Consider the following 72,089-nt stretch of genomic DNA (forward strand, 5'->3'; position numbering starts at 1 on the left):
AGAGTGTAAGGATTTTTCTGACACCATCGTTTTATATCTGGGGTTTTCCAAGCAGGTACAATGTCATTTTTCTCCCTTGCAGTTTCTCCTAGCTAAAAATTGGGCAGTTGATTTACTTTTTTGCTTTTTGAAGCATTAACCTCACAGTTCCGTAAGAAGTGCCCCAACTGCAAAACTAACTTGCAAGCGAATATCAGGGTTTCAGCTTCTCCATGGTGTCTGGTTACAGAAATTTTAATTGAAAGCAAGGGTCTAACCAATCCATTGGTTTCCACTAGTTAAAATGAGCACAGCTCTGGAATAAAATCCATTAGCAGGCTAACTCCCTCAGGGACTATGAAACTGAATAGCTTTCTTCTTCACAATAAAAAGACTTCTTTCTCATACCTTGAGGCTGCATCAAGTCAAGTGACATTAGCAGTGCAAGATCAGTGTAAACCAAAGCATCCTGCACATCTATCCATCCAGCAGAAGGTGAGAAGCAACCCCATTCCTTACCAACTGCAGATTTTCATCCCGAATAGGGCATTATTTTGTCATTTCCCTAGGTTTAGCTGAGGTGAGGATGAACAGAGAAACTTCAATATCATTAGACAACTGGTCTACCTATACCAGTTTTGTTGATGCTGGGTCTGTGGGGCTTCTTGTGGAAGAGTTTATATCTTGCTAATGTTAGGGTTTAAATCTGCAACCTTTTGCACCTAAGGTAAAGTGCTCACAATAAAGGAGTGGCAAATGAAAAATGAAAATGAAAACATGTCTTTGGTACACATCCAATTTTCTATTTTCAGCATCCAGATATCAAAAAGGAATATTATTCAGGGCTTCTGGTTCCAGATCGCAGTCCTGGCAGAAGTGCAGGACAATCACTGTCCTCTGCTGTCTGGTTTTCTCTTGCCGGTAGACCCTGAAAGGGGTCAAAACTCAAAAGTCACCTTGGATGGGTGATGAGCATGAAGGAGGACCTCCCGACTGATTGCGGAAGGGCGGCAGCCCTTCTGTTTGATCTGGGGCAGCTCTTTGGACTGATGGAGAAAAGATCGGCCAATCACGTGGCCCATCATTAAGCCGCTTCCTGTTGAGGCCAAATTTACAACCAAGCACATTGAAAGCACCATAGAGGAACTGGGTGAGACTTTACCTTCTTGTATCCCAAGTACTTTCCTGTCAAAAGCCTTCTGAAACTTCTTCCACCTGCGAGGAGAGGGAAGGGAACATTTTCCTCCCACCCTCTAAGATGGCGGCACCTGACTATATAGGGAAAATAAAGCCCTGAGAAATACAATTAAGCAACTGGATTTATATTACCTTGATATCTGGGAACACAAAGTTCCTACTCTCTTGAGGACCTGTCACCTTATCTATGAAAAATAATTTTATCTAGATAAAAACCTAGCCTTGGTTTTGAAAAAGACTTTAAATGCTGTCAGGGACATCTTGTGGAGAAGCTTGGTATAGCAAGTAAATACTTTTGTTAAAGAGACCTGCTTACAGCCTAGATTTGTCCTCGGTATTATCAAAAAGACATAAAAAGCTGGGAGAACCTCTACACAGTGAAATTGATCTCTAAGAATAGTGGAGGTGAACATTTACTGACTTTTATCTAAGAAATAGCCTTCATTAAAGGTTTATCTATAATTGTGTTAGAAATGGAGGAAGACCAGTACCAACTTAACTATAAACTCATACTTGAAAAAATTCTTGAAGCTACCGAGATAATTAAATCAAGACTGAAAGACAAAGGTGCCAGCTTAAACTTACAAAATGAAACTTTGATTTCAATGAAAGAACCTATAATCCAAAAGCCAACAGAAGTGGAAGAAATCAATACCAAGACAGAGGACTTTAAAGATCAACAAATACAACTTCCTGAAAACTTTGACAGATAAACCCTGACTGCAACCAAAGAACCTACAACCCAAGAAGCAACAGCAGTGGAACAAAGCAACACTAACATGGAGGCTGTCAAAGACCAACAAATACAGCATACTGAAAACCTGGATAACCAAATAACAACCATAAAACTGGATGTGACTCTCTACCTAAACCAGAAGAAACCTGAGGTAGAAGAAGACCAAACTGAATTGAAGGACCTACCAGGACAACAACCTAACGACTATGAATGGGCCAGCTTTTTTTGAAAACTGATAACTAGATGGTCTCCTTTGGTTCAAGTAATATGTACAAGAATGAAGGGAGACCTATCTGATGATTTAAAGGCATTGGTATGGAAGCCTGTTTGGCATAAAAAGAAAGCCAGAGTTAGATTTTTTTAAAAAATGGGATCTTTTGATTTATGATAGAGGATCCTAAGGTTTCAACTAATGGGCTAAGGGGAGATTTTTAGATGAAGGGAAATATGATTAGTGGATTTAAATATTGTTGTTAAATGATAAAAAATAAGGGACTATCTGGCTTAATATTTAGGATTTAGACTTATAAGGGAAATGAAAACTAACAATTAGGAATTAGCTTTGAACTATTTTTTAGCCCAGATAATATGGACTTGAGACAATAAAGGACACTCTATTAGTATTAGGGTGAGAAATAGAAAATGTTTATGAAATAAGATAAGAATATATTTAAGTAATATGTATATTCTAGATATGATAACTTTTATGTAGTGAAACAAAGGAAATTTGGATTACCCGAAACTCAAACACAATAGATATTAAAGGTTAAATTGGAATACTGTAATAAAAAACTAAAAATTAAGTAAAAGTTAAAACAGGATATGGATATGTATAAGTAAAAAATATATTGATAAATGCTTTAACTAACTTTGTTATAATTAAAACTCTACTAGCTTAAATGTGATACAGCAATTGTTAAGGGAAATAGAGAAGGAATTTCTGATGATGTAACCTGAGATACGTACTAAAGATTTTCTTGTTGAACCATTGATTACCCAGTCACCACTCTGTTTTCCGAATTCTTTTTTTTATTAAAGAGTTTTACAAAAACAAAATTTTACAATATATCCCCAAATCCCCCCACCCCAAACCCGCCCACTTCCCCCCCCACTTCCCAGAGCTAAATACAGGATTATAGTTATAATAATCATATTCTAAATAAAAATTATGCATAATATACAATTAAGCAAATTCATAATGTGCTTTAACTCCCCTTTAACATAACTACATACAAAGTACCAATAACAATATCCCACTAAAATCTACTCATAAGCTAAATGGAACTTTTTAGTCCCATATTTGTTCTGAATATAATCTATCCATCTCCTCCAAACTGCTTTCCGAATTCTTAATGTAAAACTGGAAAACCAATATTTTTTTAAAAAAAAGGAATATTATCCTACAATACCTTAAAATGCTTTCCCCCCCTTCCTTTATCTTAAGGTACTTTAGAATTACTGACAAAGTTCTTTTATTGGTGTTTTGAACTAGCTTCATGGTTATGAACAGGCTGAGAATACTCCTGCTTTCTTTCCGTTTTTGCATCACTCTCTATCTCTGACCTGATTCCAAATCCTTACTCCAGCGAAAACAAAAAGCAAAGCAACAACAATAACTGCACCACAAGAGGATGCCTTCCCTTGGGATTTCATTGAAAATTGGGAAACAAGGCAGGCTGCAGTTGATGAGACAGAACATTCAGACACCTTTCTCAGTAACTTTGTAAATGTAGGAGATGACCAGGCTGAGCCCGAAGCAGGGGTCAAACACATCATAAGTCATGAGTCACTGTACACGCACAAGAGATTTAAGTTCCAGCCCACCTTGAATGCCTTTTTTATCTCCTGCTCATTTCCCTTGACTGTTGGTTGGTCAGATTCTTTCAGAGAACTTAAGCTTGCAATAAATCTTTATACTCATTTGAACTGCCCAACTCTTCTGATTTCCCTGGCTCTCGACATTACTCAGAGGCAGCCTGCAGGATCCAATGTTCAAAATGACAAGAGCAACTGTGTGACCTTGTCATGCAAGTTAGATCCCTTGCATCAAAGATATGTGATTTCACCACACATGCACCGAAGGGGCAGAATTTACGTTAGGGCACCGGTTTGTGTATTTCCTCCCCCTTGACTCCTCTCCATGTAGATATGTCTGGGATCAAGTTAACTGCAATACCATCAAATGTGACCTCTGCAAATATCATAAAAATATTGCCGCTATTTGTGTCAGGGGGAGAGAACATTCCTTTTCTGTCAAATTGGGGGGAAAAAAAAGGTCAGAAAAAATTGTGAAAGATATTTTCAACATGGGATGACCTGAAGACAGCTGAAGAAGTGGAGAAAATGATTTGCAGTCTCCACTGTGATATAGAAGTTGCTTAGGGTTACTTAGGAGAAAGCCCAGCTGAATTCAGTGAATGGATTTTTTTAATTGAGTCCTACCCTTGTTTTTCTACTGGTTCCTTGAAGTTTTTCATTATGTATAGAACAGAGCTTCTGTTTAGCCTTTAGAGAATACATGATAATTATGAATGCCTGAGGCATTTTACAATAGATTTCTAGGAAAATCAAAACTACCTTAATAGCTCTTTTTAAACAAAGGAGAGAAAGGGGGGTTGAGTACTAACCATTGCAGCAGGAAACTATCTGTCCCCATTAGCAAGTCTTTAATATTGCTACTACAATATGTTATATTATTTCATTTACTGGTTTGTTTGGGTTTTTTTTTCCTAAAAAAATGGATATTACTAATGCTATTCATCCTACAAACCATAATCAGGGGAAAAGCCCAAAACATCAATAAATTAATTCCCCTATGTAGAATTATTTTAGCCAATGAGAGTGAAAAGTTAAATTTGTCTATACTGTGTTTCTATGAAACAATGTCACAAAAACAAGCATCAGTCTTGTGTTTTGACTCATAAGCTGAAGCATCAAAACTCATTTATTCAAAAGGATATTCAGCTCTATATGGATACTGAAGTTTTCAATAGGTGTGTGTGCATTGACCACAAAATTCAGTTCTGACCAAGATTTAACAGTGTGAGAAACAGCTTGATTCGGTTGAACTGCTTTTGTTTAAAAACAGTAGTAAGTGTACTTCATTGCATTATATTTAAAGCTAATTTCCCATTCATAGGATGGCTCCTTTGTGGATAAAAAGCAATTATCAGAAAAGGGCAGAGATGCTTCTTGTCCATTGCTTTTCCCCCAGAAATGCCTGAAGTTCTGGAATTAACTGGAATTTCTAGAAAATATTTTTAGGGAAGGTGCGAAGATTTCTAATTTTTATTTGCAGACGGTAGGGATGCCATTGAAACATGCAAATAAACAAAATATGAAATGAATTTTCATGTTCTCAGAAACATTTCAAATTGCTATTTTTGTATTTGCTTTGAAAAATGTCATATTCCTTGCAAGCAATATGGCAGTAGAATGATATAACTTTTTAGCAAGCCAGCAAACCTTGTGATGACTCTTGTGATAGGGAGGTTTCATCAGATCCACAAGCAATTTCCACTGACACATTGACCTACAACCAGCCTATGAACCCCTCAGAATCCAAATCAACTGCACAGTCAACCAGAGACAGCACCGACCCTCAACCAACCCAAGCAAGCCCCCTCCCACCACCAGCAGTTCACCTCCCAATGACCCTGATCTGATGTAACCTTCCTATTGTAAGAACCATCACAAGATTTTCACTGATGACTCACACTGGACCTGTCACAAAACTCTCACTTGACACACCCACACCTGAAATCCTTATAAATGGCAGAATGCTGACATTGACATCCTCTGAACTCTGCTGAAAATATTATCTAGCCTGGTAACAAAACATTTGGAAACCAACCCACAAGCTCAGGGAATGAACCTTCACTCTCATCCTGCACCCAAACTACAGATATTTGCTACTATTGTAGACAATGGAGGTAAATCAGATCAGAATGGGACAACTCATCATGGCCAACTCGCCACAGCCTACTCACCACAGCCAACCCACCATGGGACAACTCACCATGGCCAACTCAACAATGGACGACTTGACATGGGACAATTCAACAATTCAATTTAATTATTTAAAATAATTTTAAAAATATTAATTTTTGTCATTCACATTTCATTTTGTCACTCCTTTTAAAAATCTTCCTTTCCTTAATGATTTTATTCTACTATTTCTTTGCTATTAGTGTAACTTTTGTTCCACAGTGAGTTGTCCTGCAGTGAGTTGGCCATGGTGAGTTGTCCGGCAGCAAGTTGGCTGGAACAAGTTGGCCATTGCGAATTGGCCACAGTGAGTTGACCATGGCAAGTTGGCTGTGGTGAGTTGTCCTAGACCCAAGCAGATTTTCACCACACTGAAACTCGTAAATATTACAGCCAATCTTCAGGTTAAAATAAATTCCAAAATATAGGATTATCAAGCAGAATAGCCTTCTTTGGATAGAGTAACAACTCAAATAATAGGCTTTCTATCAAATTGTTTTGGACAAATTCATTTAGGAGTAGGTAGTACAGGTAGTCCTCAACTTAGAACAGTTTGTTTAGTGACCATTCAAAGTTACAACAGCATTGAAAAAAGTGATATGATCATTTTCACTTTTATGACCATTGCAACATCCAAAAGTTCATGCGAGCAAAATTCAGACCCTTGACTCATATTTATGATGGTTGCAGTGTTCTGGGGTCATGTGATCACTTTTTGTGTCCTTCTGACAACAAAGTCAATGGGGAAGCCACTAACGTAACAACTGCAGTGCCACTAAATTAACAACTGCAGTGATTTACTTAATAACTGTGGCAAGAAATGTTGTAAATGGGGCAAAACACAATAAAGGTTTCACTTAGCAAGAGAAATTTTGGGGTAAATTGTGGTCATAATTTGAGGAGACAATCTATGTTGTTTAAATCTAGATACATTCCTGAAAGAATGTCCCTCAGTGGATGATGAATGAATTGTGTATGACCAAAACAAAATAACAAAGTTAATCAGAGTGACTTTCACAAATGAAGGTGAATATCCATGTTCCAGTATAGTGAGATGGTCAACAGATCAGAAGTTTAGTTTTCCGAGCTTTCAGACTAGTGCTGGAGCCCATTCTCAAGGAATGTCTCTCTAGCATAGTGTGTGCTCCAGCCTATTCTCTGTGTGGTATTTATATTGTGCGTGTTGTATGTGGCTTTTTAGATGTTGATTGTGACTTTGTCAAGAGATCCAGGTTTTCAAAGCTTTCTCTAGTTTTCTTGGAAACAGAACTGTTTCTGAAAAATGAAGATAAATTTTAAAATCTCCAAAATTATTGATGTACGGTCAGTGTTAAAGACCAGAATAGTTTATAAAACTACAACCTTAGTACAAATATGAATATTTTATATTTTATTCTGTTGGCAGTTAGTAGAGATGTGTGTTCTCTGATAAAAGATGCAAGCAATCCCAAAAGAGTTTTTCCTCTTTTTACATGTGATGTTTTTTCTTCAGAATCCACTGAGAAATATTCTCTTGAGACGTTTGTCCTGGTACTTCCCCATTCTGATTCTATTATTTGGTCCCCAGCACATTTATGACTTTAAAGGCTGCAATAAAATGTTGAATGGGGCCAGTTATTAACCAATGTTGGTGAAATAAAATCAGTAGTACATTAAACACCCCAGGAAAGGCCTATGTAAAAAGTTATTTCTTCAAAAGCCACTGAAAACACAGACCAGAGAATGCTTTCCATGTAATCAACCAATCAATTAAAAAAATATTTATGGTTCCAGTCCAAACACAAGAAAAAAAAGATCAGCAATGCAGTAATTATAAAAAAGGAATACAAAACTGCAAGAAAGTTCTGAAATGATTAACAGATAACAATGACGCGAGGGAACAAGATAGTTTCTAACAGCTATAGCTACTTATTAAAAAAAAGGTTTCAGAAGAGTAGTCACCCAAGAGAAGGGTAGCAACCTCCTGGTTGCCAGGGCAATTAGTATTATTATTAATAATTGTAGATATTAAATACATCATTAGGTGTATAATGTATACTCTAATAGCACAGGTGAGATAGATTCTACTCCAGGTGTGTATAAAACAAATTCACTTTTCAAATGGGACACTCATTTATTTACTAATTGTTTTCCCAAAACTGTAAATAATACCCCAGCTCAACCCAAGATTGTGAGGAACATACAAAATGTTAAAGAAATGTCTAGGGACAGTCCATGAGAGGGCTTCCCATGTAATGAATAAGAGCAGAAAGTTAAAATGTTGCTCTGGGTGTTCACATTGTATGGCAACCTGAACATTCTGCACCAGCAGTAGAATCTAGGTGTTTTAACAACTCTGCAGAAGATTTGACCTTTTGATTTCTTTCTCCAGCTGGAGATCAAACAGATTGTTAGTAACATATGACAGCCATGATCTTCACATAATGGTTATACAGTTACATGAAATGATAAAGGTACTGTAAATCTTCCTGCTCTTAGGTTTTATATTTTTCTTCATTTCAAATAGAATAAATTCTACTCCTAATTAGTTGTTATTCCACATCTTGGTTTTCGTAATAGTACAGAACTCAACAAGCTTGATATATTCAAAGGCTGAGCAGTAATTTTACACCATTTTATATTGCGTAAGATTGAGACTTGCGTCATACTATTTTTTCTTATGCACATGTTGTGAAGTTAAGCTACCATTCCACAAATTTTACACTTCCCTTGAAATTGCAATATTTTGTACTTTAAGGTTTTACAGCAGTAAACTAGAAGGTGAAATGTGTATAGGAAGTAGAATAGAATAACAGAGTTGGAAGGGACCTTGGAGGCCTTCTAGTCCAACCCCCTGCTTAGGCACGAAACCCTATACCATTTCAGACAAATGTTGTCCAATCTCTTCTTTAAAACTTTCAGTGTTGGAGCATTTACAACTTCTGGAGCAAGTTGTTCAACTGGTTAATTGTTCTAACTGTCAGGAAATTTCTTCTTAGTTCTAGGTTGTTTCTCTCCTTGATTAGTTTCCATCCATTGCTTCTTGTCCTTCCTTCAGGTGCTTTGGAGAATAGCTTGGCTCCCTCTCCTTTGTGGCAGCCCCTGAGATATTGGAACACTGCTATCATGTCCCCCCTCATCCTTCTCTTCATTAAACTAGACATACCCAATTCCAGCAGCCGTTCCTTATAGGTTTTAGCCTCCAGTCCCCTAATCATCTTTGTTGCTGTTCTCTGTACTCTTTCTAGAGTCTCAACAACTTCTTTATATTATGGTGACCAAAACTGGATGCAGTATTCCATGTGTGGCCTTACCAAGGCATTGTAAAGTGGTATTAACACGTCACGTGATCTTGATTCTATCCCTTTATTACTGTAGCCTAAAACTGTGTTGGCTTTTTTGGAGTCTGCTAGAGTCTGATTTGTATAATGTTGATCTTATGGTTCTTTCAGTCTGACGTGTTGCAGTACATAGTCAGAATAACCTTGAATGCAGTAAATCAGTGAACTATTTTGTCATTTGGCTATTGTCTGTGAGTGAAAGCATTTTATTCTATTATTGTTCCTTGAATTATGGGGTCAATTTCTTGTTTTCCTCTCCTAGTGATCATGGATATAGTCAATATGCTACAAATAATTAATGGACAAGTGACAGAAACCAGGAGCAAACTGCAGACTTATATTCATTTTCTCATTAATTGCTTAAGAAAGTCAAGCTACCACATAAATCAGATTAGACTACAATCCTTTGTCTATCTGTGAAGGTAACTCCATTGAACTGTATGGGGTACATTATTGAATAGATACCTAGAATTCAGAATAAAAAAATGCAGCTGTTTCCATTCTGTGTCGATTTCATACACAATTAGTCACAAATCTTGTGTTTCACCTCTCAGTCTCATTCTATAGATTTAAATGTAATTCTGCCTAAAATACAAATTGACCCAATATGCATTTTGTCAATATTTTATCCTAACATGCTTCTTTATAAAGTTAAAAACAGCAGTACAATATTTGGAGAGGTGCTTAATTCACAAAATTACTGTTTTTCAGTCCTTATATAAATCCTGAAAGTACAGGTTAAGTCTGCACATACAAAAGTGCAGACCAAACAAAATTCTCTTCCATTTCTTTATAGGATTACAACAGTCTGAAGCTTCAAGTAGCAAATTTATTGGGACAATATTTTTATGATACCAATCCAAATATGTATGTGATATTTTGATGAGCAGCTTCCTCACATACTGGAAAAAAAATCTGTATTCAGAAAATCAGCTAGTGTGAACTTATAAATTATTGTTTTTAAAAATGTATTCCATTCTAACTGCAATTACAATGCAACGAAACTGTAATTCCCTTCCTTTTAGATCCCTAAGAATCCCCCCGCCATATATAGGGGGGAAACTAGATATTGTTAGAATGATTAAAACTAAATTAGAGCTTCATGTGGGTCTTTCTGATATACAAAGCAAATCTGAATGAGATAGAGGTAGAGACAGACAGACAGAGATAGAGGCAGATAGTGATAGAGACAGAGGCAGACAAAGAGATGGATAGATATAGATATAGATATAGATGATATAGATATAGTAGATTAGATAGATATATAGAAAAAAAAGATGTGAAAAAAGATAGAAGAGAGAGAGAGAGGGAGAGAGAAAGAGGGAGAGAAAGAGAGAGATTAGACCTGGCCCAAATTAATTCCAATTGTTTCATGAACTTCTCACACAACTGTCCATTCCTATTCCTTTTAACTAAGTGGATTTAACTGGAAGAAAATAACTTTTTTCATAGTGACTCATTGTACAAATTCAGAAGGGGATACATATGTTTTCTGACAGCACTATAAAATCAGAACCTACATTTACCTTTCAGGTAATTATTTTGGAACATATTCTCTTCTCTAATTGCAACCATCCATTATTTTCATTCTTATGTAATAATCCAGTTCTAATAATACCTCTGTAACTCCTATTCTGAAGGTCATGTTGGCATGATATGGAAAAATAAACTGTTCCACATCTTCCATATGCTGGTGAATGTACATCCTTGATCCTTACTTTACACACAATGCTAACAAAAATGAGACACAACCATACTACCACCAGAATATATGGAATCTTTACTTTTACATGTGCATAGTGTCTTCTAATGCAGTGATTTTCATCGGTATGATCTTTATTCTTAATATATACTTCTCAAAATGAGTTGCTACCCCCACTGTGAATGCCAAAATACTTTCTCAGCATCACTGCACATTGAAACAGCTTTTATGATGTTGAATAAGCAGGGCAATCTCTTCTGAGATTAGGTTTTTAGATTAGAATACCTATGTTTGTTTGTTTGTTTTAAATTTCTTTAGGAAAGATTGGGTCACTTGTATTTGGAAATACCTAAAAGAATAGTAAACTGCTGAGATTTTTTTACTGATTCTTTTAAAAGTGCAAAGAAGGGAACTTGGTTTGTTTTGATGAATCTTTCTTGAAATTACAAAAGGTAGCCACTAATTCTTTCCATAAATAGTAAGGATATGTTATTTCTTTGGTAATAGTTTCAACTTTTATTGTTCAGTTTGATGACAGGAATTGTTTATCCTGAAGAAAACATTAGTGATATTCTCATAGATAAAGAATGTCATTCAAGGCTTCTCTCTCTCTCTCTCTCTCTCTCTCTCTCTCTCTCTCTCTCTCTCTCTCTCTCTCTCTCTCTCTCTCTCTCTCTCTCTCTCTCTCTCTCTCTCTCTGTGTGTGTGTGTGTGTGAGAGAGAGAGAGAGAGAGAGAGAGAGACATCCTGACATCCTGATCTTTCTAATGAGAAATAAGAGGGTCAAATGATGAAATGAGCAACACAATATCACAATACAACCTACAGTCCTCTTGCACTTGAATCAAAACACTGCAGATAAGCATGTAAGGGTCAGAGCTTGCCCTGTGACATCTAAAAGCACTTTTTATCAATCTGATAGACTCTAAACATATTGCAGATTCCCATGGTTTCAACTAAATTCCAAGAATAAGGTCCTCTTGCCATGGGATCAAATTATGGATAGGCGTGAAAGCTGCAAAAATGTGCAAAATGTACAGTGAAATAGAAAGCATCTTCTCTCCTTAGAACAATAAAGTAAGCTGAGAAATATTACAGATAGGAACTCCAAGGAATCCTAATCATAAATAAAATCCTAAAATTAAATAAAATTTAAGCCTCTTCTTCGGGTAAGAAAACTTTGGGAAAAAAATGAGGAAAGCTCTCAGCTATTATACTAATTCAAACATTCCTACTATCCAGTAGGCATCTTGATAATAACTTGTTTTAAAGACGAAATATATAATGTGGAAAAAGGCGTAGAGGTATGTGAATGGGTTTTTCTAGATGTATATAAGTAGTCCTTGACTTATGTCTCCAATTGAGCCCCAAATTTCTGTTGCTAAGCGAGACATTTGTTAAGTGAATTTTGCCCCATTTTATGACCTTTGTTGCCTCATTTGTTAAGTGAATCACTGCAGCTGTTAAATTAGTAACATGGTTGTTAACAGAATCTAGCTTTTCCATTGACTTTGCTTGCCAGAAACAAAGGGGATCACTTTTTTCAATGCCATTATAACTTTGAATGGTCACTAAATGACCTGTTGTAAGTTGAAGTCTAGCTGTATTGGTCCTTATTCTAAATATAAACTGACTCCCTCTGCCCTCTGCAGGCATAATATATCCTTTCGCTTTTGTACCTATAGGGTTAACGTGGAAAGTTATTGCTTGACAACCATGTAGCAGTCAAACTTCATCACCTTCAGCAGAAATAATTTATGGTTTAATCTTACATGCAGGCATATTAAATTAGCATTACTCATCAGAACCCACTTATTAATAAAACAAGCTGAATTAGCCACTGGAGAATCATATTTGGAAATTCAATGACAATTTTACATTTTTAATAAAGGTTCTGAAATATTATTGCAGAGCAGGTGGTGTGAAGCAACGTGGTCAAATTTGACATTCATTAATATTTGAAGCCTGGAACGTGACAAAGGTGAAAATAGATATTGATTTTCTCTCCCTCTAATATTTGGATGAGTTCTGAAAAGTAAATAAAATGAGATAACGTGACAGATCAGCTTGCACCAATTTCTTTGATTCCACTCTCTGAACACACACGTATATTGCTGTTTTTTTTCTCAATCATGTTTTGAATAATGCAACACTCATAGTCTTACAAGTTCAATGCATTATAAAACACACTCAAGCTGGGTTTCAATCATATTAGACAGAAAGCTGAATTTTTTATGAAGAATTATTTAAAACAAAATACATCTCAGGCCCCACAGTCATGGAAACCAAACAGTCCTGAGAGTTTACTGAGGAAATGTCAACACTGTGGAGAATTTTTTGATTTGAAAAAAAAAATTAGAGCGATCCTGTTTGATGTATATTAACCATATTGATATTAACAGCTTTCTGTTGAATTTCAGAAGTGATTGAAGACCAGCTTCATTATCAGCCTCGGAGATGAGAAAGGTCTGTACACCTGCTGAACTTGACCTGCTTTTGGGAAACTTCAGGCAGCCTGGCTAATCTGCAAACTTGATTCCGGCAATGGTGCTTCAGATTCTTTGAACTTGGGATACCAAACTAACCAGCAAGATGTGGCTTGCCTTGCCCCCCTGCAGTTCAAACTCCACGATTGTATTTGTGAGTCCTTCTGCGAAGTAATCTCAGCTCTGCTGGCCCAGGAGGGGGGGGAAAGTTGCAAACTTTTAGCAGTTGGATGGATCTTTCTGTCCTTCTATCACAGTTTTGTCACCGAAAGTCATAGATGTTGACAACAAGATCTAAAATAGTGTGGCACTCTACAAGTTGTGGACTACAACTTCTTGATAATTGTTTATACCAGCAGGGCTGATGGGAATTGGTTCAATTCTATTGAAAAAAAAAACTTCAAGTTCTTTCACAGGAAAGAATCTTCCCACAATCCTTGCTCTTCTGCAAAGAATGAAGTTCTAATGAAAGATATCATGTTTATCATAGAATGCAATATCTGAACAAGCTTGATTAGATGAAAAGAGAATCAATATGTTTACCCAATTTCTGGTAGATCATACAAGGAAATATTATAGGTCAGTGTTTGGAGGACTACTTCCTGAGTTCATTCAATATGGGTCTTGGCTGAAACTTTACAAAACCACTGCCAGCAGCCTCTGATGTTAACAACAAGGTCTAAAACAGAGTGATCTCTCAACCCTGTTGTGATTTTGAACATCTGGATCTGCTCACATGTGGTACAGGAGCTCCATCTTCCTTGCATTATCAACAGCTTCCTCTATCTCACCCCAAACGTTAAATACAGCTCTTGCCCACCAAATGTTCTTTCCTGTCACATTATGCGGCTTTTCCCTTTTCAGGGGAAAAAAAACAAAAATGTGAAATGATCTTATTTTAATATGTCCGCTTCCAAATCTAACAGAGCCCACTGTATTTTTTTCATAAGAAGTTTCCTGTTCCACATTCACAAGCATAAATAAGATTTATTGGCTCAGGTCTTGTCAGTTTTCACAGTTTCTTAGTGCTTGCAGGTTGTGGGTTCATCTGACTAAATGTATAGAGTAAAAGGTTGCTACACCATATTTCCTAGGAGGGAATTTCAATCGACAGCAACAACAATGAATGAAAACCAGAGAAATCAACCCAAAGAGTTTCTGCAAGGTATTCTACTTCAGGGGTCCCCAACCCCCAGGCCGCGCCCCATTATTGGGCCATATATAGAGCTGTGCATGCTTGTGCATGTACCTGCCATTCACACAGAACCATCCCTTTGGCCTCCCACCAGGCCACCAAGCTGGAAAGATTGGGGACCACTAATCTACTTTAATTAATGAAAGATATTGTAGAAAGTATGAGTTGTTTAAGATTTTGGAACCTAATTCATATTATCTTTTTTCCTTTTGAAACACACTCAGATGCAAAAAGAATGGAGGTCTCATTCAGATTCATTGAAAGTGATTTTTAGAATTGTCTGTCTTGAAGATGCAGCACTGACAAGTATAATGCCTAGTCTCACTTATACCAGTGTTTCTCAACCTCAGTGACTGTAAGATCCGTAGACTTCAACTCCCAGAATTTCCCAGCCAGCCATGGTGGGAGTTGAAGTCTGCACATCCTAAAGTTGCTGAGGTTGAGTTTTACACTACCTACATTTAAAAAGCCACTATAGTTCATTAGCTTGTTTAATTGTGAAACAACATACCTACCTATTGGTGGGATTCAAATACGTGAACAACCAGTTCTCTGTGTGGATGCCGCTTCTGGAAGTCCATTCTGGGCCTGGGCAACAAAAAATTAGCTACCGGTTCTGCCGAACTGGTGCAAACTGGCTGAATCCCACCACTGTACCCACCCATATTTAAATTATTGTCCAATTAAGGCAGCCAATGTATGCCTAGCTAAATAAATCAGTTGAATTGAATTATTGTTTTTTTACATTGCATGCTTATTTCATTACCTGTGGTATATTGCTCCACTATTTTCTGGGAAGTTTAGGATTGCATGCATGGACCACTTTATCCTCACAAGTGTTATTTAAAATACGTTTTGGCTGAAATTAGTCTAATTATACAGATAGGGTTGGAACCCAAGGCAAAATTTTGTGGCCCCACAGCCAAGAGGGAGCCCAAATGATTATTTGGACCAATGATAGATGATAAGGATAGCAGCAAAAAGTTTCTGATCAATTCTTTGGTTGACATGGGCATTCTTAGACTCAAATGAATCATCATTTTTTCTCCATGATATCTTTTGCTGTATCTTTCCCTTGTCCTTCTTGAAACAAAATGATGCTTAAACTGGCAGATAAAGATAAAGTCTGTAAGACATTGTCTCCATTGTCTAAAGCTACCTACTGTACTTATTTCACTGGATGAGTTCCTTGATTTTAATGTTGGCTTTATCAGCTACGTTGTGATAAAGTAAAGGTAAAGGTTCCCCCGCACGTGCGTGCTAGTCGTTTCCGACTCTAGGGGCCGGTGCTCATCTCCGTTTCAAAGCCGAAGAGCCAGCGCTTGTCCGAGGACGTCTCCGTGGTCATGTGGCCGGCATGACTAGACACCAAAGGCGCACGGAACGCTGTTACCTTCCCACCGTAGCGGTCCCTATTTTTCTACTTGCATTTTTACGTGCTTTCGAACTGCTAGGTTGGCAGAAGCTGGGACGAGTAACAGGCGCTCACTCTGCTACGCGGCACTCGGGATTCGACCCGCCAAACTGCCGACCTTCCGATCGACAAGCTCAGCATCCTAACCCACTGAGCCACCGCGTCCCTTCACGTTGTGATAAGAATCAGGCTATTCCTATATAAATGGGAGTGAGTGTTCGTGAATCTCAGGCTGCCATTATAGTCACATAACTCTTGAAAATACTTTATTGGGTACTCATTGTAATGTGAGTACACAGTCTATCTGTGTTCCTAAATTTGTAATGTGAGTCTATCTGTGTTCCTAAATTTGTACAACTGGGTGTCAGTAAAACATATTTTCCCCCACTACTATAAAATTACTTGGCATCGGAAGGTTGACAAATACAGAACTCATTCTTATGCACATTGCACATGAGAATTAGAGCAAATTTTAATTTCAACCAAGATATAACAGCATAATTTCCTTTGGCTAAGAGGGGCAAGAATTCTTTTTATTAACCTACGCAACCTTCACATCACCAACTGAAAAAAAATACTTAGTATGCTTCAACTTTAATTCCCTAACCCCAACACTTTAATATTAATAAATCCGCATACTGTAGCAATTAATACCCAGATCCAATAGAGAATCCAGCAGCTAAAACCAACACTTATTAATATGCTTCAGAGTCAGAAAATAAAACTTTACAATGAAAAATGTATTGCATTGGTTCTAACTTTGATTCTAACTTTCCCACATAGGAAGCCCTTTCTACAGTATATTATTAACTATGATGTAATCTTTTGGCAGCAAACTGGGTCTTGTACAAAGGTACAAGTCATGTTTCATATTGTGCTGATAAAACATGCTTAAATCTTAAAATACAGTAATTGAGAACCATGGATTTGGTTGTATGGAATATGGTCAGCATTTGTATAAATGACTATAAACTGAGGAAAAAAGAGATACAAACCATATTTTTACAAATCTTCCATCTAATAAACACACCTATTTCTAAAATTATACAGTACATAAAAGACATTATCTTGAGAAGAGGAAAACATATTCCTGGGTTGTAAATGGAAATACAAAGAGCATACTTACTTATAAATCCCCATAGACAATAATAATTCATCAGACGTTGCACTATTCTTGAATTGTATAAATTCTTGTCACTTGTCATGCTTATCCATTATTCCCTCTATGTCTATCCAAAGCACACCCAATAAAGACAACTTACAGAAAGATAACATAAAGATCAAAGAACATCCCAGTTTTGTAGTATTCCTAGCTCTGTTACCTATTCCTGACATTTTCCTCTTATATTAGCCTTGTGCAGAACAATATAAACTCAGAAGTCAGTGAATGTGCTGACTTCTGAGTAAGTGAGCCTAGGACTGTGGCCAAGGCTGCTTTTGTTTTATGTTTCCATTCAGAAACAAAGACACTCAAGGAGTTGCACACTATTTCAATACATGCCAACAGCACAATTGCTGACCTTATCAATTGGGCCATGGTTGTTGTTGTTTTTTAATCCCATGACTTTATGGATTATGCAGGCTACAGATATATTCCTTTCTCTGTCCCAGGTTCCACAGAAAGCTTGAGAACCTCAATTTATTTCTGGATACTTCCAAGTAATTCACTGGGACCTATTTAAACTCTTCTCCATGCCAAACTTCCAATCTTTTGTGCTTCTCACCTGCCCTAGATTTTACCATGTTCTCCTTTTCCCCTTAATTCTCAGCAGAATGAGAATTTCCTGCCACTCTGAAGTCTTGTGGAAGGAATACATGGCTTCACCACAAGTGCCTGTTATTTGATAACAAATGTTGTATGTCTCAAGCATATAGAGCACAACTATATGGGCAATCCCATTCAACACTAATGTGCCCCCTTCTTCAAAGCCAACATTAAAAGCTGATATCCTGCTGGTTGATTCTATGTATTTCTTCCTGTAACTCTACTGAGCACCATAGCTTGAATAGTTTCTAATACTTATGCACTGTTGTCTAAAGCAGCCCCCCACACACCTTTTGGGCACCAAGGACTGGTTTCATGGAGGAGAGTTTTTCTTTGGACTGGGAGGCATGGTTTTACACGCTGCCTGGATCCTGCACATGTGTGGGTGGGGCTTCACTCTTGTGTGGCCTGGTTCTTGCAGCCCGGGAGTTGAGAACCCCTGATGGTTGAAGGATCCAATTCCTAATAGAGGATTTGACCACTATAGGAAACATCTGGCTATGTACATCTGAAGAATGCCAATATAGAACAAAACTGGTTACACACTGCCACCTGATGGTCTGTATAATTTATTTTTATTTTTTGCCATTTCCAATTTTCACTTCTGTATAATAAAGGAGACAGAAAACACATATAAGTTTCTTTCAACAAATATTGATTGCATATTAAATTACATTTCTCCATTTGCCCCAACATTCTATAAACATACACTTTCTGCATTTTCTCTTTGAAACATAACTATCAGGATGTCTGATGAACTAATTTTCAAATGCATAAACTTTGTGTTTCATCTTATAATGCACCTAATCTCCACTGCAAATCATTTCTCAGATAACAATGTACCATTATCTGCATATAAATATAAAATGCATGTTCATGTTATTAACCAACACCTCTCTAATTTTACAAGCATTCTTTATACACATATCCAAAAATAATTTTAAAAAACTAATAAGATAACACACATATATTTGATATTCTCTGATTCATGTCAAACCCTGTCCATTTATTCCCCTGCATTCTTGTCTTCTATCATGTACAATGCCATATTCATGCAAAACATTCCATAATTCAATATATCAACTTCATATAGCAATAAATATCTAAAACAGCAAACACATAATGAGCTTTCTTATTCCATTTTTACTCAAGTGTTCAAATACCAGTGGAAATTAAGCACAGACTGGACATCCTCAGGACTGTAAATTAATAATATATTCACACACAAATACTGCAATCTTCTCTTCCCTATAAGTACACGGTAGTGAATAAGAAACAAACATGTTTTTTCCCCCATCAAGCTGTCTTTGTGTTTCAAAACAAGGAGTTCTGGCAAAAAGCTATTAAGTCTAACAATACTCAACTGAAACCAACACCAGCTGTTCTTCCTGAGTCCCAGAGATTCCTCCGATTAGGTCTGGTTCAGTCTGAGGCAGCATCACCCCATCTAGTTACTAGAGCTGGATAAATATTGGTACCAGAAGGCCCAAGTGCCCAAAGTCACTTGGCCTTGCTTAGGTTAAGTCAAAGGCCATTGTGTCCCATCCAGGCCCCTTCTACAGCATCCAGACACTGAGACAATACACCTACAGCAGACATGTCAAACACAAGGTCCGCAAAGTGGTTTCATGTGGCCCGCAAAGCCATCCTGGAAACAGTGAGGGGACGGCCCCCACTGCCTTGGCCCTGGCCCAGAGACCCTCCTTCTGCCAGAGATCCTCAGATCTGTCCCACTCCTGCCCAGGCCCCCATAGGCACCCTTGATGCAAACGATGTAGAGCTGGCCACGCCTACCCAGCAGGCCATACGCACTCTAGCCATGCCCACCCAGTAGGCCATGCCCACCCAGGCCATACCCACCCGGCCCCCTGAGGGCAACCGCAATGCTGATGCGGCCCTCAATGAAATTGAGTTTGACACCCCTGACCTACAGCATCATTCAGGCAGACTGGGATGAAGATCTTCAGCCTGTCAATAATACTTCACGTCAAACTGTTGCATCATCCAATAGCCTCATGTAGAAGTTAAATAAGAGGGGAAAGAGAATGAAGCCCTGGGCATTCAAAAAAGAAGGGGCTGAGAGCTGGATTTTCCTCCTTCCAACTACTGGAACTGAACCTGGAGGAAGGAGGGGAATTAACACAACACCGTGTTGCCCTTCCCCAACTATGAAGCTGGTCAAGAAGAATGCTATGATCGATGGTATTCAAAGCCACTGAGAGGGCAAGAAAAGTAAGGATGATGGAGTACCAACATCCTGCTCCTCCACAGGTCATCCGAGAAAATGATCGATGCTGTCTACGTCCTATACTTTGGCATTAATCCTGACTGAAATCATTCCCTTCATCCAGAGCACTTTGAAGCTACTACAAGACCTTTTTCTCTATAGACTTCCCTAAAAAGAGAAGCTGTCCAGATTAGTTGTGTCCAGTGATAGTACCTGGTGGAGAGGGCACACTGTCAAACTCCTTGAAAACCAGTGGGACCATCCTCTGCCTAAAAAAAGAACTGACCACTTCCTAGACCCAATCACACAGCCTGTCCTGGGCAGCCTTGACCAGCCAGGAGGAGCATGGATTTATCACAGAAATGGTTGAACTAACAGACCCAAGAACCATGTCTACAACCTTAGGTTCATTAGTCTTGAACTCTTCTCAAACAACCAAGTCAGACTCAAACCCACTGGCCCTGCATCAAGGCTGGAATTTAACACAGAGTGGATCTGAGTAATTTTTATCTGCCAGATGCCACAGTAACCAATCTGCCAGCAAATTCCTTACAGTAGCTCTCAAGATAGGCCCCAGAATTGCTCTCCTTAGGAGTGTCACCCAAAACAGGCCTGGTGGACACTATTTGAGGATACAATAAGGGTAGGCAACTAATTATGCTGCAGTGCCCTCACTGCCCTCACTACTACAACCAGGTGGTATTCATGGTTCTAGCTTGGGTTTGTTGAGCTTCACTCTTTGTCATTCACTAGCAGCACTCTGGGTATCTCTAAGCCCTCTTGAGGTTTCTTAGCCTCTCCATATACCATGGAGTTTTTCAGAACATGAGCATTGGCAGGTCATTCATGAACCATCCAGAGGCTCTCCCACTCCAGGTGGTCTACCAAGACTTAGAGTAGAAGGTAATAAACCTTCTGAAAGAGCCCCAAACTCTCTCTAAACCCAACTGGGTCCATCATAGGTCTGAGCCAAGCTAATCTAATAGGTCCAGCCTCCCTGTATAGAAGAGTGGTACAGAGAATTGGATTTCTTTATTTTAGAACACTCTGCCACTGCTGCAACAGAAGAAACAGGTTGGATGTATGATCACTACTATGTGTCAGGCTCTGGATGACTTGGGATAGGCCCATACCTGCCATGAACTCCAAAGCTACCTCTAACCCTGCTCTCTGGGAAGAAAAATTGATGTTCCTCAATGCCATAACTTTAGGAAACTCTAAGACAATCTGGTTACTGAGTCAAGAAGCTCAGGCAGGAAGGTTGCTATGTAGCACCAAGACTGGTACAATCCCAACAATCCCAACTGATCTCTCTCTTAGAGTCCAATTAACAAATGAGGTCACACACCCAGCAATCTGAGAAGCAGCATTGTCAGATCCAAAACCAAGAAAGGCATGTGTGATTAATCCAATTTGAGATCTTCATTGTTTCAGACCTAAGACAAAATCTTGCTAGATTGACCACCATCTGTCCATGGATAATCCATGGATTTGCAAGTCCCTCCATTTGACTCTCCAGCCCAGGTAAAAGGCAATATAGCTACATGGGTAAATGAGGGGAGGGGAGCCACAGTCATGGCTTTTTTTTTAATGATATACATATATACATGGAAATGGACAGCTAGTCAACCGAGATGGATTCTCCCTATTCTTTTTCTGATAATCTATAATATAGAAAAGACATATTTATGGCCTAGATCAGAGGTCCCCAACCTTTTAGGCACCAGGGACCGGTTCTGTGGAGAGAGGTTTTTCCACGGACCAGAGGGTGTGTGGTTTTATGTGCTGCCTGCATCTCGTGGATGGGGCTTTTCTTGTTTGTGCAGCCCAGTTACTGGAGTGCTGTGGCCCGGTACCAGTCCATGAACCAGGGGTTGGGGACCCTTGGCCTAGATACCTGTTTGAAGAGCTGATGTTACATACACCTATGAATGAGTTGCCTGTAGACATGGATTGTGCATGGATAATTATAATGAAAATAATAATCTATTTGTGCGTGCGTGTGGGTATAAAGACTGATTGTATGAGAAGCCCTTATGCATACAATTTATCTTTTCTTGATTTTACTGTTTTAGTGATTCCCCCCCCCTATATTCTCTCTTTTATTAAATAAACAGAAAGAGAAAAGAATCTTACCACTGTCAGAAGATAGGCAAGGAGGCTTGACCCTTTCACCATTTACTGATAGAAAGGCAAGGACCCTTAATGTAAACCCTTAATGGAAAATGGCCTCTTTTTAAAGATTTATTTTAAACTGTAATGTGGACTTCTGGGTCAGAGAATGTGGAGGAAGTGTCCCTGGTTGATGCTCCTGCCTTAGCATTTGAGATCCCTTCCTAATAGGATGAGCAGTTACCATAGTAGACCAGCCCCAAAGCAGCAGCACATCTGGTGACATCACTTAGATAGAACCCAAGAACAGAATATCTCGTTGAGACACCCCATCCTCTAATTCCAATTTCATGGCTCCTGTTTCTGACTCGTGTGTGTGTGTGTGTGTGTGTGTGTGTGTGTGTACACAGGATTAACAAGAGAAAGAGGAGGAGGAAGAAGAGAGAGGGGGAGGTCTTCATTTCTCAAATCCAACATAAACAAGGCCTGTGTTTATCCCGGGGGGGGGGGGTTAATTTGGTTGGACTTTGATCCATCACATTGTGCTGGGTGTTAATATTTTACTCCAAATGCCATATCATCTTTTATCTTTTATTTATAGTCATCTTCATATTCATTTCTCAACTGAGGCTGGCACTGCAGGGGAAGAAAGCATTGATCTTTAATGTCTTTTTTTTCCCCTCTGCCTTTTTGTAGTGTGTTCTCTTTGACCCTTAAGAAACAGCAAAGGGAGAATGGGAGAGAAAGGAGTGGGCAGGGAGGGAATCACTGCACAGTTTGGGAATTCTTCAGAGGCAGCTGAAGACCAAAAGCAGTCTTTGTCCTCCCAGCAGGTGGCTTAGCTACAAATAAGAATATATCTATATGTATACGAAGAGTTTGTGCCTTTGTTTCCAGTGAAGAAATGGCCCGTGTATCTGCACAGCAACTGAACTTTGAATACCAAATGGTGAAGAAATCAGTGCAATGAACACCAGTCTACATTTACTCTTTCTTGCTACAATTTTGCAAAGTGTAAATACATTCACACCTATAATTCATGGACTGAGCTATCAGAGATACAGGCGTTTTGGAAAAGCCATTAACTCAACTTGATTTTCCTTTTGATTGAAACAATGGCTACAACTTTACGTCATGTCATATATTTCTTCTTAGTAACTTGGGCATCATAGAAGACATAACAGTGGCAAAATACTTGACCATGTGATCCTTTTTGACAGACATGTCCACCATGACATCCCAGCTTTCTTATGGACTTGCAGGTTTAACTGCAGATGGCACATATTAGATGACACAGTTGCTCTGCTCCATTCCTTGAGCCACAGAGCCAATAAAATACTCCATAAATTAAGAAGCTGTTCTCAGATGCAGAAGGACCCTACTTCATTCTGGTTTGCTTTTTAAATGGAATGGAGAAAGATTAGTTTGTCTTTTCCTTCAAGAAGTGAAATATTTTGGGATCACCTATAGATTTGCCTATACACCAGCTCACATATTTACATATACGTTATCTCATCCTTTTATTTTCTTTTATTTCACTTCTGTCCCTATGTTCCCATTGTATGGATCCCTACTTTCATCAAATCAAGGGTGATCTACTTATGAAACAAAGCTCCCAGCAGTCCATGCCAGTCCAGCTAATAGTGAGGAATTGCTATGTTGATGACATAACCTCCATATCTGAAAATGCAGAGGAACTCTAAACACTGATAATAAAAGTTAAGGAGTAAAGTGAAAAAAAGATGAGAATTAAATATAAATACCAAACTAACAATAGTAGATAGAACAACTAGCTTTAGAATTGGTGATAAACACATCAAACTGGTGGATAGCTTCTACCTTTTAGGGTCAGCCATCAACAATAAAGGCACCAGCAGTCAAGAAATAGACCGCAGCCTAGCACTTGGTAAAACAGCCACAAAATCCTTCAAAAGATATTCAGACACTACACTTACAAAGATAAGAACTGTTCAGAATAGACATTTTAAAACTTTGATGTTGAAGGAGACTCCTGACAATACCATGGACAACCAAGCAAACAAATCAATAGGTCATTAAACAAATCAACACAGTGTTTTCACTCCAGACACAAATAACCAGCTCATGTTGTCCTACTTTGGACACATTATGTGAAGACCCAGCTGTCTGGAAAAAGCTATAGTGTTGGGAAAGATGGAAGGGAGGAGAGGAACAGGGCATCAATAGCATTCAGTTACAATGGTGATGCACTGTTGGGAAACTTGAAAGAACAGCTTTGTAGATCACCTTGGAGAAAATCAATCTTTGTGGTTGCTAGGAGTCAAAAACAACTTGATAGCATATGATCAATCAATCAGTTTGCATTTTACTTCTGAGGGACAACATTCCTGAAAACCTTCTTTCTGGTTAATGCTAAACAAATGCTACTAACAATTGGAGGTCTTAGTTCCTAGGAATTTAAAACTCCCTTATGGCAACCTTTGAAAGTTTAAGAGTTATCCTGAGGAAAGAACAAGGAAAAGTGAGTGTTTCCCACAGATTAAAGGAGGCTATTGATGACAATCCACATAATTCCATTGTACTATAGGTATAAAGTAATATTCAGAAATAGTACAAATCCAAGCATCTCTTCTTCTGCACAGATCAAGTTAAAAAGGACATGGTGGGATGTACCTAACATAGCTTATAATCAGGGAATTAAATATTTGTATAGAAGAATGGAAGAATCCCTCCATAGAATGGAGAATTTTCTTCTAACTTCTGTCTGGAAGCTAAGCTAAAAATGAATGTCCCGTTTTGTAAAGGGAGATTGATATTGATTTTTATTAAGCAAACACTTGGTTAAAAAGTTGAGAATGTAACACAAACAAAAGATCACACACTTAGACTCCAAGACAACAATGAGTAGAGAGTCTGGCTCTGGATTTTAAATCAGCTTTCCTCAACCTGGTACAAAGCTGTTTTGTGATATCTTCCATAAAGCTGATACATCTGAGAACACCACATTGTTATAATAAGATAAACTTTCTCTTTATCTCTAGTCTGTCATTACAATACCCATTTTCTTTGACACAAGGACTTTTAGAAACATAAATATCTATCTAGCCTAGCTTTATTCATGGAACACAAAAACACAGTTTTTTTCTGTATGATGGGACATCAGCTGATATGTCAGGTTTATATAAAATAGAGTTAGGAATTTAAGTACAGGTAGCCCTTGACTTATTGCAACTGAGCCCAAAATTTCTGTTGCTAAGCAAGACAGTTATTAAGAGAGTTTTGCCCCACTTTACAACCTTCTTTGCCAGAGTTGTTAAGTGAATCATTGCAGTTGCTAAATTAGCAACATGGTTGTCAAGTGAATCTGGTTTCCCCATTGACTTTGCTTGTCAGAAGGTCACAAAAGGTGATCAGATGACCTCGGGACATTGCAAACATCATCAATACATGCAACCATCATAAATATTTGCCAGTATCTGAATTTTGATCACGTGATCACGGAGATGCTGCAACAGCTGTAAGTGTGAAAAATGGTCATAAGTCACTTTTTTCAATGGTGTTGTAACCTTGAACAGACACTAAATGAATGTTTGTAAGTCTAGGACTCCTTGTATCAGTTTACCTTTCATGAGAAAGAAGATTTTAATTAAATTATATATATTATAATTTTAATTATAAAATTATATTTTAATTATATGTATAAGATTTTAGTTATACATATTAATTATATTATTTTAGAGATAGATAGATAGATAGATAGATAGATAGATAGATAGATAGATAGATAGATAGATAGATAGATAGATAGATAGATAGATAGATAGATAGATAGATAGATAGATAGATAGATATTATATCGGAGCAGGATCTCAAGTCACAATGAATTTTCAGATATTTTAGTAGAAGGCATTTTAAAAGCCAAGTTATCTTTGGAAGGTAAATGTGAAAGCTAAGTCCAGTCCCAAAATAAAGTGCCTGAAAATGGACTGCTTAGTTACAATACACAAACAAGAAATAAGTAGCATCTATTCTGTTTACTCCAAAGTACATGACTTCGAGCCCATTGTACTACACAGGCAGAAGAAAAGGGCATAAGAATTTAACATTGATCTTAGTATAAACTGGGCTTGTGTTTTATATCTGGCAGTCACTGGATTCTTTCTTAACAACCTTCCTACTTCTTGCAGTAAACACACTTTATCTGGCCTTGTGTCCTTGATTTACTACCTGCATGTCTTCTGTCAAGAGAATCCTATCACTGAAAGAGAAATGATGATATGAACACTGTTTACCTGGAAATGTGCTTGCAGCACTTTCAACAGCCTCTGAGTTAAAATAAGAACCAAGTAAAAATGGTAACATTGTCAGGAAAATGTAGATGGCACTTCTGAAAACAAAATGCTGTTTCTATAGGCAGGAGGTGGTAGTAGAATTATAATTTCTCCTTCATAGGATGGCTGAAGGTGCAAAGAGATTAGCAATTCTTCATTTGATTCTAACTAATAGTAAAGTATAATAAAGCCCCAAATTTGATCAACCTATCTCCCCTTAAGCTTGTTCTGAAAGAATCTCACTGTTGAAATTGTAATATTTCACTATTCTACACTGACTGCAGAAGAAAAGTAGATAATTGGAATAGACCCGGGGCTACAATAGAAAAATGCTTATCAGGATTCTTCCTTCTTCTTCCTATCTTGCAAATGTCATTTGCCTCTGAATTCTTCCCTTATGAGCAGATGGACCAAGCATGTAGCACCCCATGGAACAGATGATTGGATTATTAATGCATAGTTGACCATTCCTAAGTATGAAGACACCATAACAATGAAATATGAGTCATATTTTCACAGTGCAAACTCTACTCTTTCATACTGGCAGGATGATGTTATCTGAAACTATATGAGGAATGGATTTTGTATTGCACATCATGCCTCAGATTTCATTACTTGCCTCCCTCTCCTCCATGCTATTGTTGACCTCACCATATGCAAGGGGAAGGAGACAATTTGTTAAGAAAATCAGAACTAGGATGTTTCTATGAAGTTGTCTCTAAGTGAAGAGGTGGCTTAGAAGCTCCACAAAACAACTCACATTGGGCAAAGTGACATTTTTTGACCAAAGAAAAACACACTCACTTTCAATATTTCTTTTCATATCTAGCTGAAGTCATTCAGTGGGAAACTATAAAGCTGGATAACCAGTTCTGAGTTTTCAGTTTCCCCAAAAGCCTTTTATTATCTAAAGAACATTTGAAGCCTAGTCTCCTTGAATCCAGCCATGAGACCATGAACTGGCAGAGATCTGTTGGAGTCCTCCACCCTAGCTGGCTTCCAGATACACTAAGGAGATTGCTGAGCCTTCCAGTAGCTGAACATGTGACCTTCAATATGATGCCTCCTTAGCCCCAAAACAAATCTGTTGTTAGTTGCAAAGTCATCTCCAACCCATCGCGACCCCATGGACAACATTCCTCCAGGCCTTCCTGTCCTCTACCATCTTCTGGAGTCCATTTAAGCTCATGCCTACTGCTTCAGTGACTCCATCCAGCCACCTCATTCTCTGTTGTCCCCTTCTTCTATTGCCCTCAATCTTCCCCAGCATTAGGCTCTTCTCCAGTGAGTCCTTCCTTCTCATTAGGTGGCCAAATTATTTGAGTTTCAAAACAAATATACTGAATTACAATTCACAGACTAGAAGAGCTAACAACTTTCCCTGATCAGCAAAGTTCAAACAAAGATGCAATATTCTACTCTCTAAACTGATATGAGGTCTTAGTTCCAGGAGAACAGTGGCTTCCAGATGCCAAGAATGATGCTTAGCTGACTCAGTGAAACAAGACCAATAGCAAGGACCTATTGATGGGACTATTTTCCTTCTCCTCATTCCATGAACGTCTGTGCACTACTAGTTCCTAACAACCAGGACCATGCAATGGAAAGAGAGAGCTCCCCTCTGTCCTCTCACCTCTATCTGTTACCTGTCTTGTGTACAGATTTGCCCTGGAGGTGCAGTGGTTAGAATGCAGTATTTCAGTCTCTCTCTCTCTCTCTCTCTGTCTCCTCTCAAAAAAAAAACAAGTATATATACCTAAAGTTATATAGATACAAATATAAAGATAGATATAGATTTCTTTCTTCCCTAAAATCCCACTGCAATTACTGTTCCATTACTACTCCTCAGGGACTGTTCATTGTGGTTCTCTTAATACTGCTTAAATGGTATTTCTCCAGTAAATACTATTTCCTCAATGACTACTTCTTTTCCTTTCAGTGTTATTTCCTATTAACTGTTACTTGAACATTCAGTGCTTTGTGATCTTCCTGTTTTCACTACCATTCCCTCAATGCTATTGATTGTTTTCAGGGCCATTTCCCCATGGAAGGCTATTTGTCCTGTGCTACTGTGGATGTTATGAAGAGTAGGCCTTCCTTTCTTACTGTTTGCACTTTTAGACTAGAGAGCTGCAGGTGTTAATTTGTCTGGGTCTTGTCTTGGTTGGGTTTTTTTTACCACTTTCACCATCCAAATGTTTGTATACTGTGACCTTTGTATACAGTGACCTTGTAAATTGACTACTGTTCCTCATCCCTCATTTGACAAACTAAATCTATGTCTGATTCTAGCAACTGGCTTTAATCCAGCCCCTTTCCAGTCTATGATCATTGTAATCCATGGATCATTGCAGTCAGTGGATCATGTGACTTATCATATGTTTCTCTGGTTTCTCTGGATACAGTAATTTTATACACATGTAAGCCGAAGGATACTTTTGGCAGTTATTCACTGTAATTTTTATTGAGGATGCCCAAAAAAGTGATATGGTTATTGTGTCCTCCTTTCTTCCCCAACTGACCTTCTCTCTAATTATCCACATCTGCTTTGCCTGTTCAGATCTAGAAATCTGTTCATATAAGAATTTTCAAGATCTGTAATAGTGTCTCTTAATGGTCAGTAGTGAGTATAACATCTGTTATTTATCCTTCATTTCCATTTCACAGATGAAGTGTGTGAGGTCATCATTTCTGAGGTCCAGACCCACTCCAGGATGCATATTTTTTAAATACTCTTTTAATGTTTCTTCATGTGGCAGAGATCATGTAAGATTGGAGCTCTTGGTTTTGATGGATACTAAAAGGGGAGAAATAATTCATCTTGGACTTAAGGAAAGTACATTTTTAATAAACCCAAAGCAATGTTAAATGGAATTCTCATGGCAGGAGAAACACATGGGAACAGGAGCTAAAGAGAGAAGGAAGTTCTTTAAAAAGAGGAACAGTTGCTAATTATTCCAACATGGGGGGAAAAACTAAGACAATAGAAGGCAGTACAGTTGTACCAAAGGGTTAGTGAAGATCTGAAAATCAGGAAATATACAAATGGAAAATAGAAAGAAGGACAATTCACTAAGGAACAGTATAAACAGGGAGATCTGATCTCTGAAGATCACGTCAGTCTGAGCTAGAGTTAGGAAAAGATGTTAACAAAATACGTTCAAAATAAAGGGAAAGTATCAGTATACCAGCTACTCAGCAAAGGTGCCAAAAGCTAAGAGATAACAACAGAACTGCTCAGTTCTTAATGTCATATAAAGGTAAGATAAAGGTTCCCCTGCACATACTGTACGTGCTAGTCGTTTCCGACTCTAGGGGCCGGTGCTCATCTCCATTTCAAAGCCGAAGAGCCAGCGCTTGTCCGAGGACGTCTCCATGATCATGTGGCCGGCATGACTAGACGCCAAAGGCGCATGGAACACTATTACCTTCCCTATTTTTCTACTTGCATTTTTACGTGCTTTCAAACTGCTCGGTTGGAAGAAGCTGGGACGAGTAACAGGCACTCACTCTGTTACGCAGCACTCGGGATTCGACCCGCCAAACTGCCGATCTTCTGATCGACAAGCTCAGCTTCCTAACCCACTGAGCCACCGCGTCCCTTACTTAATGTCATATAGTCTCCTCCAATTTCAACCAGCAAGTTGAAGGAACATGATTGCAGATTGACCTTGAAAGAAAGGAATAGCTTTAAAGTCTCCAAAATCAGAAGAATTGCATCCTGGGACATGGAATTAATGTCTTGATAATCTGGTTGAATTGGACAATAATCTATTATTTCCGAGAAATCTTGGAGATTGAGTGAAGTACCAAATAACAGGAGCAGGTCAACTATTGTCCTTATCTTCAAAAAGGGAGGAAATAAAAAATCAGGGAATAACAGCTCAGTCAGTGCATCAGGGATAGTGGGACATTTTCAGAGTATATCAACAAGAGATTTCAATGTTTTTAAGTAAAATAGCGATGAATACATGAATTCGTCAAGATTCAGCCTTATCAGTAATTTTATTTCATGTTATAAATCACATTAATTTGGACGAAACACATTTTTATTTCTGAAAATCACTTGATGATACATAATAGTATTTCCAATACGCAGATTGATTAAATATTGTTTAGATATGGTACTGAATAAGAACACCCACAGACAAGTTCTTTTCAAATTTTCATAGGGATATATATTGTGAACTCTCCAATTATTTAATTAAGAGTACAACAAATGGATTCTTTTATTAGATATAGGTAAAGGTAAAGGTTCCCCCGCACATGCGTGCTAGTCGTTTCCAACTCTAGGGGCCAGTGCTCATCTCCGTTTCAAAGCCGAAGAGCCAGCGCTTGTCCAAGGACGTCTCTGTGGTCATGTGGCTGGCATGACTAGACACCAAAGGCGCACGGAGCGCTGTTACCTTCCCACCATAGTGGTCCCTATTTTTCTACTTGCATTTTTACTTGCTTTCGAACTGCTAGGTTGGCAGAAGCTGGGACGAGTAACAGGCACTCACTCTGTTACGCGGCACTCAGGATTTGATCCGCCAAACTGCCAACCTTCTGATCAACAAGCTCAGTGTCCTAACCCACTGAACCATCGCGTCCCTTTTTATTATTTATTTATTTATTTATTTATTTATTTATTTGTTTTTATATACCGCCCTTCTCCCGAGGGACTCGGGGCGGTGTACAGAGTAAGGTAGGTATACAGTTGAACAATAGTCAGAAACAATAGTAATAATAATAACTGAGACCCCAAGAGCTATCAGGCCAGGCCGGACTGCTGGAACAGGTAAGTTTTTAATTCGCGCCGGAAGGTGCGGAGGTCGGGGGCCATCCGGATTTCGGTAGGCAAGCAGTTCCAGAGGGTTGGCGCACCCACTGAGAATGCCCTCCCCCTGGGGACCACCAGCCAACATTCTTTGAGCGGTGGCACCCTGAGGAGGCCCTCTCTGTGGGAGCGCACAGGACGGAGGGGTGTTGACGTTGGCAGAAGGTGCTCCCGTAGGTAGTCCGGACCCATGCCATGTAGGGCTTTGTATGTCAGTGTTAGCACCTTGAATTTCACTCGGAAGGCAACCGGAAGCCAGTGCAGCTCACGGAGGAGAGGTGTGATATGGGAGTATCGGGAGGCCCCCAAAAGTGTCCGTGCAGCTGCACTCTGCACCAGTTGAAGCTTCCGAGTGGCTCTCAAGGGCAGCCCCATGTAGAGAGCGTTACAGTAGTCAAGGCGAGAGGTCACAAGAGCATGGGTGACTGTACGTAAGGCATCCAGGTCCAGATAAGGCCGTAGTTGGCGCACCAGTCGAACCCGGGAGAAGGCCCCCTTGGTCACAGCTCCTATGTGATCTTCCAGGGATAGCTGTGAGTCTAGGAGGACACCCAGGTTGCGGGCCCTATCAACAGGGGGTAATAACTCATCCCCGATGTTAAGGGATGGAATGTTCTGAGTATCCTGGCTTGCCGGTATGTACAGCCATTCAGTCTTGTCTGGGTTGAGTTGAAGCCTGTTCCTCCCCATCCATTCCTGGACCGCTTCCAGGCAACGGGACATCACGTCGAGGGCATCACTGATGCTGTTTGGAGTTGAGATGAAAAGCTGGGTGTCATCAGCATACTGATGGTACCCTACTCCAAAACCACGAATGATCTCACCCAGCGGTTTCATGTAGATGTTGAACAGGAGAGGCGAGAGAACCGACCCCTGAGGGACTCTGCAAACGAGAGGCCTCGGAGTCGACCTCTGTCCTCCTGCCAGCACCGACTGCGAGCGACCCAGGAGAAAGGAGGAGAACCACCGCAGAACCGTGCCTCCCACTCCCAGTCCCCTGAGGCGCCGCAGCAAGATACCATGGTCGATGGTATCGAAAGCCGCCGAAAGGTCTAATAAGACTAGGACAGAGGAATGGCCCCTGTCCCGGGCCCTCCAGAGATCATTCATCAGAGCGACCAATGCCGTCTCCGTGCTGTAGCCCGGCCTGAAGCCCGATTGGCACGCGGCAAGATAAACCGCTTCATCCAGGACCTGAGGAAGTTGATGCGCCACCACACTCTCAACAACCTTCGCAAGGAAGCGAAGGTTGGAGACTGGACGAAAGCTATTCAATGAGGTTGGGTCCAAGGTGGGCTTCTTGAGTAGAGGTCTCACCACCGCCTCCTTCAAGGAGGCGGGGAAGTGACCCTCACTCAGAGAAGCAGAGATGACCGCCTGAAACCAGCCTCGTGTCCCCTCTCGAGCTGCATAGGCCAGCCAGGAAGGGCACGGGTCCAGTAAGCATGTGGAGGAGCTCAACCTCCTCATAATCCTGTCCACTTCCTTTGGAGTCACAGGATCAAATTCCTCCCAGGTGACGTCGACAAGACTGTCCATGTCCTGTTCCTCCAACTCTGCCCAGTTGGATTCCAGGCCGGTTCGAATCCGAGCGATTTTATCCAACAGATATTGACCAAATTCCTCGGCTCGACCCTGTAAGGGTTCCTCCCTCACCTCTTGGTTCAGTAGGGAGCGAGTCACTCTGAACAAGGCAGCTGGGCGATTATCTGCGGACGCGATGAGGGTGGAAAAGTAGTTGGATTTCGCCACCCTTATCGCTGCAAGATAAGACCTGGTGAGGATTCTTAGTCGCAATCGGTCGGATTCGGATCGACTGGATCTCCAACGGCTCTCTAGGCCCCGTCTCCGATGTTTCATCTCCCGGAGCTCCGCGGTGAACCATGGGGCTCGCTGGGATCTGCGCCGGGTCAGGGGCCGCAGGGGTACAACTCGGTCCAGTGCCTCCATGGCTGCCCTTTCCCAGGCTTCCACTAAGGCGTCCACCGAGCTGTGAGCAGGGAGTGCAGGTGGGTTCCCAAGCGCTGCCTGGAACCTGTCAGGGTCCATTAGGCGCCTGGGGCGGTACCATCTGGTTGGCACCGTGCACCCACGGCGGGGGGTGGCAAAGGGGAAGTCTAGCCGTAGGAGGTGATGATCGGTCCATGACAGGGGCGTAACGGTCGTGGAGCCCCCACCGATATCATCACACCACCGTCCAGATAAGAACACCAAGTCGGGGGTGTGGCCTCCCTCATGAGTCAGTCCAGAAATTATTTGTGACAGGTCCATGGCCGCCATGGAAGCCATGAACTCCCGAGCTAGTTCGGACGATCCTCCCAGGGACGGTAGGTTAAAGTCGCCCAAGACCATGAGTTTGGGAAATTCAACCACCAACCCTGAGAGGACATCGAGTAGCTTAGGCAGGGCTGCCGCTGCACGATTAGGTGGAAGGTATGCCAGCAGCAGGCCCAACTGCGCCCCCGGACCGTATCTCAGGAAGAGAGACTCACACCCGACTATCTGAGGGACGGTGGTCTCCCGCGGGCTAAGGATCTCCCTGATGATTACTGCCACTCCTCCGCCCCTACCATGGGCCCGAGGCTGGTGCAGCACCTGGAAACCAGGCGGGCAGAGGTCAACCAGAGGGACACCACCCTCTGGGCCTAGCCAGGTTTCCGTGATGCAAGCCAGGTCCGCGTGCTCACTCTCCACTAGGTCACGAACAAGGTGAGCCTTGTTAGCAATGGACCTGGCATTTAGGTAGACCAGCCTGAGCTTAGGAGGCTGCACATCTTCGCTCCCGGGTCCTCGGGGGAAGTACAGAGGGTCGGAGCGTCTCACCGCTTGTACAGAGCGGAGATGACCCTCCCGGTGTCGATACGGCCCTCTGCTTGTGCACCTTCTGCCGTTCCCCACCATCCTGGGAATTGGTTGTTCGTCAGCTCGCCACTGGGCTTTGTCGGCGACTGGCCCACGTTCCTCACCTTCGTGAACGGTCGTAGGCCCGGCCTGCGCTATGGTAGTTGGAAGGCCCCCCTTCACCGAACAACCATAGTCTTTTCCCGCCCCCCTCCCTAACCCGACAAAGAATTTAACTAGGAACTTAACCAGGGGCCTCTTGTTGGACTTATGCTGGAGGCCCCTGACCCTGCCTGGCCATCTCTCAGAGGCCCAATGGTCTGGCCCGTCATCGAGATTGGATGTAGTATAGGCGGGTCGCACCCAGGAGAGGGGGGAACCCCTAAGGGCGTGTAGGTCTGTGCTGGAATATTGGAGTAGCATAGAGTTATGGGAAGGCAGCCCCCTGGATGGAGAATTGGCAGGAGGGTCGAGTCGGGTAGGTGGGTATCTGACCGTCACCCAGCCACTGCCACTTGGCTGGGTGAACCCCAGAAGCAGGCCACTCCCCATCCTCTCACGATGGGTTGTGACTCTGTTTCCGGGGGTGGTCCAGAACCCACTCTGGGTGAAGCATACCCCAAAGAGCTCTCACCTCTATGGGGCTGCAGGTGTAAGGTCAAGCCACTCTGCCACCGTGGCTTGCACCCAGGCCCATCATGTCCTGTGGGGAGAGGGTGGGCAGGGAGGTTGAGAGTTGGTAGAGGCAAGGTGATGATGGCTTCGGTGGTCCAGTCGCCGCTGTCTCCACTGATCAGCTGGATCGTGGCGTCTTTTTGGTTGAGGATCGGCACGGAGACACCGTCGGCTCCCAGGGTGCGGGCCGGAGAGGCCACGCCGCGTCTATTAATGCTGCCGTCGAAGGTTCGTGGTAAAAAGTGTTGGTTGGGGACCGTCCAGAGCTCGGCCTCCCAGAGGTACGGGAGTCCCATGTCGCTGCCTCCGTTCCACGCGCCTCGAAGAAGGCGGACCATGCCGCGTCCCAGGAGCTCGGGGATGCTGTTGTCGATGTTGCCGCCGTCGCCGTCATCGTATATTAGCTATATATAGCTATATAGCTATATTAGCTATACTCAGTTAGAAATAAATGTTGGTTGACCTTGTTTGGGAATAGTTTTATTTGAATTTTCACCCTGACTAGGAAATTGGCTTTGATGCTCCAAATGGTCTTGCCCAATTCTACAATGCTATGAACCAAATACAAGCCCAAGAAACAGAGGTGATAGATATGCACATATTATGTAATGTAATGTAATACCCTGTTTTATCCATCTGGCAATAAATGAAAGGACTGGTAATAGCCAAGATTTTTCTTCAGGAATAAAACAGTAAACTCGTGATGTCACATGATGTCATGTGACGTATTGGAACTTTTTCCCCATTGTTGGCAATGGGGAGGGTGCAGTTTCATTGTGACGTGTCTAGCCCATGGGCTGGCAGTTTGACACCCCTGCAGTAACAGGTTTCCTTAACAACATTATGCTTTTGTCTCAAGAAAAATATAGATCTGGGCTGTCCCAACTTGCTACTTTAAGATTTGTGAACTTCAATTCCCAGAAATCCCCAGCCAGCAAGAGGAATTGGGCAACATGGGGAATTCTGGGAGTTGAACTCCATAAGTCTTAAAGTTGCCAAGTTTGAACTCCTCTGTATAGATTATCCTTCCACATATCTATCTAATGCCATTTGTCTTTCCCTTCAAAATCCATCCTAGGCAATAATAAGGTAAAGGTAAAGGTTCCCCTGCACATGCGTGCTAGTCGTTTGCAACTCTAGGGGCCAGTGCTCATCTCCGTTTCAAAGCCGAAGAGCCAGCCCTTGTCCGAGGACATCTCCGTGGTCATGTGGCCAGCATGACTAGATGCCAAAGGCGCACGGAACGCTGTTACCTTCCCACCGTAGTGGTCCCTATTTTTCTACTTGCATTTTTATGTGCTTTCAAACTGCTAGGTTGGCAGAAGCTGGGACAAGTAACAGGTGCTCACTCTGTTACGCAGCACTCGGGATTCGACCCACCAAACTGCCGACCTTCTGATTGACAAGCTCAGCATCCTAACACACTGAGCCACAGCGTCCCTTAAAGCAATAATACCATCCTGTAAAGTAAAACCACTGATATGACAGTTAGCATACCAGACACCTCACCATCTTTAGCTTCAATATCTGATCAGCATTTTTATTCTGTTGCATCTTTGTGCTCCCACACGGCCTACTTTAGCTTTTAAAGATAGATCCTTTTATTGATAGGCAGATTTTTTTTTTGGCCCTCTAACCCACACAGCAGTGTGTACTCTTAAAGGGTTAACAGGCTTGGCTTTTTGGTTGAGATTCATAGAGCATATTGTGTCCAGCCTTAATATTTTACACAGTAAGCCATATCATCTTTTATCTTTTATTTATAGTGATTCTCATATTAATTTCTCAATAGCAGCTGGCACAGCAGGAGGGACAAGGCATCGATCTTCCAATTTTTCTGTTGCTCTTACATATCCTGAGGTCGAAGCTAGCTGGAGAGATTGACTGAGCTCTGGCACCAATCCAGCAGCCGTGTGTTTCTCATGCATGAAAATCAACAACAGGAAGCTGAAATTTGACAATTGGCAGTAATATCAGCCAGCTAGGTAATAAATATAACAGGATACTCATTAATAATTGAGTGGGGTATCTGGTATTCAGTAATGAAAAATCAGCCATGTGAGCGACAGAGGGGACAGTTTAATGTGACACTGAATATGTGCATATGCATACACGTTTGTGTCTGCATATATGCAAATAGCTAGCCTGACTATAATATTTGTCTTTAATTTACAGACCAAGAAGGAATAAAGCAAAACTGGACTGAATCAAGCATCGTGTAGTGCGTGCCCTGTCTTATTGGACTGAATCCTTGAAAGTTATTTGCTCTTGTGGCATCTTTATGCAATACACTGTCACTCTGATTGTGGCACAAGGGACTCTGAGGGATGCCAGCTGGAAAATCCCAAGGGGGTGGTGGTGGAGGAGAGATGTATGGGCAGGTCCCATGCACACTCCTGTTTGAATTCAAATAGGAAGTATAGCTCAGCTACAGCTTCAAATGCAGGAGCAGAATTCCAAAGATAATTGGGGTTACCTTCAAAACAGATGTGTGGGATAAATAGGAGGAAGGCCTCTGCACACAGAATTGCACACAGGATTGCAATAGCAATCCAGATTATTTTTTTTAAGAAAAAAGACAGTTTGGTACAGTGGTTAAAGAACCAACAGAACAATTAATCAGCAGAATGACTTGCCTCCAGAATTTTTCTCCAACACTGGAAATTTTTAGGAAGAGATTGGGCAACGATTTATCTAAAATGGTATAAGGTTTCCTGCTCAAGCAGGGGGTTGGTCTACTAGAAGACCTCCCAGTTCCTTTCCAATTCTGTTATTCTTCATGACCCCATGGATCATAGCATGACATCCCCCACCCCGTCCTTCACGCTCTCCCAGAGTTTGCCAAGATTCATTTTCATTGACTCAATGATACTATCTAACCATCTCATTCTTTGTGTTCACTTCTCTTTTTGCCTTCAGTCTTTCCCAACATCTGGGTCTTTTCCAATGAGCTCTCTCTTCTCATTTGCTGGCCAAAATATTTGTTCTTCCTCAATATCTGTTCTTCCAAAGAACAGTCAGGGTTGATTTCCCTACAAAAGGTTATGCCTTTTAATCAACGTCTTAGTCAAAAAAGGTGCTACTGTCTCTTGATTTTTTTTTTGTCACCTGGACTAATACAGCTCTCCTCCTACAACACCAAAAGACTATGATTGCGGTATATGTGACTGATTGATAGAACCTCCGAGAATAATTAGGGATCCAACAGCTATGTAAAATTACTGCAATTTGGCATGTCTTTAACATAATCCTCTACTAATCTTGGTACTTTGGCTACATTCTTATGTGGGCTTATACATTTGCTTCATTAAACATTCATTTTTATATACAGAATCAGATATTTACTTGTTAAAAGATTCTTTAAGTTATTTTTTTTCTACTAGATAGAAATGAATGGAATGGAATGGAATGGAATGCTTTATTTGGCCAAATGTAATTAGACACAAGGAATTATACATCTTTTGTGGTTATCTATATACACAATTGGGAAGTGAAGAAGTCTTTTATTATAGAGTTGGTAGATAGTGCTTTGGTTATTGACTCCTACAGAATAAAGGAATAATAAATAAAGTAGAAATAATGGAATTAAACTAAGCATATATGTTTATATATTTCAGATAAACCAATCTAAAAAAAGCAATTAATAAAAATTACATATATGTACAGTCTATAGAGCCAAACTGTCAAGCAAATCTACAAGACTGAAAATGCTCATTTTGTTCATAGGATATGTCATTTCTAAATATATGGCATGTACAACCATTTCTGGACTCAATCTCAACCGAGCTGGAACTTCTCCTTCTCTCTCCTATGTGTATGTGGATACAGGTAGTCCTCACTTAATGACTGATTGCTTTGTGACTATTCGAAGATATGATGGAGCCCCCCAAAAGCTATTTACAATCCAGTTTCAGAGTGCCCTTGCAGTCAAATGATTACATTTTGGATGTGTGGCAACCAGCTACCAGCTCACTTTTACAGCCAGTTACAGCATTCTGCTGTAACCCATGACACTTTTACCAGTTTTTGGCCTTTTTGGCTTTTCCTGGCAAAAAAAAAAATCCCCTAGAAATGAATGGAGTCACTTTATGACTGTGATGTTGACTTAATGAACACCACAAAAAAGTCATAAGATAGATCATTCGTGAGGATTCTTCGACTTATGACCATCATGATTTATTACAGAATTTCTAGGTTTAATTATGGTCATAAGTCGAAAAACTACCTGTAGTCTTTAGAAATGAGTGATCTTCATTTTAAATTACTTTAGAAAACTTTCATTTGAAATAGGGGACAGATGATAGGAATGTATATAATACCAGGTCCAATTTTCTGTTGAAACTCATAAGAATTCATCACATTCCTAGATTCATTAAACATTGTACTAGGAGAGATGATAATGACACTACAAAATGTATGTTTACTTTTCCTTGGCTAACACAAGGATTGGACCATGAATGCAACAGAAGTAAACAAATGCAAGGCAGAACATTCATTACAGGATTCATTGTAGACCTGCCAAGTGGCAGAGAAGTAGATTGTTATTTTTGTATATTCTGGAATGACATTTCTGATATAATATACAGTCCTAGCAAAAATTACTGTTGGGAAATGGACTATATTTAATAGTGAAATCTATTTGTGGGTCTATTGAAATGCATGGCACGTGCTTTTCTTACTGCATGCCTGCATGTCCATTCTTATACAGACTCGTAAAACATCAGCCAATAATTCAGGTGCCCAGTTATAAATACGGGCAGCATAAGATACAGGCAGTAGTTTGCTGGAGCCAGCTCATATTGGTTGGGAGGGCCAATTTTCTGGCATTTCATGAGCCAGTGGAGAGCCAGTAGAGAGCAGAGTTAAGTGACACCTAGAGTTTCGATCAGCTGTTTGATAGCTAGCAATGTCACACAGCAACGGGAATGGATTTGGCAAATGCTATACCAGCACATCATGGGACATAGAAATATTTCTATGCATTAGATTAAGCTTCCCAAATTGGTTTCCTTTAAATGCACTATTTCTCAAATTTGGCCACTTTAAAATATATGGACTTTGACACCCTGACTGGGGAATTCTGGGAGTTAAAGTCCACACACCTTAAAGTGGTCAAGTCTGTGGTGGACCATCAACAGAGGCCTTCCTTGAAGCCTATAAGTTTCAGAAAACAATGCTTAGGATCTCTCCTAGGCATTATGTACGATGATATTTAATCCCAGGTAATGCTTTAATCTTGTGGCCACTGAATTCAAGTAGAACTGCATAGGAGTCCCGAGTGCTGCATAACAGAGTGAGCGCCTGTTACTCGTCCCAGCTTCTGCCAACCTAGCAGTTCGAAAGCAGGTAAAAATGCAAGTAGAAAAATAGGGACCACTACGGTGGGAAGGTAACAGCGTTCCGTGCACCTTTGGCATCTAGTCATGCCGGCCACATGACCATGGAGACATCCTCAGACAAGCGCTGGCTCTTTGGCTTTGAAACGGAGATGAGCACCGGCCCCTAGAGTTGGAAACGACTAGCACACATGTGTGGGGGAACCTTTACCTTTACCTTTTACTAATGCTTTAATCTTGTGGCCACTGAATTCAAGTAGAACTGCATAGGAGGCTCTTTAAAAGGTTCTCCAGATCATCTGCTTTATGCATTTTTATAAGCCCACATACCAAATATAGCTGTGGAAATGGTGGTTCAGGACCTTATCAAATCTGGGTCATAAAATTAAAGCTGGCTTTGATAGAAAGCAATAAGTTGAGGGTAACAGTGAAAGCAAAAGTGAAATACAGAGGATCTTATATATTGCTTTTCAAGTGCCTCTTTGACAGTAATTATGAATTGCCTTAGAGCTCACCAACATGATCAGTTCATGATAATATAGTACTTTAGCCTGAAGATTGGGAATCCCTTCTCCTAAATCTTCCCACAGAGAAAAAGTCAGATATATATCAAGTCAGAGAAAAGGCTGCCACTCGAGCTGTTTCCATAGTCTGTACAATTCACATCTTGTGAAATTTTCCTGCAGGAGGAAAAAAACCAAAGGCAGACATGTAGTCTCCATAAACTGTAGCCTGAAATTACACTCTCTAGCAAGATCGGTGGCACATTTACTCAATTGTAGATGATTATCATCATTACTTTTTATGAGCGTAGAATTTTGTCTCATATGCAACCTTTGAAGGGCAAAACCTACATATGAAAGTGTGGCTTTCCCAGAGTTCAGATGTCTTTTTCTCTCTTGCTCTCTTCAAAGTTGACACACAACAGGGAATATATGTAGTCTCTGATTTGCAGAGCAATTAACTTCACAGGGAAACCTCTACACACTTTTCACATGAAAATTGCATCTTTTCAGAATTTACATGTCATGATCATATTATGATCATGCTCCCAAAAATTTTTCTTTCTTTCTTTCTTTCTTTCTTTCTTTCTTTCTTTCTTTCTTTCTTTCTTTCTTTCTTTCTTTCTTTCTTTCTTTCTTTCTTTCTTTCCTTCTTTCCTTCTTTCCTTCTTTCCTTCTTTCCTTCTTTCTTATCATGGAGTTCAATTTTTTTAGTCTAAAAGCAGCTTGTTGATCTGTAAAAATGTCTACATGATATGGGTGGCAAGTTAAAGCATGCAATTTATAATTTGTGTCCATCTACATTTGTCCCTGCTCCAATATCAATTTTACCCTGAATGTATTTTTCCATCCTCTTTTTCTCCTTTCCTTTCATCTCAGATAAATGTTATCATGTGACTTGCTGTCTTAACCTATTGCATTTCTCATTCTACTTCAAAGCACCACTTTCTGTCATAACACTAGGAAAAGGCCTAATAAGTCCTAATCTCGTGCCATTCAACTATGTTATCATTCCTGCCATTGCTTGCCAACTCTTAAGGCACTTTGTTGATATTTTCATATGACTCCATCTATCACAATTCAGCATTTTTGCTGTGCTGTTGCTACTTAACAGAGTTATCCAGCTTCTCTTTCTGTGTCCCTTATTTACACATCAGTCTCCTGTAAATGAGAAGTTCAGGCAATTCCTACTGCAGGAAGCAGAAGGACTATTGGATTATATATATGTTCATCTACTTTGAGTAGCAGAGGTGCCCATGGAAAAGAGGTTAAAAGGTCAAGATGGCAGTCACAATCATGCAATTGAAATGACATTCCTTGTTTTACATTTGTTAACTATATAGGGCATGTAAAAGGGGGGGGGCACCACTTTGATTGTATGTTCATTGTCACTGTTGTATCTTGGCTAAAATGAAGTAGGTGATTCTGAGATTGCTTCTAAAGAAGCCTATTTAAAGTTATGTAATCCAGTTATTGTTATGCCTGACATGGAAGCTGCTTGAATAGGTGGTAAATGAACAGTGTAATATTATCTAAATCAGGGAAGACAACTTGATGGACTCCAGATTTTTTGGATGCCCATGATTTTCTGACTATGCTGGCTTGCTAAAACATATGAAAAATGGCTGCAGGACTTGGGTTTGTCTAGTCTAAAGAAAAGAATAAATAGGGGGGGACATGATAGCAGTATTCCAGTATTTGAGGGGTTGCCACCAAGAAGAAGGGGGTCACATTATTCAGCAAAGGTCCAGAGGACAGGATAAGAAACAATTGTTGGAAACTGATCAAAGAGAGAAGCAACCTGGAATTAAGGAGAAACTTCCTGACAGTGAGGACAATTAACCAGTGGAACAGCTTGCCTCCAGAAATCGTGGACACTCCATCAGTGGAGATTTTTAAGAAGAGGCTAGATAGTCACTTGTCTCAGATGGTATAGGTCCTCCTCCTTGCACAGGGGGCTGGACTAGAAGACCTCCAAGGTCCCTTCCAGCTCTATTCTATTCTAAAAACGTTGAAGTCCAAGACATGTATACAGATAGAAATCTGCCTGTCTGTAATCTGTTCTTCTTCAGTCCAGCTTCAGGTCTACATTTGTATTGTGGTTGTCTTAATATGTCTGACGGAAGACCTGTATGTCAAGAGAAGTATGATGGAGAAAGCACAACTTTGATTGCTCTTCTAGATGTGGTTTAGCTACTTTTAACAGTTAGCTGGTTGGGGCAGGAATTTCTGTTAGGTTTTGGTATTACTATAAGTTGCTCTTACATGCAATTTGGTCCAAGAATATGGCCCTGAGTCTGTACATTGTTTTATCTATCTTGGGTGACCCCCCAATGTCCCTCAGAATTCTCAAGCTGTCAAAAATTAGCAGCAGGATATCAATTTTATGCAACACCCATTTTGCCTTTTGGGATGGTGGGGGGATGAAAATAAATAGGTGAGAGAATGTGTGTTAGATTTAATGCACATGGGAACGCCCAGATTACCGAATACCATCAAAGCAGGACCAGATATTTTATGATGACCTTCTCTGGTGATATCATTACTTCATTGCTATTTGGGTCCGGATTACCTACGGCAACACCTGTGGCCAGCGTCAACTTCCCTCCGTCCAGTGCGCTCCCACAGAGAGGGCCTCCTCAGGGTGCCGCTGATCAAAGAATGCCGATTGGTGACCCCCAGGGGGAGAGCGTTCTCTGTGGGTGCGCCAGACCTTTGGAACCGCTTACCGGTTGAGCTCCGGATGGCCCCCGACCTTCGCTCCTTCCGGCGCGATCTCAAAACATTCTTTTTTGAACAAGCTGGCCTGGTCTGACGGGATGGGGTTGGGTTTTTAAAACTAGTTTTAACTTTAATATGTATTGATTTTATGGGCATGATGTTTAATGGCTTTTTAATTTTTGTATTCGATTTTTATTGTGTATTGCCCTGTTCACCGCCCTGAGTCCTTCGGGAGAAGGGCGGTATAGAAATCAAATTATTAAATTAAATTAAATTAAATTATTTGCCCAATGGCTCTTAGAGGGCAAATTATTTTAAAAAAATTGGAAGCATGGCTCAGCCAGCTCCCTTCAAATTTGTTCTGATCTACATGACTTTCTGTTGCAGGATTTCAGTGGTACTGGGTCTCCGTTTTATTAGATACAATATATTTTCCCTGGATAGTTTTATGTGACAAGAACATTCTAAAATGTCTTTTGATCTCTTTTCTATTCTTAATCTATAGTCTTCATTATTTTTCTTAATAATACTATCTTACCTTCAGAGACATTGTTCATATAATTATCAGTGGTGGGATAGACAACAGCATGTAGTATTGTCAGTTGCAGAGTGTGGCACTACATAAACCTTTGTCTGATCTGATGAGGTTGTTTGTTTTGGTAGAAAGGAAAAAAAAGATAACGACTGACTGAATCTCTGTCCTTGAATTTTAAATCTTCCTTCTTTCCTTAGATCATAGATTTTTAATTGGCTATAATAGCTACCTAAGGAAAACAATAAGATAAAGAAGTCAGCCATTGCAACACTTCTACCTGACGGGTTTTTGAGATGTTCCACACGATGCAATACATTTTATGTATGATAGGTTTAAACAAGCCTGCCTTTCATCCACAACCTTACATTTCAAGATACCAGCTGAGGATGTTTGAGAAATACAATAATTCTTTGTGGTTAACCGTGAAGACATTTTATTCAAAATATTGAAGAGAGGTTTGGCAAAGAGTCTCACAAACTAAGAAAAGAACATAATGAGCTCTTAACCCTGTTGAATTAAGGTACGAGATGTGGAATTAGGCAATAAAACAACTAGTTAGATGTGATTTGTTTCCTTTTTGTAATGTTGCTCTACAAAATGCCTAACAAGCTAAGTCATGTGTTTATACGTGCTTCCTCTTGTTCTTCTGCTGTGAGTTTGCTATCCGAGGTAAAGTATGCATAAAACTGCAACATGAAATGTATAATACTGTCTTACAAGTGAATGAACTAATAGATAAATAAGACAAACTTGGCTCAGTTTGTGTTACTTAACACACAGCTCTGCTCATTGTTTTTATATGTCCCCCATCAGTTAAAAAATGCCCCAGCCAGCAAAAGAGTTTCTTTGCCTGTAACAGTGCAATTTTATGAACAGGTTTCTGTTTCCAACCAACTGTATTCTGTAAAGCAAATGCCGCTTTAAAATTAAAAAGTTAATTTTAAGCAAACAAAGGTTCGTCTGTTGCCTTCAGCCTTCTTTCATTAGTGATTAATGTGTTTTTATGCTGATTAAGCATGTCTTTCTTCAGTCTAGGTTTGAGGAAGCAGAAAACCTTTTCATAATATCCTAATCCAGCCCCTTCTTGTTGTGTGTTCCTAATTTCTTCAGTTTAATGTAATGATTATAAGAATTAGACAAATAAATATGTCATAAGGAAGTCTTTGCTGAAGAATCTTGACCTACAAAAGTGTTACATTATAGGAGAACTATAAATTCAGTCCTCAAAAATTCCAAAAATGCCTTTCTTCTGAATATGTAACTTTAAAGTCAATATTAAAATAAAAGTCCTGGATGTTTTTTTTTTAAAAAAAGGCCAGATGTCAAGCCTTCAAATCCATTTCAGCTGTATCACAGAGAATTTAAAGTCAGAACTAATCTAAGCTGTAGTGCAGGGATGTCCAATCTTGCAAATTTAAGATTCATGGATTTCAACTCTCAGAATTCCTCATCCAGCATGGCTAGCTGGAAAATTCTGGGAATTGAAGTCTGCAGGTCTTAAAGTTGCCAAAGTTGGACACTCCTGTTCCAGTGGGTGATCATTTCAGAGGACTTATGTTCCTCTGAGATTCACCACTTTGACTCAATATTTTCAGAGGACCACCAGCAACTTTTCCCAGCAAGACTAAATGGATCAGCTATTTCTAGGGATCAACAGGGTCCTGAAGATAACCCAGAACCAAATGATGAAGGGCTTTACAGGTTAAAACCAGCAATTTAAATTTCACTGGGAGGTCTATAGGAAATCAGTGCAGGACCTTTAACAGAGTTGTAACAAACTCTCATTGACAAGGATTTGATTGTACCTGGGCTAGTGCATGTTGGAGTAAATAAATCTTCCAAGCCCTCTTTAAAAAACAGCTCCAGATAGAATGCATTGTGGTAATCTTAGAGTGTTTTTAACAGAAAGCTCAAAGTATGTTGTAACTTTAAAGTCCATATTGCCTTAGATGTAGTGCTCTCACAATGAGATGTTTCTTCTTCTTTTCCACTGTTCTTCCTCTTGCTAAAATGGCATAAGGCCTGGTATCTTGAGGAACCATACAGTACATCTTTCATATGTATCTTCTCAGCTGATTTGATGTAGCAGTGTTGGCACTCACTGGGTTCTTTAGAATAAGCCATGTCATTTGTCAGGAACCCAGAAGCATATTTGTCTATCAATATATTTGAGAATAAAGTTCACCAGAAGATCCAGATGACCCTGTGAAGGACTGATCCTATACAGTACGTGCATTTTCTTTTATCATTTTCTTCTTTTCTCTTTTTTCAGGCTAAATCATCAGAAGGGTGATCTTATTGCTCATTAACATCATTAATTAAATATTTGCCTCATTGGCTTTGACTTGCTGCACTATCTTTCCAAATATATATGCTTTCACAGTGAATAAATATTTGTTGGGCACTTCCCAGTTCCATAGAGACTGGTATTGTTGTGTTTGTTTCTTTTCATGATTTTCCGATATTGAACTCTCAGACCATTTTAAAAATGATCCATCATAAAAGCAATTGTAAGCCATCAGAAGTGTTGCCCCATACAAACCACTGTTATCTGCAAAACTTGTAATTTTCTGAAGATAGCTTGATCAAATTTCAAAGTGGGTGAAATTGACAGGGATGAATAGTTATCACCCATCTCAGAAATTGAGCAAGTAAAGTTTCTCCAGCTGATAAACTTGAAGTCTGTTCTACTTTATTCTAAATTATACCAGAAAGTTCATTCTGATATACACCAAACACAAAGAGTAACACAACAGAAGTATCAAATTTTTGTCAGGCAATTAAATTTTATTCCAAGCTAATTCAGCTTTATTACTATAGTATTAAGTCCTCTAGGAAAAAAAATCCTTCACCTAACAGTAAATCCATTACTTAAAATACATCATGATTTTTCCCCAAACTATTTTCTAAAATGATCTCCTTGTTCTTCTTTTTTGATATATGAAATATCCAGTAAAGAATGTCCAGAATCATAAATCTACAGTGATAAAATTAATCCTATTGCTGAAGAGAAATAAATATGTTATTGCAGTTTTATGAGTTTTTGTTTCCCTTTCACTTGCAAGTAGGTGTTTTTTAATGGTACAAAGACATTATGTTGCTGAAAAATATGCTAAAAACAATATGCAGTATTAGAATTCAAAGCTACACACCTGCACTTCAGTTGCTGAGAAAAACAATCAGAGATATCTCAAGCAAAAGCCAAAGGACATTATCCATAGCATCAGTGGAATTATTCTGGATTTCCCATTTTGATCAAATTAATTTGTCCCCATTTACACACAAAAAATATGAAATTATTGATGATTCTAAGGAAGGATGATCTTCTAAGTTTAGTATCTTCATAATGTATTCACATACATATGAACATATAGTGTACATACTTGCATTAAAGTTTTATTATTGAAATCAGAGTGGTAGATTATGCTAGTATTATGTAGACTTTATATTTATGGGGAGATGTCACTGAATGTGTTCTGAGGCATTGGCAGGATTCTTACCATCTCTGTGTAATTCTTTCCCTGGTAGAAAATAGAGTAGGACTTGAATACATCAAAAATCACTTTTATGAGTCTTGATTGGATCATCATTGATTGGATGATTTTGGATCATCAAGTCAGTGGTAACTCTTAGTAGCCACATAAACAGACTTTCTCCATGACAATCTGTCTCCAGTCTGGCCCTTTAGTTCTTCCAATACTGTACCATCACCACCATAATTGGGTCCATCCACCTAGCTGCTAAACATCTTCTTCTCTTTTCTTCCACTTTTCCCAGTAGAAAAGAGACAATTATTGGTATGATTATGATTTTGAGCTAAGTACTTGAAGGTCTATTTTTCTACCAAAAAGACTTAACTTTTTTTCTCTTGAAGCAGATTAGGGCAATCTCCGCATCTCAATCCAAATTTAATCTGTTCAGTAAATTCACAGGGACCATAACTTATTTTAATGAAGTATACCACAATATAATACAAAATTCATTCGGTCAGACATGTCTTTGAACAGAATCCACTTACAGCTGAAAATGGTATAAAGATTTAAGCACAGTTTGCTTATGTTAATAATCACAACTCTATTGAAGAAACATAAATAAGTTATGCTTCAAAGTGAATTTCAATCACTTTTATTGTTTTATTTTCTAGAAAAATGGTTTGATTATCTAAATCAAGAGTGTCCACCCTTGGCAATTTTAAGACCTGTGGTGGGTTCAACTCTCAGAATGCCTCAGCCAGAGATGCTGAAGTTGAAGTCCACAAATCTGCAAGTCTTAAAGTTGCCAAGTCTTCTATGTAATCTAAATAAAAGTCCACTTTGTTTAAATCATTTCAACTCACCCATAAGCTGCATCCAATTATACATTTCCCTTGATTGGAAATGTGTCAGGTTGCAATCCCTGCTGGATGTATCATTAACTGCATTCCTGTTTCTCTAAGAAGTTTGTTGTCACTTCCCATGCTAGCCAAAAAGGCCATTCAAGCATTAACTAGTTCTCTCTAGACTGTTTTTAATACCAGTCTAGGTGTTGTGCATTGAAGATAAGGTTCACACACATGAAAGTCCAATGAAACTGATTTATTGCTAATCATACCTATGCACAGGAATCTTCTTAGCCAACTATCACCTGGAAGGAGTTAGATAAGGCTCAACAGAATTCAAGGGACATTGGACTTAGTTTGCTTATGGCTATGTAAGGATTCTAGGCTGATCCCTCTTTTAACTCCACCCCCAGGTTCCACTACTCCTTCTCCTACACCAGGTCTGCCTAACACTAATTCACTGAAAGTTCAAAACCAATAAAAAGTAATGAAGTGACAGGCAAAGTAATCAAGTGATGGCTGGGAAGGTTTCAAATGGTGAGCAAATGACTCTGAGGCACTGCAACATTATAAATAAATTCTGGTTGCCAAATACCCAAATTGCTGCAGGAATGCTACAACAGTCTTAAGTGAGTAGAGCAGTTACAAGTCACTTTTTTCCACTGTCATATCTTCAGATAGTTGCTAAATAAGTGTATGATGGTACATGTCTTCAGAAAAACTGTCTACAATGAATAGAGTTATTTCAAATTTCTGGTGTACATCAAGAGGGGACATTTCATCATGCTTGGTAGATGTGCAAAAACACCAGAAAATTTTGGACCCAAATAAATATACTAATTAAGAAGATTTTAAACACTAATATACAATTGAAGCCAGAGGCTTTTCTTTGGGGACTGATTGATAAACATTTGGAAAAATTTCATGGATACATGGTAAATAGAGAAAAATATTGCACAAGTGGAAAACTTTGAAGTTACTCACAATGAAGGAATGGATGGTGACAGTGGTGGAACTTGCTGGGATGACCAAATGAACATCTTTGATCAGAGGAAAAAAAATTATCTAAGTTTATTATTTATTTATTTTATTTATTTATTTAATTGGTTTTATATACCGCCCTATTCCCGAAGGACTCAGGGCGGTTTACAGGGCAAAGTTAAAAAACAATATAAGTTAAAATGGAGTTAAAATAAAATTAAATAACAATTAATAACCCCAAAAGTTAAAAATTTCAAAATTTAAAACCCCTCAGTCCAGGACAGATAAATCAAATAACCAGGATTTTAGGTCCCGGCAAAACGAACGAAGGTCAGGGGCAGTCCTGAGATCTACAGGCAGATCATTCCATAGGGCAGGCGCACCCACAGAGAACACCCGTCCCCTGGGGATCACCCGCCAGCACTCCCTGAGGAGGCCCTCCCTGTGGGAGCACACAGGACGATGGGAAGTTGATGCTGGCAGCAGGTGCTCCCTAAGATAATCTGCCCCATGCCATTTAGGGCTTTATAGGTCATCACCAGCACCTTGAATCTCAACCGGAGGGCAACCGGAAGCCAATGCAGCTCGTGGAGGAAAGGTGTTACACGGGAGTATCGGGAGACTCCCATCACAACTTGTGTGGCTGCATTCTGCACCAGCTGAAGCCTCCGAGTGGTCCTCAAGGGCAGCCCCATGTAGAGAGCATTGCAGTAGTCTAACCAGGAGGTCACGAGTGCATGGGTGACTGTGCGTAGGGCATCTCAGTCCAGATAGGGCCGCAACTGGTGCACCAGATGGACCTGGGCAAAAGCCCCTCTGGTCATGGCTCCTATATGATCTTCCAAACTGAGCCGTGAGTCCAGGAGGACGCCCAGGTTGCGAGCCCTATCTACGGGGGGATAACACCTCACCCCCCATAATTAACGATGGACAAAACTGGTTCATCCAAGATGCCGGTATGCACAGCCACTCAGTCTTGGCGGGCTTGAGTCGAAGCCTGTTTTTCCCCATCCAAACCCGGACCGCCTCTAGGCAACAGGACATCACATTCAGGGCATCACTGGGTTGGTTCAGGGTGGAAAAGAAAAAGCTGGGTATCATCAGCATACTGATGATACCCCACCCTGAAACCACGAATGAGCTCGCCCAGCGGCTTCATATAGATGTTGAACAAGAGGGGAGAGAGGACCGACCCCTTAGGGACTCCACAAACGAGAGGCCTCAGGGCGGACCTCTGCCCTCCCATCAACACTGACTGCAAGCAGCCCAGGAGGTAGGAGGAGAACACCTGTAAAACAGTGCCCCCCACTCCCAACCCCCTGAGACACCGCAGTAGGATACCATGGTCGATGGTATCAATAGCCGCTGAGAGATCTAACAGGACTAGGACAGAGGAACAACCCCTGCCCCGAGCCCGCCAGAGATCATTCACCAAGCATGACCAATGCCGTCTCTGTGCTGTACCCGGGCCTAAGGCCCGATTGGTACGGGTCTAGATAATCAGTTTCCTCCAGGAACAAAGGAAGCTGATGCGCCACCATGCTCTCAACAACCTTCCCTAAAAAGCGAAGGTTGGAGACCAGATGATAGTTGTTTCAAATAGCCGGGTTCAGGGCAGGCTTCTTGAGAAGGGGCCTGACCACCATTATTGGTTAGAACCTCCTTATAGCCCATTTGTATAAAACAGAAAAAAATATTCTAATGATATATGGTTTGATGATTTAAAAAAATCGGTTATAGAAAAATGAAAATCCTGCTGTAATCCTAAGTACCCCTTCATGGATTACTGCCTTGTCGTGGCGAAGGGGCTTGCGTAATTCAATGAAGCTATGAGCTATGCCGTGCAGGGCCACCCAAGACGGACAGGTCATAGCCGAGAGTTCTGACAAAACGTGATCCACTGGAGAAGGAAATGGCAAACCACTCCAGTATCTTTGCCATGAAAACCCTATGGACAGTACCAAAAGGCAAAACGATATGACGCTGGAAGATGAGTCCCTCAGGTCGGAAGGCGTCCAATATGCTACTGGGGAAGAGCAGAGGGCTAGTACTAGTAGCGCCAGAAAGAATGAAGCGACTGGGCCAAAGCCGAAAGGACGCTCAGCTGTGGATATGTCTGGTGGTGAAAGGAAAGTCCGATGCTGTAAAGATTTTTTCTCCATAGGAACCTGGAATGTAAGATCCATGAATCAAGGAAAGCTGGACGTGGTCAAACAAGAGATGACAAGACTGAACATCGACATCTTAGGTATCAGCGAACTAAAATGGACAGGAATGGGTGAATTTAATTCAGATGACCATCAGGTATACTACTGCGGGCAAGAATCCCTCAGAAGAAATGGAGTAGCCTTCATAGTCAATAAAAGAGTAGGAAAAGCAATACTGGGATACAATCCTCAAAATGACAGAATGATCTCAGTTCGAATCCAAGGCAAACCATTCAATATCACAGTAGTCCAAGTCTATGCCCCAACCACCGGTGCTGAAGAGGATGAAATTGACCGGTTCTATGAAGCCCTACAGGACCTTATAGAACTAACACCAAAAAATGATGTCCTTATCATCATGGGGGATTGGAATGCTAAAGTAGGAAGCCAAAAGATAACTGGAATAACAGGCAAGTTTGGCCTTGGAGTACAAAATGAAGCAGGGCACAGGCTGATAGAATTTTGTCAAGAGAATACGATGGTCATAGCAAACACTCTTTTCCAACAACCCAAGAGACGGCTCTACACATGGACATCACCAGACGATCAACACAGAAATCAGATTGACTATATGCTCTGCAGCCAAAGATGGAGAAGCTCTATACAGTCAGTAAAAACAAGACCAGGAGCTGACTGTGGCTCAGACCATGAGCTTCTCCTTGCAAAGTTTAGGCTTAAACTGAAGAAAGTAGGGAAAAGCACTAGGCCAGTCAGGTATGAATTAAATCATATCCCTGTTGAATATACAGTAGAGGTGACAAATAGATTTAAGGAATTAGATCTGATAGACAGAGTGCCTGAAGAACTATGGACAGAGGTTCGCGACATTGTACAACAGGTAGCAACCAAAACCATCCCAAAGAAAAAGAAATGCAAGAAAGCAAAATGGCTGTCTGAGGAAGCTTTGCAAATAGCTGAGGAAAGGAGGGAAGCGAAAGGCAAGGGAGAAAAACATAGATATGCCCAATTGAATGCAGAATTCCAGAGAATAGCTAGAAGAGATAAGAATGCCTTCTTAAATGAACAGTGCAAAGAAATAGAAGAAAACAATAGAATAGGGAGGACCAGAGATCTTTTCAAGAAAATTGGAGAGATGAAGGGAACGTTTAATGCAAAAATGGGCATGATAAAGGACCAAAATGGCAGGGACCTAACAGAGGCAGAAGAGATTAAGAAGAGGTGGCAAAATTACACAGAAGAACTATACAAGAATGAGCTTAACGTCCCAGATAATCACAATGAGGTGGTCACTGACCTCGAGCCAGACATCCTAGAATGTGAAGTGAAGTGGGCCTTAGAAAAGCTGAGCAACAACAAAGCTAGTGGAGGTGACAGTATTCCAGCTGAGCTATTCAAAATCTTAAAAGACAGTGCAGTAAAAGTGCTACACTCAATTTGCCAGCAAATTTGGAAAACTCAACAGTGGCCACAGGATTGGAAGAGATCAGTTTACATCCCAATTCCAAAGAAAGGCAGTGCCAAAGAATGTTCAAACTATCGCACCATTGCACTCATTTCTCATGCTAGTAAAGTCATGCTTAAAATCCTACAAGCTAGACTTCAGCAGTATGTGGATCGAGAACTACCAGAAGTACAGGCAGGATTTCGAAGAGGCAGAGGAACTAGAGATCAAATTGCCAACATACGCTGGATCATGGAGAAAGCTAGGGAGTTCCAGAAAAACATCTACTTCTGCTTCATTGACTATGCTAAAGCCTTTGATTGTGTGGATCATAACAAACTGTGGCAAGTTCTTAAAGAGATGGGAGTACCAGACCATCTTATTTGTCTCTTGAGAAACCTATATGCGGGTCAAGAAGCAACAGTGAGAACTGGACATGGAACCACTGATTGGTTCAAAATTGGGAAAGGAGTCCGGCAAGGCTGTATACTGTCGCCCTGCCTATTTAACTTATATGCAGAGCACATCATGAGAAAGGCAGGGCTAGATGAATCAAAAGTTGGAATTAAGATTGCCGGAAGAAATATCAACAACCTAAGATACGCAGATGATACCACTCTAATGGCAGAAAGTGAAGAAGAACTAAAGAGCCTCTTGTTGCGGGTGAAGAAGGAGAGTGCAAAACTTGGGTTGAAACTTAACATTAAGAAAACCAAGATCATGGCATCTGGCCCTCTCAATTCCTGGCAAATAGATGGGGAAGAAATGGAGGTAGTGACAGATTTTTTTTTCCTGGGCTCCAAGATCACTGCAGATGGGGACTGTAGCCAAGAAATTAAAAGAGACTTGCTCCTGGGGAGGAAAGCCATGGCAAATCTAGACAGCACACTAAAAAGCAGAGACATCACCCTGTCAACAAAAGTGCGTATAGTCAAGGCTATGGTCTTTCCAGTTGCAATGTATGGCAGTGAAAGTTGGACCATAAAAAAGGCTGAGCGCCAAAGAATTGAGGCCTTTGAACTATGGTGCTGGAGAAGACTCCTGCGAGTCCCTTGGACTGCAAGGCGATCAAACCGGTCAGTCCTAGAGGAGATCAATCCTGACTGCTCTTTAGAAGGCCAGATCCTGAAGCTAAAACTCAAATACTTTGGCCACCTAATGAGAAGGAAGGACTCACTGGAGAAGAGCCTAATGCTGGGAAAGATCGAGGGCAATAGAAGAAGGGGACGACAGAGAATGAGGTGGCTGGATGGAATCACTGAAGCAGTAGGCATGAGCTTAAATGGACTCCAGAAGATGGTAGAGGACAGGAAGGCCTGGAGGAACGTTGTCCATAGGGTCGCGATGGGTCGGACACGACTTCGCAGCTAACAAATCCTAAGTAAGAGATAATTTTCTACTTATGTTTATGAAAGCTCTAATAACTATGGGAAACAATTTCTTTATATTTTCTTTCTTACACTTTTGGCTTTTTTTCTTTTCTTCTCTCTCTTTTTTATTCTAAATATTGGTTTCTGTAGTTTTTATCTTTTTTATATTAAAAGCTTAATAAAGCTATATTTTAAAAGCACATTACATTAAGAACCTGATATTTTCCCGAACATGTGATCAGGTGGCTGGTACATGAGTGTGGTCCTGCTGTTTACCTTGGGGTCATTCTTGGCATCCATTGTAGCTTTTCATATTTTTCTTATTGATATTCTTCTTTTAAATTGTTTTAAATATGTGGTGAGCTGCCCAGGGCTGCCTTTAAAAAAATGGGTAACCATGTAAATCAAATCAATCCATTTCAATTGATGGTTTTGCGCAGCTTAGAAAGACAAGGATGAATCTAAGAACTTCATATTGTTCCTGAATCCATTTCTATCTTCTGCAAAGGATGGGCAAGTTATGATAATTGGTATGGAAATTGATCAGCAATTTAAACACTTAATATCATAAAAGAATAGAAACACAGGAAGCCATGACATAGAGAAAAAAAGTTTAAACATTATCTAGAAGGAACGTTAAAAATACAATACTTGAATTTTACCTACTGAGTATTCTATTATTAAGTGAACACATAGGGGCATGACTTTGTCTTTGTGTAAGTGACTATAATATTGCTCAGGGACAAACAAAATATGATAGGGTATAAGACCTACATGCAATGAAAGAAACATGGAATAACAAAATAAAATTGCATATTAATGTAAACAGAAAATTAATAGATTCCTGCATAGGGTAGTAAGATCAGTGAGAAATTTTGTGACTCTCCTGGTGACATTAGGGTTCTAGTCTGCTGACAAGTAACAAATAAGATTGTCTTCAAGATGGAAGGGACTTTTTTTGGAAAATTAAAATGCAAGACTTTGTTCCTTCGAGGCAGTCTTTTCTCTTAGCAATTGCCTGGACAAAGTCTGTGGTTTTCTTGGCAAGATCTCAGAATGGTTTGTTATTGCCTCCTTTCTCGGTTTGTGAAAGAGTGATTGACTCAAGGCTTTGGGGCTAAGGCAGGACTAGAACTCACGTTCTCCCAATTTCTAGCCTGGTGCCTTAACCTTTATGACAAGCTAGAGAAAGTATATATAATTATTTCATTTTTGTTTTCTCTGAATGTCTCATATCTTCTTACTAATCACACTTTCTACTCAGCTTATTGTTTAAGAATGCAGCTAAAAACTGATTCTATAAATCTTAATATGTTATTCTCTGCATACTTCTTCTAGTTTATACCTCTTTTTCTAGTATGTATATATATATTTTTATGTTACGCCCATCTGTACCTTTACATTTTATGTCAGTCTTTTAAATATGAATTACATTTCAAAAATATGTGGAATCAGCTCCCCCGGGAGCTCCGGATGGCCCCAGACCTTCAGTCCTTTCGTCGTGACCTTAAGACATATCTTTTCCAACAGGCTGACCTGGACTGATGATAATGGGGTTTTAATTATGATTTTAAATGTTTTTATTGGTTTTAGTGGGACTTTGACATAATTTAATTCTTTTTTAATATTTGTATTTATTGTATTTTATTGTTGTTAGCCGCCCTGAGTCCTTCGGGATATAGGGCGGCATACAAGTCTCATTATAAATAAATAAATAAAATAAATAAAAATACCAAGATGTCAGAATGTGTACAAGCATTCTGGATTATTCTGTATATAAAAATAAAGATAAAAGAGTTTGTCTCCTCTCCTCTCCTCTCCTCTCCTCTCCTCTCCTCTCCTCTCCTCTCCTCTCCTCTCCTCTCCTCTCCCCTTCCCTTCCCTTCCCTTCCCTTCCTTCCCTACCCTTGGTGACCATTCTCTGTAGGGCAGGGGTCCCCAACCCCTGGTCTGTGGAACAGTACCGGGCCATGGCATGCCAGCAACTGGTCTGCACAAACAAGCAAAGCCTCCATCCATGCGATGCAGGCAGCACACAAAAGCACACCCTCTGGGCCTTGGAAAAACCTCTCTCCACGGAACTGGTCCATGGTGCCTAAAAGATTGGGGACTCTGCTACAGAGGCTGCATTCCTGTGAAAGTTGGAGATTCCACCCTTCACCCCAAGGTAAAAATGGTTCTCTCACTCACAGCCTTCCAGAAAGATGTATAAGGTAACTTCTGGGGAAGGCCTTTTAGGACAAACTGGGGAGCCTCAACACCAAATGTGTTGTTTTCTTATACAGTATTGCATTACTATATTGTTTTATATGCTTATTGCTGCAAATAAGGCATGTTGTTACATACTGTAAAGTGCCCAGAATCCAGCTAAGACAGTGTATAAATTTCATATTTGCATAAAATGCTAAAAATTATTCCCACCCATTTAACTCCAGAGGAAAGGACCTCTTTCTATCCAGATGTTACCAAAGCAATGCATTTCGAGCCTCAAATCCAGCTTCCTGATAACAAAGTAAACTTTTGATTTTGACATTCTGTAGAAAAGTAAATGTGTACTCTGTTAACAGATTATATTTCTTTTTGTCGTAAGAAAACATTGCCCAAATGTTTAAGGTAGGGGTTTTGCTACTAAAAGCTTTTCCTCCATTGAGACAATATTTCCCCCATCCACAGGGACTTATCTTTACTGAATTGCTGCATTTTCTATAAAGTGATTTCATTACACTGCCAGAATGTTGGCATATATTAACAGTAGCTCTATAAGACTAACTAACAGATGGAACAATTAACAGTTTTCCCAATATATTACTATTAAACTATGTAAAGTTTCTAATCTTAAAATATGTCTTCAAGCAAATACTCTCTTTTAAAATTGCAGTTTCCCCTTCCTTTTCAATATTTCCTCACTTTCATGTTTTGTTAAAATATATTCATGTGTTTCAAAACAAAATAAAACAAGATGATTCATGAACTCCCATTCAACAAAGAGAGAAGCAAATGTTGATTCTGGAGAACATCAGGCATCCATGAAGGAGTGAGACAATGATTTGCTAATGAAACAGCTTAGTGGTTCATAAACATTAATTTAGTCTTAAGGAATAAGACCTTTTTTTCTAAGAAAATACATTCAAAATTGAAATGTGAAATTTGTTAAGTGCAAGTGCATTAAAAAAAAGATGACCCTTGATTTAACCAACAATGGCCACAATCACGTGCAAATATTGGCACACAAAAAATTTAAATGAATATTCATCTATTTTAGGTATTTCTTTAAGACCTTTTATGTGTGGGAAATGACTTATATTTTTAACTTCAAGGTCTAGGAATAGGTTTTAGTCCATATATGAAAATGAGAGTCTTATGAACAAATATTCAGTAGTGTTTCTTCCTTGAAATGGATCAAATACGAACAGTCAGTAACATCATAAGTAGTTAACCAGAAGGTCTAGTTTAATGAAAAGGAAATGTAGGGCTGAAGTGATAGCAGCGGTCCAATATCTAAAGGGTTGCCACAAAGAAGAGAAAGTTAAGTTTTTTTATTTTTATTTTTTTATTTTAATTCCATTTATATCCCTCCCTTCTCCGAAGACTCAGGGCGGCTTACAAGCTTAGCAGTAGCCTTCATTCTATGTATATGCCTGCTTATTAGGGCTTTCACACACACCCCAAGCGGCATTATTACAAAGTCAGCTTATTGCCCCCCCAACAATCTGGGTCCTCATTATTCTCCAAAACGCCTGAAGGCAAGGACAAGAAGCAATGGATGGAAACTAATCAAGGAGAGAACCAACCTACAACTAAGAAGAAATTTCCTGACAGTTAGAACAATTAATCAGTGGAACAACCTGCCTCCAGAAGTTGTGAATGCTCCAACACTGGAAATTTTTAGGAAGAGACTGGACAGCCATTTGTCTGAAATGGTATAGGGTTTCCTGCCTGAGCAGGGGGTTGGACTAGATGCCTCCAAGGTCCCATTATTATTATTATTATTATTATTATTATTATTATTATTATTATTATTATCATCATCATCATCATCATCATCATCATCATCATCATCATTTTAGTCTTTGTCTATTCACTGCAGAGTGAAGGCCTCTTCTGCATGTTTCCAACCAATAAGGTCCTGAGCTTTCTTTTGCCAATTGGGCCTGCAATACTTGCTGATGTACATAGATTTTACATAAGGATAATGAAATGTTTTGGAGTTCCCATTTTCTGAAAGCCGTTCCACAGCTTGACATGGTCAACACAGTTGAAGGACTTTCTATAATCAGTGAAGCACATATTGACTTATTTTTGGTATTCTTCAACTTTGTCAACTTCAAAGCATTTCCTGCTATTCTCTTTGAGAATGGTGGGTACATATACTATATGTTTAAGATCATATCAAGGAAATTGATTGAGTTCTTGGGCTTTAGCTTGATTTGGGACAGGAACATGGACAGTTCCACATGGGATCTGTTCCACAGCTAGCCTTTTTCAGCTTCTTTGCTATTATAATTGGCATGTTCCATGTCCTTGTAAAGATAAGATAACCTTTACTGTCATTTTTTTTACTGTGGGCACAATGGCACACATCAAAAATGAAATTTAGTTGCCCGCTCTGAAAGTGGAACACGTACATGACACACACCTAACCATACTATATACACATATATATAGATCCACATCCTACATATACATAACAAATAAATATTAAATACTGTCCATCTTGAATATATAACGGCAGGAGGAAGCTTGAGAGTTGACAAAGTTAATGCTGTATGGAATGAATACAGTTGGTTTGATTTCTATGTATTCCATTTGGTACTGTCCATTTATGTAATGTTTTCTTTGTTTGAAACTGTGAAAGCAATTCAGTAATCAAAAACAGATAACTCATCCTCCTGCTTAATTACTGTTTCATCCAAACCAACTTCTGTTTTCCTCTTTATTGTTTTCACTGTTGACGTTCCAGGCTCCAAACACAAGCCACACATCTTGCTTGCATGTTCGGTGGATTTCACATTGAACTGGACTATAAAATGTTGTCAATCTCCTTTCCATCAGTGATTGGAGCATTAACTTGAATAGCCATCATATTAAAATATTGTCTGCAAAGTCTAATTGATACTGTTTTGTCATTGACTGCATTGCACCCAAGTATTACCTCTGTTACATCCTGCCTGATTATGAAAGCAACACCATTTTTTTCCGTCTTTCATATCCTGTGTAGTAAAAAGACTGATCTTCTGTTTGTGTGTCCAATTCCTGTCCATTTCAGTTTACTGATTCTTGAGATACCAAGGTGTCATTGATTTGTTTTATCTTTCACTGTGTTGAGCGCTTCCATATCGATACTTCTTAAGTTGCTTCATGTTCCCGCACAGTCCTGTCTTTTTATCTTTTGATTTCCTTTTCCTGCATGGCAACATCAGCAATGAGATGTCAATCCATTAGTATTCTCAAAGATCTTTCGCTCTTCCTCAGCAGCACATTAAGTGCCATCCTATCTGAGAGCCCGTCATCTGGCACGATAAAGTCAATTGTTTCATTTTTATTTTTTTTTCTGTTCATTTGGTTTTCTAAGTGCAGGGGTAGGCAACCTTGGCTCTTTTATGACTCGTGGACTTCAACTCCCAGAATTCAGAAGTGGTTTACCTTTTTTTTTCTCCTGTACAATATGAAATGATGCCTTTGCCATTGTCTCAAAAGTGATTATCTGATCAATTGATAAGTGCCTGCTTGATTTATCTGGGCAGCTAGGATGACCTTCACCCCTTGGATGACCTTACTGGGAATAATAATAATAATAATAATAATAATAATAATAATAATAATAATAATAATAATAATAATAATAATTTTATTTATATACCGCCCTTCTCCCGAAGGACTCAGGGCGGTGAACAGGGCAAATATATAAAAAATACAAAAATACAAAAGTTAAAAGAAAATTAAACATATTCCCGAATAAAAACAGTAAATACAAATATTAAAAATGACCATAAAACCCAACCCATCCCCCATCAGGCCAGGCCAGCTTGTTCAAATAAGAGTGTCTTCAGATCGCGACGGAAGGAGCGAAGGTCGGGCGCCATCCGGAGCTCAACCGGCAGCCGATTCCATAGCTCCGGGGCGCCCACAGAGAAGGACCTCCCCCTGGAGGTATATAGGTAATCCTATATATTCCCAGAAATACACACATACACACAAACAGAGAGAGAGGGGGGCGGATCTCGGAGTCCTAGTGGACAATCACTTAAATATGAGCCAGCAGTGTGCTGCAGCTGCCAAAAAAAGCCAACACAGTGCTAGGCTGCATTAACAGAGGGATAGAATCAAGATCATGTGAAGTATTAATACCACTTTACAATGCTTTGGTAAGGCCACACTTGGAATACAGCATCCAGTATGGTCACTGCATCCAATTTTGGTCATCACGATGTAAAAAGGATGTTGAGACTTGTACAGAGAAGAGCATCAAAGATGATCAGGGGACTGGAGGCTAAAGCATATAAGGAACGGTTGCTGGAATTGGGTATGTCTAGTTTAATGAAGAGAAGGATGAGGAATGACATGATAGCAGCGTTCCACACAAGCACTATTTAGAAAATACAGGAAGAATCACACTGGATCTATTCACAAGCCAGTACTGTATAGCAGTAGTGAAATATGTTTACTTTGTCTATAAACTGGTTTAGAAGGAACAACATTCTCTGAGTCCTGATACCCAGTGATTCACATTCAGAAGCCTACTGTCCAGAGAGAAACTTATAAATCTGTTATTGCTAGGAAATTATCCATCCCAATGGGAACTAAATCTAGTTTAACTTTGGGAAATAAAGGGATCTATTACAGTTCCCTGGATTAAGAACAAGATCCATTCCTAAATCTGTCTTTAAGTCAAATTAAGTTGCATGTAAATTGGAACTCATACTTGTGAACAAGCTGCCTATTACTAAAAATGGCAGACAGCAACAAAATGAAATGTAGAGAATGTAGAGGGAAAAAAAGGTAAAAAACCCCAAATGTACAGGTACAGATTAGGTAAAACCTGGCTCCGTGGCAGTAATTGCAAGAGAGATCTTGGAGTCCTAGTGGACAATCACTTACTGTAAATATGAGTCAGCAGGGTGCGGAGGCAGCCAAAAAAGCCAATGCAATCCTCGGATGCATTAACAGAGGGATAACATCAAGATCACGTGAAGTACTAATACTTCACCCTACAATAATGCATCCAGTTTTGGTCACCACATTATAAAAATTTGGTCACCAGTTTTGGTCACCACATTATAAAAAAGATGTTGAGGCTTTGGAAAGAATGCCGCAAAGAGCAACAAAGGTGATTAGAGGCCTGGAGGCTAAAGCATATGAAAACAGTTTCAGGAATTGAATATGGCTAGTCTAGTGAAAAGAAGCACTAGGGGGTGACATAATAGCAATATTCTAATATCTCAGGGGCTGCCACAAAGAAGAGGGGGACAACCTATTTTCCATAGCACTAGAAGGCAAGACAAGAAACAATGGATGGAAACTAATCAAGGAAAGAAGCAACCTAGAACTAAGGAGAATCATTAATCAGTGAAACAGTTTGCCTTTAGAAGTTTTGAGTGCTCTATCACTGGAGGCTTTTAAGAAGAGACTGGACAGCCACTTGTCTGAAATGGTATAGGGTCTCATGCTTGAGCAGGGGGTTGGACTAGAAGACCTTCAGAGGTCCCTTCCAACACAGTTATTCTGTTGTGTTCTGTTCAGTTCTGAATTTCAGACTTGGGCATTTTATGGCCACTGAGCCACATCCAGCCCTTTGGATGTGCCTGTCCAGACTGTGTGAGATCAATCAGAAATTAGAAATCAAATTAAATAAATGTATGCCTTGCACGCAAAACAATTACACTGCTTTTATTTTGCATTGATGCTATTTTTTCCCCCAATTTACATATGTGCATGCATGCATGCCTATGTATCTCTGGAGGCCCTATGGATCGGCCCTCCACAATAATCCCAGTTTCTCATGTGGCCTCTTGGGAAAATTAATTGGCCACTCCTGCTGTATATTAAAAATGTGTGACTTCAACTGTTCATGAAAACATTGTGTGGCTTCAGTAGTTCATTGGCTCAAGGAAGCGGAATGCCATTTAGTAATGGACAGCCATTTGTAAGAATGAGTTGCCCTCAAGTCAGACGTTCTTAACTGAAGGATTGAATGTATTTTCGAGATTGTGGGTCTCAGGCTGATTTCTATTGTTACCTATTGATAACTAATTGGAACTCAGTGGTTTTAATTACTTAACCTTCTGAAGTTTTGAACAAAGATTGCACTATGTAGCTCTCAAATCACTACATGCAAATTATTATTTAGCTTATTGTGCATGAAAAAATTGTGCAAGTGATACAGTTCACAGAACATATAAATAAGGGAGGCTACCTGCAGAATGGCTTCCATGAGGGAAGGAAGGACATTTTAGAGGGCATTTTCTGTAGCATATAGCTCACATAGATGATGATACATGCATAACAGTAAAATAGCTTATAAAAATGCTACTTTTATTTATTTCAGCTTATAAATGGAAACTTGTCTTGGAAGGTCCCATCAGACAGACTGAAATTTTATAACAGTCTTAAACTTCCCCAAAGTCAACAGAAGTAATAAAATAGGCAAAATCTACAAGAGAGTTATGGAAATTTGTAGGAGCAGAAATAATATCAGGATGACATTTGATTAAATATTTAATTAAGTTAAATACACACCAGTGTCTTAATTCAGAATGTTTTTTTAATGAATGCGCTCTACCAAAATGAAACTAAGACATATCAATGATGCTTTTTTAAAAAAAAATGATTACATTTAATAGCTCATATACGATCTCTTGTATAGTTACTGTCAGATATTACACATCGTTGCAAGTCACATGTTCTGCTTTTTTCCTTGTAGACCTCTGTTCGGGAAGGAGGAAAAAAGAAGGGTAGATAGAAGAATATGTTACAGAGACTAAGATCTAATCCACTGGGAATTTGGTACAAAATGAAAACAAGCAAAAATTGATATCTACGTTGTAAAAGGTCAAAGAAGGCCTTTTTTGCTCAAAATCTGAAGAAGCACAGAATAACACTGGAGATGAAGGTTGGGCTCAGACTGGTCAGATTTACTTTTTAAAGGAATATGCTCCATAAAAACTTCAGAAAATTTATACTTTCCTCAAATACACGGTGATTAGAGAAACAATGGAGGAGTAGCACTATTGTGATTGTATTTTACAATGTTTTCAGAAAAGACCCTGGGACTCACTGTATACAAAGTGCTTGACCCATCCTTGAATTAGGTTCTTTCCCAATCCTTTTATTTTAATTTAAAAGTAGCCAAGGGCCCAGGAATATATTATGAAAAGGGTTTTCCCACTACTGTTTCTGGAACTGCTTCAACCTAAATAAAATATGATGTCTTAAATGTAGGTCTGTTTGAATCAACCCTGACAGGATTTGATATCAATACTTGAAAAATTCAAATTTGGACATTTTTGAAATGTTGTTGTTTTTTAAATTGTCCATATTTTCTTTTGGAGAAACTGTTAGGAGTGTCCTGACTTGGGTTCTTAGGAAAGAAAAACCCTCAGTTCCATTGGTGAAGTGAAAGGTTCATTTTTACTAAATTCAAGTGATTACAGCATAAGCAAAGCTGGATCTGAGTGTTTCTGCACAAAGCCTGCAGTTTTCCCTCTTGCCAGGTCCTCCCCCACTTGACCAGTCTGTCAATGTCCAATGATATTCAGATTACATGTTTTGAGAACAGCTCTGAGGTTTAACACTTCTTTGGTGGTTTCCAGTGCTTTTTTTGTAAAAGAAAAAGGTGCCGGAACTCACACATGTCATACAACCCACCTTGCCTACCCTACAAGGTTCCATCCAAAAAAAGTGCCGGAACTCCGTTCTGAGCATTCTATGAGGAAAAAAGCCCTGGTGGTTTCACATTCTGTTCTCATGGCCCCATTCTTGATCAGCCAGTCTGTTCCAGATTGACACCTTTGATTCCTGTTACCCTGTCATCCCCCCACCTTTACTTCCCTAATTTCTTCATCCTTTTATGGCAGGATGCCAACGAAGTGGAGTAAGCTGAAGATGTCCTGACAGAAACTTCCAAATATACAAACCACTTCTTTTTTTGACAGAAAGGGATGAAAATAGAAGAGACAGTAGATCATTTAGATGACATTAATCCTTCCAAGTTTCAGGTGCAAATCTGCTAGAGGATACATTTTGGAAATACTTCCTCTTCCCCGCCCTATAATTCTTTCAAGGCAGAGGTAGCAATAATAAATAAAGGAGAACACAACAGTTCCAAATGATCTGAAAAAGCACCTATAGAAACACTTGATGAACCAGTGCAACTGGAAGGAGAAAAAAGGAAGAGGAGAGGGAAGAATATTTTCCAAGGACTAAGATCTAATCCACCAGGAATTTGGTACAAAATGAAAACAAGCAAAAATCGATATCTATATCATACAAGGTGAAAGAAGGACTTTTTTAACTCAAAATGTGAAGAACCACAAAGTAACACTTGGGGATGTCTTTCAAGAACATATTCTTTAAAAAAGTGAATCTGACTGTTGTAAGTGAACTTCCATATATATATTTCAAAAAATGTTTTTTTTTAAAAAAAATCAGCCATTTTACTTTTCCACTCACTTTGCTGAGCATTAGGTTTGATGTGATATTGAAGAAAGAGCTTTGTCTTCTTCTTTCAGATATGTGTTATGATTTGATGCCTAGTTTGATTACTTGTTTTTTGGGACACCAGGAGAATTGTCAATAACTAATTGGCAAGTTTGGCCCCTTCTGGAAATAACCCCATATCCCTGGCACAACTTGGAGTGTTCAGGAATATAGGTTGGAGACCAAATCTGTGTGAGTCTGCAGAGGGTACTGAAGCAGACCTGGAGAACCACAATGCCATAGAGACAGACAGGTAAAAGTGCTGGCACATAAGAACTTACCTTGTTAGTCTTACCAACCTGCCCTTATGTTTACAGCAGTAAACAGTTGAGTCATGGCTTGTGAGCATTATTCTGGCATTCATTCATTCATTCATTCATTCATTCATTCATTCATTCATTCATTCATTCATTGTCAAGAGACTTCACTTTTGCCCCAGTTGTGCAGAATTTAAAAACAAAGGTCCCCTTGACCCCATTTAGATTTCTGAGAGCCACAATGAATTCCAGGTTGAGTTGACAGGATCAGTGTGCAAGTGCTCTGTTTGCACAAGTTAAAGCAAAGTTAACCCTTGCCTTTAAGGAACAAGAAAAGAAGTAGAGAGCTGAGCAATTGAAACTCACAAGTCTCTTCACAACCATCTGATACAATTTGTAGTCTGACACCATTTCCTTCATTGATTTGTTAATGTGCTTCAGTAGTTGACTCAGTTGAAGAACTGTTGAATTGACGCAACAATTCTAGATGGCTTCAAAAATAGCTTCAAAACTACACTAAAGAGACAAATAGGTCCCTTCTTACCAAACACATACAAAGTCAGATCCTCTCCTACATTGGGATGTACAAAACCACTATCCTAAAATCCCCAAATCTGGGAAACTTCATTGTTTGAATTCCTAAACTCCAACTCCAGAACAAAAAAGACAACACAGTGGAGAATTAGCTAGTAGCTAATTTTATACATTACCTTTTGATTATAAACTCATTGAATACCCTTATTTTCCATTTTATGGAATGATGAAGATATGTGAAATCCAATCCTGTTGTTTACCCAGTTATGAACAAACCTCTGTGCCTATTAGGTCCTGAGTCTAGCTAACCATTCAGAAATTAATTACCCATCTTCTTAATGATCCTTGATGAAATTATATGTATTTTATCAGTTCATGCATGGGTGAATTTGTCAAATGCTCTAGGGAACACTGTGATCTATATGAGTTTTTCACAATTTCCTTTTGGTTTATTGCAAAAGTAACCAAGTCTGATAAATCTGAGTTTCCAGTTCTTGGAGAAATGTGATATCTCTTTATTGCTATTAACTTTCTGCCTAATGTATGTCCCTACATTTGGCTATGTTCACATAAAACACCAATATGGTGAAATGGAAACAAAACAAAATAAAACAAAATACCTGGAGTTTGTACTTGCTTTAGGTGTGCCATTATCAGGAATCATTAACATTTGGACCAAAATGAGCTTCAAAAGACTGTGACACCTGTGGCTACTGCGGGCTCATTGATTCAAGGAGGCTTTAAGCTATTTTAAATTGAGACCATTGCAAGTTCAATAAATAAATTAAATGAACAGTGTCCTGTGTCAGGACTTAAAATATAATCTTGCCAGGAAGTTTCTTTTTCTTAGGAAAAAAACAAAACAAAACACTCCATCAATAATGTGTAGGAAACTCTGTGAATACAAAATACAACTCAAAACAAATCATCTAACATTATAAAGAATAGATGGCACATTTTGCAGAGATAGTAATAGAAATAGCACTTTGACTTATATACTGCTTCATAGGGCTTTATAGCCCTCTCTAAGCAATTTACAGAGTCAGCATGTTGCCCCCAACAATCCGGGTCCTCATTTTACCCACCTAGGGAGGGTGGAAGGCTGAGTCAACCTTGAGTCAGTCAGAATCAAACACCTGGCAGGGCAGAGTTTGCCTGCAATACTGCATTCTAACCATTGCACCACCATGGAGATACTGAAAGATACAGGACAGATTTGGCAACTGTCCCCATAATGTGCCCTGTTTGGCTGTTCTTCCATTAATGGAGAAACCAGCAGGGGAGCCAGAGTTATTCTACTACCTCTGTGGATATGTGCAAAGTTGGTAATTCCCACATCTGTGTTCTATGGCAGGTACATTTTGCCTACTTCTTTGAAGTTGCAGGGCATTCTGGGTCTGTCCTCATTTGCATCTAACCATGGTGCAAACATGGCCTTATTCTAATAGGCTCCCATTAAAGTATTATTATATTGTCCTCAGCCCAAGAATGAAATTTAAATGATCCTTAATACAGTCTTTTGTTCCTCAGGCTGGCACAAATCCACAGCTGTTTGAAGGTGTGCAAAATAGAATATGGAGACAGCCCAGCATCTCTTGATCACTTAACAATAAAAATAATATAACAATAATAGAGTTGGAAGGGACCTTGGAGGTCTTCTAGTCCAACCCCCTGCTCAGGCAGGAAACCTTACACCATTTCAGACAAATGGTTGTCCAGTCTCTTCTTAAAAACTTCCAGTGTTGGAGCATTCACAACTTCTGGAGGCAGGTTGTTCCACTGGTTAATTGTTCTAACTGTCAGGAAATTTCTTCTTAGTTTTAGGTTGGTTCTCTCCTTAATTAATTTCCATCCATTGCTTCTTGTCCTGCTTTCAGGGTGCTTTGGCTCCTGCCATTCTCTTTGGCTGACATCTGCTATTTTCAACTTGAGGGGGAATATGGGGGACACAATGGGCAGTTCTGAAGCCCATTGGCATCTTTTTTAAGTGAGAAAGATGGCCTGGGAGCTTTCAATGATGGCTGAACAAAACAAGATCTCCAATGACTTTGCCAGCAAGTGGGATGAAAAGGATAGGTTTTGTGGTTTGCTAACTCTCTATCTCTGTTATGACCGGTGAACAATTCCCCTTTGAGACACAAAATAAAGCAGAACAAGCAAGTCAGCCATTTGTCAAACCTGGCACCTTTCTAGACTCCACCCCATCCTTGTATGATTGGTGGATGGCTCCATGCTGATTGGTGAAAATCATGGCAGCAAAGCCAGAGGATTTTTTTGTTTGTTTGTTTACCAATTATTGTCTTAGCACAAACTCCACAGGTAAAATCAGGAGAGCCCCTTTGGCAGCAAGCAGTGGCAATGGCAACAATACATTTTACGCCAGTGTGTTCTTTTGCCAATTCAAACATAGATGGAAAACACTGTCCAGATTTAGCTCAGAACTGGGGAAAGATCCTGTATGAAGAATAGCAGGAAGAAGGTTTGCCAATTGTGCATTTTATTTTCCCACTTTATTTTTCACCCATAGGAGTGAATTGCAGGAGCACATGGAGGTGTGAATAAATAATTGTTCCAGAAAGCACAGGAAAATAAGCTTTTATGTTTTAAAAGCTGACCATGGCTATCAACAGGCCTAGCATTTTAACATTTTTTTAAAAAAATGATAAGAAATACCCTTTTACCATCACTTAAAGATGAGAAACAAAAGGAATCAGATGCTTAAGTTTCCTCTTACAGTGATTTCAGGTGGAAATTTAATTCCTAACTCAGACTAGGACATGCCTTCTAATCATGAACTATCATATAGCTAGATGGAGGAAGAGATCACATTTTTTTTCCAAATGGTATTAACCCATAGCATCCAAAAAAAAGGTCCCAAAAGCTATGATTTCGGTCACTTTGGATTTGATGGTCAGAAACTGTTGCATTTACAGTATTTTCCTAGGCTCTCTAAAATATTCTCTGAAGGAAACTGAATCAGAAGCACTCCAAAACTCTATTGTTTATTTCAGTGGTACACTTTTTGGAATATGATTTGAAATCAATGTGATTTAGATTTAGTTTTGTGTTGTTAAGAGTCTGCACAGAGTGGTGTGGTCTGGGCCTGGTACCCTGATGTGCTAATTTTCTACTTGCAGAGAGAAGGATGTTTGAATATTTATTATTTTATCTATTTAATTGTATCTTGACTTTATTAATTTTACAAATAAGATGGTGAACATATTGAACAGACCACCTTTCTCCTATTTTCCTCACTACAACAACCCTGTGAGTTGGGTTGGGCTGAGAGTGTGTGACTGGCCCAAGGTCACCCAGCTGGCTTTCATGGTTAGGTAAAGACTTCAACTTACAATATCCTGCTTTCCAGCTCGGTGTCTTAACCATTAGATCAAATTAGATCTCAATACTGAATTGAAATAATTTACTCTATTTCCCTTTATTCTGTGGCAGGATTCTGCTTTGCTTATAACAAAATGGCTCAGCTCTCTAGATATAGCCTTGGTGGAGCAGTGGGCTAATGCCTCCTTAAGTAACATCAGCTGCCTGCAATTAGTGCAGATTCGCATCCCACCAGGCTCAAGGTTGACTCAGCCTTCCATCCTTCCGAGGTAGGTAAAATGAGGACCCAGATTGTTGGGGGCAATAAGCTGACTTTGTAATAATGCCGCTTGGGGTGTGTGTGAAAGCCCTAACAAGCAGGCATATACATAGAATGAAGGCTACTGCTAAGCACATTGATTTGTGCTTTAAATTGTAAGCCACCCTGAGTCTTCGGAGAAGGGCGGGATATAAATGGGATTAAAAAAAAAAACATGATGAGAAGAGAGAGAGAAGAAAAGAAAAGAAAAATAAGGTTTGAGTTCTTTTGGAAAGTGTGCTGAGTCTCAAACTGCAAACATATTTATATGTATATCTCTGCTCTTCTGTCAAGAACTGTGAAAAGGATAAACACTTCATAAAAAACCTCCTGCCACAGAACCAAACATATTGAAATGACTTTTTATGGAGATATGGAAAAAAAGAAGAAAGAAAAAAATGCATAAAGCTTGTTTTTCTGGAGGGTTCAATTATTTAGAATGCTGGTAGCAAACTTTGATTGATAAAGCTAACCTTTCCTTCCCTGGCTATAGTTTGATCACACAATGATGAGAATGAGTGAGAGAATGGAAGAATAATATTTGGATTTCAACACAATAATGAAAATGCAGAGACTGCCTTTGACTTTTACAAGGTGAGAAATGATTTCACATTTCCAATGTAGGGAGGCAGAAATCTCTTTTAAAAGCTAGTGAGGTTGGATTTGTCGAATGTACTTCTATTAGTTCCATTATTTACAAGATGACTTGATTTTTCTGGCATCATTCTCACAGGATATCAAAGACAAACCTAGCCAGAAAAGCACAATTCTTTTCCATTGCATTAATGACTCAATACCCAAGTGCTTAATATGCAGATTGGATGTGAAAAATTGCTCAGGAACACAAACATGTGCGACTAATCCTGTCTTCAGATGAACCCCAATTTTTAAACCATCCATTTTGCATTTGCTTGATTACAGCCTAGAAACATCAGATGTGACCGCCATGTATATAAAATATATAACAAGAACATTGTTTACAATGCAAATAAAGGGGTTTTTTTATAAGTCTTTGGTTTCCTGCTACAGTTAATGGGTCTTCTCTGTGTGTTTACTGTAGCATCTCATCCCAGTTATACATTAATTTAACTTACTAGACAACACTGATTTTCCCCTAACTCTCTGCTGAATGGGTAAATCTTTCCCTTATGTTTTCTAATATAGAGATGAAAAATATAATTTACAGAATTTTACTGGTGATAGCTAAATAGCTGCTTCTCAGTGACCTGGTCACAGATTATGCTGGTCAGTCACGTGGCAGCATCCTACAAATAGAGGATGAACTGATTCTTTCTAAGTTGCCCTGTGCCTAGCCACCAGAGATCTGGCTTCCTTATTATTCAAAAAATATAACCATACCTGGATGACTGAGAATCTCCACAGACATTCAAAGATATAGAAAAAGCATGGTAGAGATGAACATAGAATAATAGAATTGGAAGAGACCTTGGAAGTCTCCTAGTCCAACCCCCTGCTCAAGCAGGAGACCCTATACCAGGGGTCTGCAACTGTTCTGTACCAGCCTGCTACCGGCCCTGCAGAAAAGGCAGGGATAACCCCTTACAAACGGCAAGAGGCTGGAATTACGCCTGCCAGATTTATAGCTACAAAAACAAACAAGACACGAACCAAGAAACAGGAGCTTTAAGAAACACGAACTATCCAAGTGGTTGCCTTCAGCAAACCAGCCCTCCCCACACATTCCCCATATATAGAGTGGCTTCTCTCTGCCTCCTTCCGAGAAGCCCCATTGCCTTCCTCTGTTTACTCCTAATTGACTGCCTCCTGCGTCGGGCGTCCTTGAACAGGGCCAGCTGTGGGTCATCTTCATCCACGCTGTCAGGCTCACACAGCTGGGTCTCCGTGGTGACCAAGTGGGAGGGGCCTGGCTGAGGGCTCTCATCAGCAAGATCTTCAACCCCCTCAGCAAGGTCTTCAACACCCCCCTCCTCCTCCTCTGAGTCATCCGACCCAACTGCCAAACCCACAGGCTGACCCTGAATCACAACAGCAACCTTGACAACTTTAAGACTTGTGGACTTCAGCTATGCTGGCTGAGGAATTCTGAGAGCTGAAGTCCACAAGTCTTGAAGTTGTCAAGGTTGCAGACCCCTGCCCTACACCATTTCAAATTGGGAACACTACCTTGTCAAAAAGTTTCCTCCCATCAAGAGCACAACACAGGAAAAACACTAACATACCTATAAGAAGATCAAGCTTGGGATAGTCTTCTGGTTCTCCAAAAGAATTTTGGCCTTGGTGATGATTCGTGCAGGCTGTCACATCTTTTATACTGGAGATTCAAGAGAATGATATTGATTGAGCTCCTGCAACAGTTGGAGGTTTGAAAGTTACTACTGTAGAGGTAAATACTGGCTCAGTTGAAAGTGTATCCCTGCCTATGAGAAGTAGCCAGTAAACTCACGAAGCTATCCTGTAAAGCAATAAAGTACTCCAGCCCAAATGGATAAGAACACTTGAAAGGATATAAGGGAGGTGGGGCAAGTGCTTAGAAACTCCAGCAGAAAAATGTGCCACGGTATCAAATTTGCAACAGGAAAGAAGTGGGTAAAGGTTTAAGTCATCCATTAATGTCCCTTAAAAACGGGTTGCTTCCCATTTTGATGACAGGACAATCGGACAATCCAGTTAAGATCTAAGAGCAACATCTAAAGCTGGTTTTATTTGTATAGGTCTTTTTCATATAAATCATATCCAAAACAGCTTACTTCGATATAACATAACATATATACATATACATAAAGATAAAGGTTTCCCTTGTCCAGTTGTATATGACTCTAGGAAGTGGTGGTCATCTCTGTTTCTTA

The sequence above is a fragment of the Vipera berus genome, assembly GCF_964194415.1.
Source record: "Vipera berus genome assembly, chromosome: 2".
Taxonomy (NCBI): Eukaryota; Metazoa; Chordata; class Lepidosauria; order Squamata; family Viperidae; genus Vipera; species Vipera berus.